Here is a 70502-nt window from a genome sequence, read left to right on the forward strand (position 1 = left end):
AGGGTTCTTGCCTATGTCACATGGCATACATCTCAGCAAGACTCAGTGTCCTTCGACTGCTGATGAGCGGGATCGCATGAGTAGAGTGTCATATGCCTCGGCTATTGGATCTATCATGTATGCAATGATAAGTACTCGCCCAGATGTTTCATATGCGCTAAGTATGACAAGCAGACACCAATCTGATCCAGGTGAGAGTCACTGGACAGCGGTGAAAAACATTCTTAAGTACTTGAGAAGGACTAAAGATATGTTCCTCGTCTATGGAGGTGAGGAGGAGCTCGTTGTAACAGGTTACACCGATGCTAGTTTCCAAACCGACAGAGATGATTCAAAGTCACAATCAGGATTTGTGTTCACGCTAAATGGTGGTGCTGTTAGTTGGAAGAGTTCCAAGCAGGAGACGGTGGCCGATTCTACGACAGAAGCTGAGTACATCGCGGCTTCGGAAGCCGCGAAGGAAGGTGTTTGGATAAGGAATTTCCTCATTGAGCTTGGTGTGTTCCCGAATGCGTCCAGCCCATTGAATCTCTACTGTGATAACAATGGGGCAATTGTGCAAGCAAAGGAGCCAAGGAACCACCAGAAGAACAAACACGTAATGCGGCGATTTTATCTCATTCGAGACTTCGTTAACCGGGGTGAGATCAAGATATGCAAAATACACACGGATCTGAACATTTCTGATCCGTTGACAAAACCACTCCCGCAGGCTAAGCATGATGCGCATGTAAGAGCTATGGGTATTAGGTACCTTCTAGATTGACTCTAGTGCAAGTGGGAGACTGTTGGAGGTATGCCCTAGAGGCAATCATAGAGATGATGATATTCCATTTGTATCCATGATTTGTATGTTGTGTTTATTGAATATCCATTGAAGGCTACTTGAATTGATTTGCAATTATGTGAATTGTATGTGAAACTCTTTACTTGTATGGTTATTCTAAAGTTGTCCCTAGTCGGAGTTCATGTGAGGACACACATGAATATTAGACTAGCACATGTATTAGTTGATGACTATGTTTCACAAGTCATGGACATGGAGATGTTGAACTAATAATGTGGACACATGTGGAGACATGTGCTAGGACTGACCCAACACGAGAAGTAGTTCTCTCTTTAAACAACATATACGCTTTGTCCTTAGACCTGAGATTGTCGCATGTATTCTAGATGTGGATCGACCTACTTAGGGGCTATCAAACGCTACGCCGTAACAGGGTAGTTATAAAGGTAGCTTTCGGGTTTGTCAAGAAGCATGCTATGAGACATGGTCAATCAAGATGGGATTTGCCCCTCTCTGATTGAGAGTGATATCTCTGGGCCCCTCGAGTGATCGGATCCGAAAATGCATGGCATGCTACGTACGGTTAAGAGTTAACCTACAAAGGGATTCCGAATCACAGGATCGAGAAAGAGCGGTCGGCTTGAAGCTAGACCAAATATCGTGAGGCAAAGGGAATAGCATGTATATTATGTTGTGATGGTTCGTCTGATATGATCTTCGTGTGCGTATAGGAGTTGGCACGTCTTGCTAGAGGCCGCTGCCGACTATTGGGCCGAGTAGGAGTACTCGGGCCATGTCTATACGTGTCTGAACCCATAGGGTCACACACTTAAGGGGCTGAAAGCCCAATTCGGATCAGATCCGAGTTGGATTAGGTTTAGAAGTACTAATGGGCCTCGGATCCAGAGGCCCGTCAGGAACCTCTATAAATAGAGGGGTGGGGGCACCCTAGGGTTTACACCTTTTTGGCAAAACACACCTGCCGCGCCTCCCACGCCCTCGCCTGTTGCAACTCGCCGATCTAGCAGTCCGACTTGCGACGTTTCCTCCCTGCACGTGTGGATACCTTGGAGGTGTTGCGCCTGCAGCACTTGGACGAGCCGCCGACGAGCCAACGACGAGCCGCGGCACCGGAGGAGATCTTGCTGCACGTGGACGAGCTGCTGGACGTTGACGTGATCAACTAGTTGATCGACTACGTACGACTACGTGATCGTCTTCACTGCATCGACGCATATCTACATCTTCCGCACCAGTAGTGCGTCGAGTGGTAATCCCGTGATCCTTATACGGCAGTTCTTCCTGGTTTTACGTGGTAGAAATTTTGTTTTGCGCTAGTGTAGCCTTCCTCGTATCCCTACAGCCATTTCTTTGGCTGCTCCTCTATTTTCCTTTTGATTAACTTTATTATCCCTTTGTTGGAGGATTCGGCCTGGCCGTTGGCTTGGGCGTAATACGGAGAGAAGTTTAACAATTTGATCTCGATATCGGCTGTGAATTCTTCGAATTCCCCCGATGTGAACATTGTTCCCTGATCGGTTGTAATAGTCTGGGGAATGCCGAATCGGTAGACGATATGGTCCCTTACGAAGTCGGCCATGGTAGCCGATGTCACGGCTCTTAACGGAATTGCTTCCACCCATTTGGTAAAGTAATCGGTAGCTACCAAAATAAATTTGTGCCCTTTGCTTGATGGAGGGTAAATTTGGCCGATAAGGTCTATTCCCCATCCTCTGAACGGCCATGGCTTGATAATGGGATTCATGGCCGATGCGGGTGCACGTTGGACATTCCCGAATTTCTAACAATCCTGGCATCCCTTATAATATTTGAAACAATCTTCGAGGATCGTTGGCCAATAATACCCATTATTCCTGATCATCCATTTCATCTTATGGGCCAACTGGTGGGCTCCACATACCCCTTCATGGATTTCTCCCATCAGAGTCTTAGCCTCCTCTGTTCCCAGACATTTGAGTAGGACGCCGTCAAGTGTTCGGTAGAACAAGTCATCTTCAAGCAGTACGTATTTAGTAGCATGGAAGCGCACTCGTCGATCCACTTTCTTAGACGGATCTTTCAAGTAGTCGGCAATTTCTTTTCGCCAGTCATCGGTCGCCAGTTCCAGAGCCATAGCGCCTAGAATTGGCCGATATCCAGATGCGTGCTGGGCGAGTTTGTTGGCATCCTCGTTGTGATCTCTTGGGATGTGCTCGATTACTGCCGATTTAAATTCTTTTAAGAGCTGCAGGCAATCTTCATAATAAATTCTCAATACATCGTCCTTGCATTCGGACCTCCCGATTAATTGATCCACAATAAGCATGGAATCTCCGAAGACTTCAACAGAATCGGCCTTGACTTCTCTTAGTAGTTGTAAACCCTTCAATACAGCCCGGTACTCTGCTTGATTGTTAGTGGCGGTGGCTTCAATCGGCAGAGAAAAATCATAATTTGCCCCCCGAGGCGATATGAGGACGATGTCGATTCCTGATCCAACCCCACATGACGATCCATCAAAGTATAAAGTCCAAGGTGCTGGTTCTACGAAGGTAGTCTCTGGCTTGCAGTGTTGGGCGACGAAATCGGCCATGACCTGTCCCTTGATGGCTTTCGCCGATTCATACTGCTGGTCAAATTCTGACAAGGCTAAAATCCATTTGCCGATTCGTCCTTTCAAGATCGGCAGTGACAGCATGTATTTTACTACGTCGTCTTTGCATACGACCACACATTCCGCCGATAGTAAATAGTGTCTGAGTTTGGTGCATGAGAAGTAAAGATATAGGCACAATCGCTCCACTGGAGGATATCTTGTTTCAGCGTCCAGAAGTCTTCTACTGACATAATAGATCACTCGTTCCTTTCCTTCGAATTCCTGGACTAGAGCTGACCCAATAGCCTTTTCATCGGCTGATAAGTATAATTTGAACAGCTTACCAGTTTGAGGAGGGACCAATACCGGTGGTGAGACCAAGTACTGCTTGATATCTTCCAGTGCCTTGCGTTGCTCCTCCCCCCATATGAACTCCTGGTCGGGCTTCAACTTTAATAGTGGTGTGAAAGCCTGGATCCGCCCAGATAGATTAGATATGAATCTTCTGATAAATTCACCTTGCCAATCAAAGACTGTAATTCAGTTTTATTCTGCGGGGCCACGACTTTTTTAATAGCCACTATGGTCTTCCGATTGATTTCTATTCCCCGCTCGTGCACCATGAATCCTAAGAACTGTCCGGCGGACACGCCGAAAGCACATTTATTCGGGTTCATCTTCAGCCCGTGTTTCTTAGTGCATTCCAGCACTTTTCGCAAATCGGCCAGATGCTCCTCGTGTCCTCTGGACTTAACTACGACGTCGTCGATGTAGATTTCTACCAGAATGCTGATGAGTTTTTGAAATATGTAGTTCATGGCTCTCTGATACGTGGCGCCGGCGTTTTTCAAGCCAAAAGTCATCACCACCCACTCGAATAAACCAAGGTGGCCCGGGCATCTGAAGGCCGTTTTGGGTATGTCCTCTTCGGCCATAAGTATTTGATTGTACCCAGCGTTTCCGTCCATGAAGCTAATAATCTTGTGTCCCGCGGCAGCGTCTATCAGCACATCGGCCGTTGGCATGGGGTATCCGTCCATCGGTGTGGCCTGATTAAGATTCCTGAAATCAACGCACACGCGTAGCTTTCCGTTCTTCTTGTATACTGGTACAATGTTGGAGATCCACTCGGCATAACGGCATTGCCGAATAAATTTTGCTTCGATTAGCCGAGTTATTTCGGCTTTTATGTCTGGTAGAATTTTAGGATTGCACCGCCATGCCGGCTGTTGATACGGCCGATATCCTGGTTTTATGGGTAGCCGATGTTCAACAATAGAACGGTCTAATCCAGGCATCTCATGATACTCCCAAGCAAAACAATCCTTAAATTCTCTTAACAAATTTGTCAGTTTACATTTGTATTCCGGGTCTAAATTTGCACTAATATAAGTCGGCCTTGATTTGGTGCCATCACCTAAGTCTATCATCTCTAATGAATCGGCCGACGTGAACCCGTGCCCTAGCTTCCCATCTTCTCGGGCGAACTGATCCATTTAATCTGAGTCCTCGGAGCCGACTGCTCGGATCGGCTGTAGGCCAAAATCGGACACCTTCAGGAAGTCAGTATCCCATACTCTTCCGGATATGCACTTGACGGTTTCGCAACTCCACTGTTGCGTGTCGGCTGCCGCGATGTTGTACGCGGAATCGGCATTGACCACCTCGATGTTGTCACCGACCCATTGTACAAGACATTGATGCATCGTCGATGGGATGCAACAATTTGCGTGTATCCAGTCTCGGCCGAGTAGCATGTTGTAGGATCCCTTGCCATTAATAATAAAGAAGGTAGTGGGAAGGGTCTTACTGCCGATGGTGAGGTCGACGCAGAGGGCGCCGCGAGCGGGAGACACGTTGCTCTCGAAGTCTTTGAGCATCATGTCTGTCTTGGTCAAGTCATCATCGTTTTTCCCAAGCTTCCGGAGTACGGCATATGGCATGATGTTGACCGCGGCTCCTCCGTCTACCACCAACCTGGTGAGGGGTCGGCCGTTGACATGCCCTTTAAGGAACAACGCTTTCAGATGTTGACGTTTGTCGTCTTCGGGCTTCTCGAACGTGGCTATCATTGGCTCCAAAGCCAGTTGTGCCATCTGTTCTTCTATCGCCGCCACATCCTGTCGGTCGGCAGGGGTCATGAATTCCATCGGCAGTATGAAAACCATACCGATGTCGGCTGCCGATTCATCGCCCGCCGATTCGTCGCCTCCTTTGTCGTTTCTTTTGGGGCGCCACACCTGAGACCTGCCTTCCCTCTTGTCCGTCATGCATTGTTGTTCCTCCCCCTGCTGCTCCCATTGGCGGAGACGTTGGATCCTTCATTTTTGTGATTTGGTCAATCCATCGGGACACCACCTAGGGTTTACTGGTTTGGTTCTCGGCCTGGCACGTTCCCATTCCGGCTCACGTCCCAAAGGGTTTTCATCTGTCACCCGAGCATCGGCCATCTCTTCAAGCCGGCTATGAACGTTGGCCCTGTTTTCTGGCCGGTCATGTCGATCAAACCTGCCCCCCGGCCTGTTATGGCGTCTGTCTTCCGACCGGTCATATCGGTCACTTCTGCCCCCCAGCCGATCACGCACGGGAGGGCGCCGGTCGTCTTGGTCGTGCTGGTTCCTGTTGATCAGTTCTGGTCTCCCGTCTCTGGAGCGAGATCTGTCGAACGGCCGATTGTTACGATACGGGCCGTTGCATTCAGGGCAATTATCGGCCGAAGGTAGCCTGAGGTTGCTCTCCCAACAGTGGATGAAGAACGGGTATCTCCAGTGACCTTCGTGTCGCCGCATCGCTTCTTCTGGGATCTTGAGTGTTCATGTTGACGCTGATATTTTTGGAGCAGGAACTGGGAAGTAATGCGTGGCTCATCTGATTCGCCATCGTCATCCTCCATCCGCCGCTTCCCCTTGACGTCTTCAGGCGTCGCTTGATTTCTGGGGTCTACGGCACACTCTTTTTAGCCGATTCGGACGTCAGCACCTTTGTTTGGAGCGAGTTCTTTCCTGTGTCAACCATGTTGGTGGGGAAGGGGTGCTGATCGATCTTCATCGGCTTGGCTGATTTTATTGGCACTTCAAATTTAAGTCTGCCCTGCTCAATGGCCGACTGTATCTGCTGCCGGAAGATTTTGCACTCATTAGTGTCATGGGATGTAGCGTTGTGCCACTTGCAATATTTCACCTTCTTCAGTTGTTCGGCAGAAGGTATCGTATGATATGGCGAGAGCTTGATCTGTCCTTCCTGGAGGAGAAGGTCGAAGATTTTATCGGCCTTTGTCGTGTCAAAGCCGAACGTTTCTGGCTCTTTTTTGCCGAACGGGCATGATATTGGCTTCTTTCCCTTGACCCACTCTGCAAGACCGACCTCAGCATCTTCTTCGGCTTCAACCTCTTCCAGGAACGCCACCTTCTTCTGGAAGTTCCTCCGTGGATCGAAAGAACGTACCTCCTGTCCAGACAATCGGTGGACGATTTGTCTTAAGCTCTCGAACTCCTGTGAAGCGTACTTTTCTTTGATGTGGGGCAGGAGACCTTGAAAGGCTATATCAGCCAGCTGTGCGTCGTTTAGAGCCAAAGAGTAGCATTTGTTCCTGATTTCCCGAAACCTCTGTACATATGAGGATATCGGCTCGTCGCTTCTCTGCTTGAGGCTGGTCAAATCGGACAGCTTCATCTCATGCACCCCGGCGTAGAAGTATTTATGAAACTGTATTTCCAAATCGGCCCATGTTATAATCGAGTTCGGCGGTAATGTCGTGAACCACTGGAAGGCCGACCCGGACAAGGATGATGAGAATAGCCGCACCCGTAGAGCATCTTGCGCAGCTGCCTCTCCGCATTGGATGATAAATCTATTCACGTGCTCCACAGTTGAAGTGTCATCCATCCCCGAGAACTTGGTGAAGTCAGGAACTTTATACCGATGGGGAAACGGCAGTAGGTCGTATGTAGACGGGTATGGTGTCCTATAAGTGTAAGTCTGTACCTTCGGCTTCAAGCCGAATTGTTCCTGAATCACTTCTGCTATACGTGCCGACTAGTCCAGTTGTTGCTGGTAAACTGTTGGCTGAGGGACTGGCACATGCTGGTATATTGGAGGTGGAATGGCCTGATGCTGAGTGAAAGTAGGTGGCATCTGAGTGAAAGCCGACTGTGTATTCAGGGTCGGCTGTTTGAATGAGCCACTCATTTCATCGTATAGTACGAGCTCTGCTGCCTTACTCATCTCTGGTGTGACAGGCTGGTACGGCGGCATGGTTGGTCGAGTGGCTGCTTGGAAAGATGCCTGGAATTGGGGACTTCCCTGACCGGCCGATTGATCTTGAACGGCCGTAGCTGATGGTGCCCCCCAAGGCGTTGGGCTAACTGGAGGGAACGGCGAAGAGGACAGTTGGACGGGGTGTGGCTGGAGGTGTTGTGTGCCACTATACCCCATAGGAACTGATGATGATGAAGCGCCTGAACCCCCAATAGGAAATTGGATCGGCTGAGAAGCCGAATTTAGATAACCCTTGTTCGGTGGAATCGGCTGAGTATAAGCCGGTCCCTTGTATCCTTGAGGTACCCCGTTAGCGAAGGAGCTGATGACGGCATTGTACACCGTATTTGCAAGCATCGGGGATTGATCAATGAAGGCGTGGTAGACGGACTGTTGAACCATCTCGGCCATCCTGTCCGAGTCCTCGGTGATTGTGATCTGGCGGGGAGTTGGAAACGGAGACTTTTTGATAGTCTCCCCGCTTCTGGTGCGACTGAAGGACTGCAGGCAAACTTTCCGGTATTGTGCCGTCTGCTTCTCGAGTTCTTCCTTCTGGTCGTCCCTGAGATCTGCCTCTGTTACTTCGATGACGTTATCTTCGGAGACTTCAGCAGCTTTCGACATGGTGGCGGTTGTATTGGTCCCACCGGGCGTGCCAAAAGTGTGTTGGTGCTAGAAATCGGTCAACCGAATCCCCAGCGTCCGACACACGACCCGGGAGAATCTGCTTAACTCCTGTTCGGGTGATTGCCCTGGTGCGGTTCGCGCGGCGTGCTAGCCAATCTGACCTGTTGATTGGCAAGGAAGAGTACGTGTCAGATTCAAAAGTCACGATCGGCTAAATTTCCGATCTCGAGGAAGCTTATCAGCGAATCGGCCGATTTGCCGTAATAAAGAAATCGGCTATGAAGCAACCGACTATCAAGCAGCATGAACGATGACTAGTCTGAAGTAATCGGTACAACGCTACAGTAGCAACACTAGGAACAGATCTAATCGGCTATGAGTGGGATAAATAAATTAAATAGCGGAATGTGAGAAAAGCCGAAACTACCGATTCCTAGCTGGATAACTGGTGATAAAAACTAGAAGAACAGGTAAAACCTACAATTCTAGTAAATATCGATAACTGGTGAATAAATCTAAACGAAACAACAGCGATGCGCCCGAAGTTAAAGCTTAGAATTTACTCGATAAACGGAACTTACAAGATCGGCCGGCGGTCAAGTTGATGCAGCCCTGCCAACCCGTACGAACTCGTGAAAAAGAAGAAAGTATTTGGCGAAGTCGCCTGTTTGAAAGTAAGTGCGAGGAAATAGTAATTGGTTGTATTGAATAGTTGATGATTACAGATCTACAAAGGTAGCTATTTATAGCCCCGTACAGACGACTCCTTATCTGACTAGAACTCTATCCCTAATTCAAATAGAAAACGAATATTTACAAGTACGATTCGTACTAGGTTGGTTATTATACGCTTCACGGGCTGATCTCCCCTTCATCCTTCTATTCCTTTCTAAGCCCATACCGGCCCAATTATTCCAACCTCCTAATCGGCCGATTCCTCATCGGCAAGGGGTAACCGATCGGGAACCTGGCATGTCCGATCCGAACCCCAAGGGTTAAGCGAGGCAGAAGTCATCGGCCGATCCCGTACTGTAGCATCATTCGGCCGATTTCTAACTGTACTTTCCCATTTCCTCTTCTCCTGGCGCCGATTTCACTTGTGACAAAATCTGGCGTCAACACTTAGCCATCAGGTGGTAACTACTCCACCGACTTCTAGACATACATGACTTTTTGGCTGAGGGGTTATTTTGCCAAAAGGATCTAACCTCTCAGGATAGACAAACAGGGGATATCGAGCCTACACCCACTGTTTAGAAGACACAAACAATATGTATTTGAAACACTATAGGAAGGTCGTGTATATGGGCCATTGTCGATTTCTTCCTGCTAACCATTCGTTAAGAAAGAAAGGGATGCATTTCAAAGGGGCACCAGACCATCGTAAAAAACCTGCACACCGTAATGAAAAGCGTGTATTTATGATGATAAAGGATGTAAGTGTAGTCTTTCTAAAAAGTCTTGGTAGCGAACCTGTTCCGAACGATGATAACGGATGTGCACCCATGTGGAAGAAGAAGACTATATTTTGGGAAATCCTAGAGGTCAACAACACAATAGACGTGATGCACCTGATGAAGAATCTTTGCGTGAATGTGCTAGGTTTTATGGGTTGTTATGGGAACTCAAAAGATACATTGGAAGCATGCCAGGACCTGAAACATATGAAGCAACGAGATGACCTACACCCGGAAAAGAGAGATAAAGGACAACACTACTTACGTCCTGCCAGTTACACTCTCAGCAAGGAGGAGAAAAATATCATGTTTGAGTGCATGAATAGTATCAAGGTTCCGTCTGATTACTCCTTGAATATAAAGTGAATAATAAATATGAAAGAAAAAAGTTCACAAATCTAAAGGCCCATGACCGCCACATGTTGATGACCCAGTTGCTTCCGGTTGCACTGGGTATACTACCAAAGAATGCACGATTGGCGCTTGTAAAGCTGGCTAAACAAGTTCTTCGGGTTTTTGATGCGCGTTTCTCAATGCAATTTTGTAGAAGGCAATCAATCCAACCAAGCTACTAAAGCTACAGAACGATGTGGTACAATGTCTTGTCAACTTTGAGTTGGTATTTCCACCATCCTTCTTCAATATTTTGATGCACCTCCGGGTTCACCTAGTCAAAGAGATTACTACTCTTGGTTCACTATTCCTGCATAATATGTGACCTTTCGAGAGGTTCATGTCAGTCCTAAAAAACTATGTTCTTAATCGTGCCCATCCAGAAGGAAACATCGCCAAGGGATATGGAACAGAGTAGGTTATTGAGTTTTGTGTTGATTTTATTGATTCAATTAATTCGATTGGGGATTAACATCACGCCACGAGGGGAGGCTATGGGGACGGGCACTCTTCGAAGGAAATCAAGTTTGAGCAATGATAGTGATTTGTTCTAGAAAACACACTCCACGGTTCTGCAAACAATCATCCTTTGTGGCTCCGTATATCGAGGAACACAAGTAGATTCTATTTTTCCAATACCCGACGAAATCTGATGCCTAGATTATACATCATCGCATGGATACTTTTCCCTCTTGGTTGCATCAGCACCTTATGGGTAACTCCACGATTTACAAAAAACCCGCTTGGTTAGTCAGGGGACCTTCTAGCACAATCGTGAAATTCCAAGGTTACGAGATAAATGGTTATACAATTTATACGAGAGCCCAAGATAAAAAAAAGCACAAACCAAAATAGTGGTGGAAAAAATAGAGTAAATGTGTTTATAATATTTAGTCCTTGCAATAAAAATGAGATAAATAAATTATTGGTCAAAGAAATAGAATTATTGTTAAATTAGAGTGACATGAAAAATTGTAGCAATGACCAAATTCTATTTCTTACACCTACAATTAATTTACCTTAATTTTATTGCAATGACTAAATACTAAAAACACATTTACTCTATTTTTTCCCATACCAAATATTGATCAAGTTCTTTATCTAATACGAATTATATATGACAAGCAAGCTATCTATCAAATTCTACCTCAAAAACATGTATAGATAAATCCTCTCCATTCTCCCTTATTCTAAAAAACTCATTTTTCTCTATCTCAAAAGCATAAAACAAAATATAATAAAAATAAATGAAGAGAGGATGAAGTAGCTAACCTTTACAACACTTTGAATAAGTAAAATCCCTATAAAAATGTGGGGAAAAAATCAGGCTGCACCTCCCTAAGGTTGCTTGCTCGCCTTGGAGAAGGAGTCTGGAGCTCTCGATCTGAGTGGGCTCGCGGAGGAAGAAGGTGAATTTATAGGTGAGGAATTTTTATCCCAGTTGGAAACACCAACGGAAAAAAAGCCCCCCCTTTAGTCCCGGTTGGTTAGTGCCAATTGGAATTACCAACCGGAACCGGGACAAAACGTTCCGCCAAATTTTTTCAACCCACTAGCCGTTACAATCGGGACTAAAGAGGGGCTTTAGTCCCGGATAGTTTTTCCAACCGGGACTAAAACCCCCCATCGATGGCCATCGGTGGTTTATTTTTGACTCGGGATTAAAGACCTTTTAATTCCGGGTACAAAGATAATCGGGAAAAAAAACTTTGGATGGGAGGTGAGTTCTCCATCAGTTATTGAGCGGCTTAGGACAGCGAACCAGGCAGCGGCTTAGGACAGCGAACCCGCGCAGGAAACGCAGGAGCAGCAGCAGCGCCGCGTAGGCGGTGGCTACGAACGCTCTTGGGTTGCTAGTTTTTAACGTTGTTTGGACAATTGGCCCAACACTACATTCCAAATCTGAGTATTTAGCTGCAAATCAAGTACAAAAAATGACTGAAGAAACCTTGCTTCCTAGGGAAAGTTTACGAAACCGTAGGGAAATACCCTAGTTACGATGTTTTACTTTCCAACAATTACATGAATTGAATTGACACAAGCAACATTACAGCACCACAAATCAAGAGTAGCTTATATTGATTGTTGCATCGAAAACACTACATTATCACGCCATTTTGCACACGTACCCCCGGTTGTTCGAACCACCGTATTTACATTAAAATCAATCAAAGTCCATGTCCTTCACCGTACCATCAGCCAATCACATAATTATGTCCATGGTAATTAACCTGCCAAAAGTAAAGCTTAAAACTCCATGATCATGATCGAGGCGATAGGATGGATCCAATAATCCAGAGTACCATACAATTTTTTTTAAAGAAAACAAACAGGTACCATGGCATCCCGTGTATGCATTATTGGAGCTTAATTCACACCCTTCCTCCATCGATGCCCAAACCAAATACCCTGCAACATCGATCGAGATCAGTGTGATCGATCTTCTCAACCATATACTATACGATATGATAATTCTCAGAAATGAAATTGGATGATCGATAGGATTGGATAAATTAAATAAGTTGTTGCTCAAACGATTACTTTCCGGTACTACATACATACTGCACGTACCTAAATCTTCACCAAACAGGAGACTGGAGACGAGATCATGCTGCTAGCTCATCCACCAACAAGACAACAAGCAAGATACTTATCGATCGATCGAGGGGCATCTTACTACTTGCATGCAGATGAAGTGTCCGTCAGAGGCGACGCTGCTGACGAAACATGAGGACGAAGCCACCCGCAGAGGTAGCAGCGGCCGCGGCCCAGACGCCGATCGCGACAGGCCTCGGCACGACGCCGGCGACCTTCCACGCGAACATCGCGGTGAGCAGCGTGCAGAGAGCCCAGACCTTGCGCCTGATGAGCCGCACTCTATCGTCGGCGGCCGCCTCCGGCGCCGCCATCACCAGCTCGTAGGCGCGGAGGAAGCGGAGCAGCAGGAGGAGCGCGCCGTAGGTGACGATCACGAAAGCTACGGAGCCGACGTCCCCTGCCGCCGCCGACCTGTAGGCGGCCGCGGCGCAGGTCACGGTCAGGAGGACGACGCCCGCGCGGACGAGGCCGCGGGCATCGGCGGGGCCTTCTTCTCTCCGGTTATCCATGTGGTCTGGTGCGAGAACTGGGCTTTGCTCGGAGCTCGATCGAGAGCTTCTTGCAACTTTGCTAATAAGGTCGTCAAGGGTTCACTGAGGTTGAGTGCGAAACCGACCAACTTTGCGTCTTTGCTTGCAAGCGAAGGCAACGCGTTGCCTATTGCCTTATTAAGAAGAAAAATATAGAACCGGCCTACGAATTTGATGGTCGGGCTGCCCCACTAGCTAGTTACTGATTCGTGCAAAAAAGAAAAACCAGGGCCTTACGTATAAGTTTCAGACTTCAGAGACGATCACAACATGCAGATTCACATGGTATATGCATGGAGCACGTACTCCATGGACGGTGGAGACGAGCCCACAAGCAGCCTCCTCGCTGTCTGCTAGCCCAAATCAAAAAACACAGTCGTGGTTGCCTCGCTGGGCCTGGCCCAGCCACCGATCATACGCGATCACACAAAGTTACACGTGACTTGCCCGGGGTCCCGTGCTGTTCAAGGCTGCCATCGAAGCCCTCCTATCCATTTGCGGGCCACGGATAACGCTAGATGGCTAGGCGAAGGTTCCATGTCTATGGCTTGTGATATTTCATCATCTTCCAGGGACAAGCGTCATTCTTCGTCGCCGCTGACATAGTTTACACTTACACATAGTTTACACTATATATGTGCTTCCATAGCCATGGCTGCGGTGGCTTGATCGGGGCTCCCATATGTCTTCCGGAATCTTTTAAAGCTCATACTAAGTCTATGCATACTATTTTTTTAACATATATAAACATTTGTTGACATTCGTCAATATTTTTTTAAATATCTAGCTTAATTGTTACTAACATTTTTTGAGCTGGCCAACATTTTTTATACGTACCAACATTTTTAAATTTTTTACACTCATCAACATCATTGCTCAACAGTTTTTTCAGCACCAACTTTTTTTTCATCCACCAATATTTTTTAGCTCAACAATTTTTTGATATGCACCAACCTTTTTACTAAAAAATGTTGATATAGTTCATATAAAATGTTGATTTTTAAAAATACAACAAAACATAGTCATATTGGATCTCATTTTGTAGTATTGATTTCAACAAATATCATGGTTCAATCAGAATCCAAAACACATTTACGGTTTAGGAGAAAAATAAGATTAAAATTTTGAATCTAAAAGTAATCTCACACATCCACCACCATGCAAAGGAACTAGCCACGCATGCAAGTATCCAATCCACTCGCGCACCGACACCTGTTCACAGCTCCACCTAAACCGCTCGTGTGCTGGCACCTGCTCCAATTTGATTCGCTTATTGTACTACACACGAATCTTAAACAATCAAAGATGATTTGAATACTTTCTTTCCGAAATAGATAGGAATTCTAGGTTTGATCTGATCCTCAATATGGGCCGAAGTATTCGTCATAGCCTTTTTATTTTCCTCCTGAGACGACGATGACGACGACGTAAAAAGGCTGGCAGCAAAAGCCTGGAAGAGGCCGTCGGCACAGCCCATTGGAATCACATGGTGGGCCAACAAACAGGTCGTGGTCGCGGCTCCTGGCCCAGCCACACCGACCACACACACGGGTTACACGCGGTCTAGACGTAACCACGTTGTTAGGAGTACGATTTTTCTTTCTTCTTTTTCGAGGGAAACGATTTTTTCCTGCTCGTGCGTGGCCGAGAAGAGATCCTTTCAAAACGAAAGATACATTGTCTCCTTCACACTAGCTACCATGGTGCAGCCGCATGTTGACTATAAGGTTTAGGGTAGTAGCGACGATGCAAAAAAGGATCTTTTTTGGGGCTGAGGTACAAGGGGGAGGAGGTGTCGGTCGACCTATGGCGAGCAATGGCTGGATTAACATCACCGTCATGGACTGCCAAAAATGTGTGGCGAATTAGTTGTCCACAATGTTCCTAACCATGCCAAAAAAGTTTTGGCAAGACCAACTTCACGTTAGACAAAAATGTGTGCCAAATTAGGAGGAGCAGATCAGCGAGCGTGCGTGTGGTTACCTGACGGCAATGGTGGGGTGCCTGTACCAAAACGCGACGCCAGGGGAAAGGAGACGGCGGCCACGATCGACGACGAGGTGTCCGGCTGCATCCTGCATCTGGAACCTGCAAGAGGTGTGGTCGAGCGGGGAAATTGCGACGGGGACGACAAAACCGCGCCGCTGCCGGTGTCAATGGGCAGCGGGTAGACGACCATGTTCGAGCTAGGCTTCCAGCGCCTGTGCAGCTGTGGGATGTCATGCAAACCACGACTCGTCCAAGACCTCGGCCAGGTGACTGCAGTCGCCCTGGTGCCGAGAATGGTAATGGGAGAAGATAACAGGCAACAATCGACAATCAGAGAATGGTGCCGAAATATCAGGGCAACCTTTTATTTCCAAGATAAAACAGACAATCAAAGGGACCATGCCCAGTAGTACATATACAACATTAGAAATAAAACACACACTACCTGAGTACAGGTTTCATTCGGAAACCAAGTGCAGCAGATCTAGCATATCAGGGATTGAGGAAGAAGGCCCAGAATCCACCGGCCGCAGTCGCCGCCGCCATCGCCCATACGACGGCGCCGACGGCCGGCGGCATGAGCGGCGCCACCCTGGACGCGAACATCACGGTGAGCAGCGTCGTCAGCGTCCACACCGCGGCCTTGAGACTGTTCCTGCCCCCGGCGCCGGCGGCCCGCTCGAACCTAGCGAGGCAGATGAAGAGCAGCACGAGCGCGGCGTCGGCGGCGAGCACGAAGGTGACGGAGCCCGCGTTGCCCCAGGAGTTGCGGATGGCGAGCGCCGAGTTGCACGCCAGGACGCCGAAGCCGACCTTGGTCAGCGCCGAGCATTGCCGGCGGTCCATGCGAACGCGTGAGGTGTTCGCCGCGTGCGTTTGAGAACAGTGGAGCTTTAAAAGCGAAAAGTGCCGGGGCCTCCATATTTATAATATACACACGCGCACATCAAAATGTGAACAAGCCGGCAAGCCGTCTTTTTTTTTTTGAAAAGGTCCAAATTAATCCCCCAGCAAACCTACGCAGCAGTATTCAAGCCCCCGCGTGCACGGAGCATGGCCGACTAGTATCGCCCCAGCCTATCGGTGGCAGAGCCGACAGCGCCCGTCGCTAGCTTAGCACAACTATGATTTTTTTCCCCAAAGACAATCTTCACGAATCACGAGGGTATCATGGGCTGAGGGTTGGGTCCCTCAACTTTGCTTCGATTCGAGGGTCAAATTCGTCCCTCAACTTTTAAATCGACCAATCTAATCCTTCAACTTTTATTATGACTTCTTAGTGTCCAAAAAATAGACGCCCGCCCCTGGCGTCGCCCCAGGGGTGACTCGAGCGGCGCCGCCTCCCTCGCTTAGCGCCGCTCGCCCCTCCCCTCCAACTCGTCGCCGCCGAAGCTCTCACCGGCGGAAGTCCGTCCGACTGCGATGAGGGTAGCGGCGGGCATCTCCTCCCCCAAGAAGCCCCCCTCCTCCTCCTTCTCCACATCCTCCCCCCTCCTCTTGCTGATGCCGTGCAAGCTCTCCCCGGCGGCAGTCGCCCTTGGGCTGGCGGTGCGCAGATCTGGCACCGGCATGCCCGGATCTAGCGCCTCCTAGCCTGTTGGGGCCTCCCCTGCCAGATCCATGGGAGGGCGTTCATGGGGACGGTCCTTGTCTCATCGAGCTCAAGCTTCACAAGTTTTGCTGCTTCGTCGGCTCGCCGGATTGGGCTTCCACTTCACCAGCGAGGCCCTGCTGCCCTGCGTCATCCCGCGACGATCCATGGGTGAGTAGCCCGTCATCACCGGGACGCGCTGGGAGTGAGGGTCCTGTGGACTCTAGCGTTGTTTTCAGCAGTGTTGTGTGCGCGCGACGTTCGCGGAGTGCCATGGGTGGATTCCTGGCTCCATTGCCGGCCACCATTGGGGATGACCGCGGTGGCGGCATAGGTACTTCCAATTTCTGGAGGTACTTTGTCTTCCCTATTGATAGCAAATGGTTGGGCTTCACCATTTTGCTTTGCAACGAAAGTGCCACGCTCGGTGCGTGGGAGGTGCCCTACCTCTGCTTGCAGGGCTGCTGAAGCCCTAGGTGTCCATGGCTCCATTCATTGCCTCGCAGCATTTTGTCTTGTTGGTGGTCCTGCAGTGAAAGCGTTGTGCTCGGTGCGCGAGGAGGACACTGACCTCCGCACGGTCCACTGACAAGGAAGCCTGTGAGTTCACCCTAAGCTACAACGTCTTCTTCTTTCCCTGGTCATGGCCTTGACTTGTGTGGCTGTTTGGCTTCATCCACAATTTGATACGTGTCCGTGTCTGGCGCCTCTGCTTCGTCATTGCCCTCCTTGTTAGTGGTGTCATCAAACTAAATGTTGGGTGCGCTCATTGTAGCCGACCATCCCTCCTTAAAAGGTTTCCTCCCCTTGTTGGGCGTTAGATAGTTGGTAGGTGGGGGCCGGATGTGCGGCGAAAGGTGCTGCCATTAACTACAAGGGAGGTCAGTGTTTCTGGCAAAACTTTGGTTGGCATTCTCTTTCCACTTTTAGTCCCCTTTCTGTTGTGGCGGTCCCTCATTCCTTCAAGGTTTCCTCCCTTTGTTGGACGTTGGAGGGCGGCAGCAGCGAGGCATAGCTACGAGGGGTAGTGGGTAGCACAATGGCTGTGTGAAGCTAGCAAGTATGTTGCTCGGTCTCGGTACTAAGTGGAGAATGGTGGATCAGTTTTGACCTGTACAAATCGTGGTCTTTGCCTTCATTTGGGAGCTATGCTCCTCTTTCTTTCTATTGTCTTCTTTGTTTTGTTGGGTTGTGCTCACAACTCAGGATGTAATCTTATGTACTCTTCCATGTTTGAGTTGCGCTAGGAGTTGCTGATCTAACCCGTGGTTTTCCACACCCTTTAATGAAAAAGTTCAGGCTTTGCCCGCCGCTCGTCCATGTGCAGATACGACGCTTCATACGCATGATGAGACTAATGCGAAAAGTCCTTTTCGCTCTTAGTTTCTTCTTCCCTTCCTTAATTTCTTACGTCGTGTAGGTTTGGCAAATTTTCTGGCTACTGGATACTCATTCTAATTTGCAATGGGTAAGCTTTGTAGCTAGGGTAGATTAAAGCAGTGGAAAAAGTTAAACACGTACACGTGAAGCGATTCCAAATTAAAGGAGTACTGGTAAAAACTCCGCGATGCCGCGGTGGATGTCTCCGACTTTTTTGTTTTTTAGCCCTTTTTGCGAAAGATTCTCACAAATACGCCTCTGGCAGAACCAATTCCAAAAATGGTCCCTTAGCTTGGCGCCATCCACGCGTGTGTTTGAGAACAGTTTGAGCTTTAAAAGCGAACAGTACCGGGGCCTCCATGCATACACACACACACGCATACATCAAAATGTGAACATGGCGCCGCAGCCATCATGTGAACAAGCCGGCAAGCCATCTTTGTTCTTTGTTTTTTTTTTGAAAAGGTTCAAATTACTCCCTTCGTGCGAAAGGTCAGATAACTATGCTATATTTTGGTTCAATTTACCCCTAAACTATGCTATTTGGTTCAACTTACCTCATAATGTAATTTGTTATTTTTGTTTCTTCATACACAAGTTGAATTTTAATTTGGAACTTTGCAGGATGGTAGTGAACATCATAATAAATATTAAAAATATATTTTGTGAATTTTTCATCATTAGTTTTTATATAATTTTGTATCTCAATGATAAATTTTATTATAAATATCCTACCTAATAAAATAGTGATGAAAAATTCATGATATATTTTCTAAACATGTGTTATATTGTCTACTATCATCCTGCAAAATTTTGAACTTAAAACTTCACTTGTGCATGGAGTTGAACCAAGAAATACTTTAGGGGTTATCCAGACTTTGATTATACTTGAGGGGAGTAATTTGGACTTGGAAGAAGTTCATTTTTGGTCATTTAACTATTGTCTTAGTTTGGTTTTGACCATCAAACGGCAAAACTAGGAATCTTTGGCCACCCAACTATTAAAACCGTTCATATTTGGTCATCGAGTAGTTTTGGTGGATGGTTTTGCTGACGTGGATGCCACAATGGCGACGTGGACGCCATGTTAGCCCTCCTCTCTCTCTTTCTTCTCTCCTCTCCCCCTCTCTCCTACGTTGGCCATCCCCTTCCTCTCTTTCTCCTACGCCGACCATCCCCTCCTCTCTCTTTTTCTTCTCTCTTCTCCCTCTCTCTTATGCCGGCCATCCCTACGCCTCCGGCGACCGCTGTCCCCCGTGTCTCCCCTGTCCAAGTCCCATCGGGGAGAGGAGGAGGTAGGAGGGGCCAGGGAGGCATGGGTGGATGAGGTCGACTGAAGGCTGGCACGGTGGAGGCTTATGTAGGGGCGGCCGCGCATGGGGGCTGGCGGCTGTCAGCAGAGGAGAGAAGAAAGAGAGAGGAGAGGAGAGAGGAGAGAAGAAAGAGAGAGGAGATAGGAGGGCTGACAAGTGGACCCACCGTCATGTGGCGTCCACGTCAACAAAACCACCCACCAAAACCGTTCGATGACCAAATATGAACGGTTTTAGAGTTGGGTGGTAAAACATTCCTAGTTTTGCAGTTCGATGGTCAAAATCAAGGTGAGGTGAGGTTGGATGGACTTCTTCCTTCGGACTTTTTCCTTATTTCCCCCCTTTCTCTAGGTACCTCAGCTTTATCGTTAGTTCGTTAGCGTCGGGCACCACACGTGCACCACACTTTGGTACTAAAGGGAAACCTTTAGTACCGGATCAAATAACCAATGCTAAAGGGTATTAAAAAATAAAAAAGAAAAGAAATCCCGCTGCCCTCCCACCCTCCCTCCTGCCATTGCCGCCCTCCCACCGGCCCCTGCCGCCACCCTCCCTCTTGCCACCCTGCCACCGCCGTCAGCCTCGAAGCAAAAAAGAAAAGGAAAATACATGTGCGCCGCCGCACCCCTGCGCCCCTCCACCTCCGGCTGGCCGCCGCTCCCCCACGCGCCGTTGCACCCCCGTGCGTCGCCGAGCACCTCCGTGCGCCCCGCACCTCACCCCGCCGCCTAAGCACTGCCTTGCACCTTGCCCTGCTGCCGATGAGGGCGAGTAGGAGGAAGGGGAGGGGCAGGGGTGGCAGGAGAGGGAGGGGGAGGGGGCGGGGCCGGGGCCGAGGCTAGGAGAGGGATTGGTGGTGGCGGCAGGAAAGAGAGGGACGTGAGAGGGAGGGAGAGGTAGAAGGGAGAGAGAGGGGAGGGGGAGTGGATAAAAGGAGGCGGGGGAGAGAGAGGAAGACGGGGGTGGCGGAGGATAAGGTTGGGAGCTCCTTTAGTATTGGTTAGGAGCTCCAACCAGTACTAAAGGTTACCCATTAGTACCGGTTGGATCCTCCACCAGGTACTAATGTACCGTTAGACCGGGTACTAATGCTCACATTAGTACTGGGTAAAAAATCAACCGATACTAAGGACTAGAACCAATGCTCAGTTTTTCAGTAGTGTCGACAAACTTTTTTTCATAAATAGATCGGGCTCCGTTGTCAAACCAACCAAGACACCCCCTTGCGCTCAGATCTGGCAGCACCATCACCACACCACCCTCTACCACTCCTGGTCCTAACCACTCTATTGACAACATAATGCTCGTGCCACCATCTCTACCCAATAGATACCCACCTTCACCACGGCGACCGGTGACTTCTCTCGACGTCCCTTCATGTTCAGTTATCACAAGTTACCTTCAAACCCCCAAACCCCTGCTCGGAACTCCTAACTCTAAAGCTTGTCATAGTTAATAGAGGTGATTGGAGGTCCGCTGGAGATGAAGTTGAGTATGTATCTCGTAGTCAAATCCTGGGGCGAGAAATTTGACATATTTCCTCTGTGAAATCCGGCCACGGCAAAAAAAAAAAAGCACAAATTTTATATAGTATCCAAGGAATAAAGTGGTTTGACGTCGATCGTGGATATAGAGTAGCTGATGGAACAAATACATAAACTTTGAGTGCTAAAAAAATAAACTAGCCTAATAAAACAACATAATTATATAGAGTAACTGAACGGGTTGCAGGAACCCTGTGCTGTGGAGTGCAAGATGGCGACGAGAGAAGATCGGGTGCTCCGGGGGCATCTGGTGCTCCCGTGCACCTGAAAAATGCGAGCCGTCGGATGCATCGCGGACGCACCAGACGCACCCACGGCTAGTGAAACATATTTGCATTTTAGCCCCTTCACTTTAATGAAATTGTGCCCGCCGTCCAACATCATCACCAGCCGTGGGTGCATCTGGTGCGTCCACGATGCATCCGACGGCTCGCATCCATCGGGAGCACCAGATACATTCGGAGCACCCGATCTTCTCTCAGATGGCGACTCCTCCTCAGGGATTTAATTAAGAAAAAAAGCCCAGAAGCCGGCTATCGCAGTCGCCACCGCCATCGTCCACACCGCCGCTGCCACGACCGGCGGCATCAGCGGCGCGACCCTGGACGCGAACATTAGCGTGAGCAGCGTCGTGAGAGCCCACACGGCGGCCTTGATCACCCTTCTCCCGCGGGCGCCGGCGCCGCCTCGGTCCCGCTCGAACTGACAGAGGCAGAGGAAGAGCAGCGCGAGTGCGGCGTCGGCGCCGAGCACGAAGGCGACGGAGTCCGGGTGGCCCCAGGAGTTGTAGACGGCGAGCACAGAGTTGCAGCCCAGGACGGCGAAGCCGAGCTTGGTGAGCGCCGGTTGCCGGTCCATGTCGTCGAACCTCGAGCGGGAAGAAGAGAGAGTGGTGATTGGTGAACCATTGGGCCACGCCGGGAGGCTCTGGTTGCTGGCCGGACGTCGCTCCATATGCCCTGTATTTATAGCAGTGAACCTGAGTACTCCTCAGCCATGACACACACAGCGACGTTACGTCTTACCTGTAAACACGGGAACCATTTTTTTCACGAGAAGACGCGTGCAAACGGAACTTTCTTTGACTTGTGCTTTGTCCGACGCGGCCCCGAGGTACTGTAGAAGCCGTACACACCTGTCGGCATCCGAGGAAAGGAGGCACGAAACGAGCATGCCGTCCAGGACGTAGCTAGGCGGCCAGATCGTCGCTCTGCAGCATGCCTTCCACCTGCGCATGGACAACTGGCAACGGCGTCGGCGTCCATGTTCGTGCCGGAGATCTGCCAGCTGCAGCGGTCCGTCCGATGGGTGGAGCTCTTGCATCCATAGTTCCATTTCCATACATCCCCTGATCTCTCGCCGCAGGACGAGCTGCTCGAGCGTTTCTTCATGGCGCCAGTCCTCATCTGCTTGACCTGAACCGAAGAGTCACCAATCAAGCTAACCGGGGCGTGATCGCACAGGGTCCCTGGAACTGCACCCATAGGCTGGTTGGAAGACTAGCTGGAAAGATCGCTGCCTGTTTGCAGCCGCCACCACAATCACAATAACAATAGGCAACGGGTAAAGACTTTTGGAAGTTACCAACTCTGGGAAAGACTGAGGCGTGCAACTCATCCCTGATTTGCTGGATTCAATCGTCTGGAAGTTCACCAAGCACGACGAGTACACGACAGCATCGGCCTACGAGGCTCAGTTCATTGGATCAACAATCTCACCCATGGAACACACACTTGATCTGGCGCACTTGGGCGCCGCCAAAGTGCAAGTTCTTTTCATGACTAGTGTTCCAGAATCGGCTATGGACAGCAGATCGTCTGATTAAGCGAGGATGGCCGAACCAAAAAAGTGTACATGCTTTGCCATACCCAAGATGAGAACATACTTCACATTTTCACCTAATGCTGGTATAGCTTGACTGTGTGGAACAACATTTTCGACTGGGTCGCAGCCCACATCTCCTCGAGAGGTGATTGGACGGCCTTCACGTGATCACGTCCATAAACGGTTGGTGGTCAGCCGTAGGCTCCATGACCGGAGTTCCTCTAAAGGGATGGCAATCTCTGATAATTTTGGTATATTGGGAGTTGTGCAAGGAACGCAACGTGAGAGTTTTCGAGCGAACATTTCTTCAGCACGGCCAACTACTCGGAAAGATAAAGGATGAAGCATGATGCTAAGTGCTAGCAGGAGCCAAACACTTCGGAGCGATCACCAATTTTGAGGAGTAATAGTCTATTTTAGCCTTAACTGTGCAGAGTTTTTTTTAGGCCTAGGCCACGTTAAACATCTTCTCTATTAATTAATAGAAATTCAGCAATCTCTGCCAGCTTTACGTTAAAAAAAACTAGCTGGAAACGACTGGGGGAATGGAAGAAGAGCACACCCGGGAGGCGAGGCCTATGCCTGGTGGCGGCCGGACGCGCGCCGCCGGCTGAAAACAGGGTATTTGATCGTGGACTGCCTCGCAACTGGCATAGTGGTGGATTTTTTTCTTAAGCAACTGAAGGGATCGCCCCCTACCGATTATAATGAATAGTACAAAAGAAGAGGGAATCAAGGATAAAACAAATAAATTATATAAAGTTGTCTTGTCATGCCTCAATTTAAAAAAAGTATTTTCTCCTCCTTCAAAATTGCTTTGCAGCTTGCAAGACTTGGCTGAATGCCCACATTGCCCAACTCTTGAAGATGATGACTTGCATTAAGAATGGAGGTATGCAGCTGCTGTCTGAATTTTCAAGCGTTTCAAAAGGGGGCCTATCATGGGCTGAGGGGAAGAGATTCAGAAGGGCCCGTCCCTCTTCCGCAAATGCACAATTTAGAAACGGATGCTTAAGTGTCTCATCTGTTTTGCTGCGAAATTGCACAAAAAAAGGAAAATTGAAAAAAGAAAGCCGTAAATGGGTTTCTCATGTCGTCTCGTTTCTTAATTTCTTTAGTGTTTTTATAGGCGGTGTGTATCTTGGGTTGCACACAATAGAATGCACAGAATCTTGGAGAAACAAAATGCCAATGAAGTTGGCATATATTGAACAAATGAGGTCATATTTTCCATTTCTTCTATGATGCACAGGTGGCGTATTCTGCTGTACAGAGGCGGACCTGCGGCTAGGGTCACCCGAGCCGTGGCCCTAGTCGCGGCCCAACAAACTCCAGGACCTCCCTTCAGTTTTGGCCCAAACAAAAGAGAGGCCAAGTCCACCACCGCACGGGAGAAACAATCTGATTACGGGACTACCGCCGTTCCACTCGTCCTCCTCGTCGATTCTTCGCGAGTCGGACGGCGCATCACGCGACTGGTGCCGCCGCCACCGCCAGCTGTCGGAGCCGGAGCCTTCGTGAACTCGCCCCTGGCTGCTTCCTCCTCAGCTCCTTGCTCCTCCAGTTCTCTCCACGCACCGGCTGCGCCGCTGGCCGGAAGGAGCCAACAAGCAGGCGCCCCGGTAACGCTGCCGATCGGAAGGAGGCACCAGGCGGCTGCCGGCCTCTCTCCGTTCAAAAAAAAAAAAAATGCAACTCTCACTTTTCGAGAATTCAATCACTTTTAAATTTGATCAAATTTATACAAAATAGTACTAATATTTATGTTACAAAATAAATATTAATAGATTAATCATGTAATATATTTTCATACTAAATCTATTTGGAGACGTGAATGTTAATTTTTTTTATAAATTTGGTCAAACTTAAAATTATTTGGCTCCTCGAGAAGCGAGAGTTGCATTCTTTTTGGGACGGAGAGAGTAAGGTGTCTATTTTCTCCATAATCCCACCCTTTCTTATTTCTATTCAGTTCATTTATTAGATTTTTGGATTGGAAGTTCAATCATGTATACCCTATTTTGCATTGAAATTTCAGACTAGACTAGACTTGCAATTGGTACTGCAAAATGAAGAGAGTGTGACTTTAGTATCTTATTTCCCTCGTGTTCCTGCTACACAATTGAATGAAAGATGAACCCCCTCCATTTTCAGCTTCAGCTGAACCAACTTGATTTTTCTACACAAAAGAGTTAGTGCTACAAAAATACAACTGAACAAACTTGATCCCTCTTCACTTGCACAACAACGAACAGTAGAAACTATATGACATTATTAACATGTAATTTCATATGCATTGTCTTAATTTGAACTACTTCTTGTTATACTTATGTTATTCTTCTATATATATATCTTCTTCTATATGTGATATATATAGGGTAGCTTTTGCCCCTTCAAGTTTAGTCCTAGTCTTGGCCAAAAGCTCGGTCCACCACGCCTGCTGGAGATGTCGGATCGTAGCCTTCTAAGGGCACGTACATCGGTTAGTCGGTCGTCATCTTTTTAGCACCACGTCCGCAAGACAGGTCGATCGTGGGCATCATCAAATGAAGAAACAAGAGGTTGCCAGCGTCTTGTTCGTTGACGGCGTGGGCACGTGCTTCGAAGTGAGTCGCCCCTCAAGCTGCGCGTTGTACGGCCCGCTGCAAGTCGTCGTCGGCACCGTAGATCCCTTGCACGCGAGCGGGATTTTCCCACGGGATAGCGGTAAAATCTCCTGGAGCGTGCCTTTTCTTCCTCCTAAGGGTCTGTTTATAGCACTATGCAAAAAGAAAATTCCCCATTACATCAAACTTACGGTACATGCATGGAGTACTAAATGTAGACGAAATCAAAATCTAATTGCACGGTTTTGTTGTACTTTGCGAGACGAATCTTTTGCGCCTAATTAGTCAATATTTGAACAATAATTCACAAATACAAACGAAATGATACAGTTACATATTTATGGCAAAATGCAAACTTTGCCACTCCTAATTTAGCAACTAAACAAGGCCTAAATCCCCCACCTCAACAGCCACAGGTCCAACATTTGCAGCGCGAGCGAGCAACATGCGGCAGGAGAAGTAGGCGGCGCGTGAGCTGCTTGATTTGGTGGCAGCGCAGGAGCGGAGGGCCACTGCAGCACATGCGTGGAAGGGCTCGGCGTCAGCAGGGTAGCTGAAGGGTAAAGCGGCAGCAGCGTAGTTATGGAAGGGCGCGGGGAGCACGGCGGCAAGGGCAAACTTAAACACGGAATGGCGCGGGGAGGGCTGCTGCTGTGCTGGAGCGTGGTGGTTGATTTACCGCAGCTGCTTCACCAACGGGAGCAGCTTCTTCCCGGCACCTTCTTCCCTAACGCTGAACATAGCCCACTGTCTCAACTCTCAACAATTGATGTTTTCTCAATCTTTAGATCCAGCTACCTGGTAACAAATCGTTCCCAATTTCTCTTGAGATTGTTCATAGAAACTAGTGATTGTAGGGGTTTGCAATCAATTTTTACTAGTAACACATCTCTGCAGATACAAGTACATTTGATCCATGATTAGGCCCCCAAGATGCAAGTACATTTCGGAGATGTTTGAGTTCAGTTCTATTAGAAGGTATAGCTTGAGTAAAGCTTTTATATTGCTCAGTTGGGCGAATTAGTTCAACTTCTAGTTGTCACGGATGATACCGCTAGTGAGAGTTTATAATTACCTCTATTAGATAGTAGGTCTGGACCATCCATTTACATGTGCAAGATCATGAAGACTAGGAATAAAACTACTGAAAAAAAACCCTGAACATTACAACAACTTTGCTGAATCTCAACATGTTTAGCACAAGATGACATTGTTCGATCATTATTGGGAAACAGAGTGTTATTTACATCCATTGTGATCTATGCTGCTATTTTTTGCTTGTCTGTAATATATCATATTGCTTTTTGCATAGTGTACACTTTTGCAAGGATAAAGATCCAGTCTCCAGTCAATGTCGCCAGGTGATGATCCTGCTCCGCCCGGTGATGAACCAGGCACTCTTAAAGCCACTGGTGAAGACACAGAAGAAATGGATGCTACTGATGAAGCTCGAGTCTGAAGTCATGGAAGAACTTGAAGATTTTGATCCACAATTGAAGATTTCATCGCCGAGGATGACACATTACAAACGTTTGGAAGGAAGATTGATGAGGAGCTGAAGGCCAAGATCGACATATTATACATCATCTGAACCATCTCGTTGGCTACATAGATAGCTACAAATATCAAATCTATACTTGATTACCATGTCAATGAATAAATTAAATAACTTACAAACAGCTAAATAGACGACTCACTGTACAATCTATCTTTTTAACTGTTTACGTGTGATATAACATACAACTGTCTGAACTGTTGTCCATGCTCTGACAAAAGGACCGGGAGCAGTAGCCAGTAGGCAGGGTATAATTTGATGCTTTCGTAGGTTTGACCAGCTCTCTGAAGAGCACAAAACGCCGGACGGCAGAACGAGGAGACTGAGCGCAGTCTGCAATATGGGCCCGAGTACACACACGTGGGTCACTGACGACGACTCATGGGCCTGGACGCCTGGTGACCTTGGTGGATCCACGAAATCACTTGATCACCCCAACCAATCACACACAAGCAACAAGGTGGCGGCGGCCACACCAAAGATCAACCAGTCCACACGTTCTTGGACCAGATCCAGATATTTTTTTCCTTTGCTAAAAAAAAGATATTTTTCCTTCCTCTAGAAAAAGATATTTTTCCGTTTTCCTTTCTTTTTCTTTGGTTTCAAGGAAGTATATTTTTTGGTGAAGCTGGCAATGAAAGTGCAAAAGCTGATAATGAAGCTTCCCTGACTCCGGTTCATGCATAATGCGTCTACGCGCTAGCAAACCTACGCAGCAGTATTCAAACCCCCGCGTGCACGGAGCATGGCCGACTAATATCGCCCCAGCAACCACCTATCGGCGGCGGGGCCGACAGCGCCCCGTCGCTAGCTTAGCACAACTATGATTTTTTCCCAGAGGCAATCTTCACGAATCATGGGGTATCATGGGCTGAGGGTTTGCTCTCTCAAATTTTCTTCGATTCCAGGTTAAGTTCGTCCCTCAACTTTTAATCGACCAATCTAATTCTTCAACTTTCATTTTAGCTTCTTAGTGTCCAAAAAATAGACGTCCGCCCCTGGCGTCGCCCCAGGGGCGATTCGGGTGGCGCCGCCTCCCTCGCCTAGCGCCGCTCGCCCCTCCCCTCCAACTCGTCGCCACCGGAGCTCTCACCGGCGGAAGTCCGTCCGGCTGCGATGAGGGTAGCGGCGGGCATCTCCTCCCCCAAGAAGCACCCCCCTCCTCCTCCTCCTCCACCACATCCTCCCCCACCCTGTCCTCTTGCTGGTGCCCAGATCCAGCACCGGCATGCCCGGATCTAGTGCCTCCCAGTCTGTTGGGGCCTCCCGTGCCAGATCCATGGGAGGGCGTTCATGGGGCCGGTCCTCGTCTCATGGAGCTCAAGCTTCGCAGGTTTTGCTGCTTCGTTGGCTCGCCGGATTGGGCTTCCACTTCACCGGCGAGGCCCTGCTGCCCTACGTCATCCTGCGGCGGTCCATGGGTGAGTAGCCCGTGGTCACCGGGACGTGATGGGAGTGAGGGCCCTGTGGACTCCGGCGCTATTTTCAGTAGTGCTACATGCGCACGACGTTCGCGGAGTGCCATGGGTCTTGGCCACGATTCCCGGCTCCATTGCCGACCACCATTGGGGATGACCGCGGTGGCAGCATGGGTACTTCCAATTTCTGGAGGTACTTTGTTTTCCCTATTGGAAGCCAATGGCTGGGCTTCACAATTTTGTTGTGCAACGAAAGTGCCACGCTCGGTGTGTGGGAGGTACCCTACCTCTGCTTGCAGGTCTGCTGAATCCCTAGGTGTCCATGGCTCCATTCGTTGCTTCACAACATTTTGTCTTGTTGGTGGTCCTGCAGCGAAAGCATTGCGCCCGGTGTGCGAGGAGGACGCTGACCTCCGCACGGTCCACTGACAAGGAAGCCTGTGAGTTCGCCCTAAGCTACATTGTCTTCTTCTTCCCTTGGTCATGGCCTTGACTTGTGTGGTTGTTTGGCTTCATCCACATTTCGATACGTGTCCGCTTCTGACGCCTCTACTTCGTCATTGCCCTCCTTGTTAGTGGTGTCATCAAATTAAATGTCGGGTGCACTCATTGCAGCCGACCTTCCCTCCTTAAAGGTTTCCTCCCCTTGTTGGGTGTTGGATGGTTGGTAGGTAGGGGCTGGATGTGCGGCGAAAGGTGCTGCCATTAACTACAAGGGAGGTCGGTGTTTCTGGCAAAACTTTGGTTGGCATTCTCTTTCCACTTTTAGTCCCTTTCTATTGTGGCGGTCCCTCATTCCTTCAAGGCTTCCTCCCCTTGTTGGACGTTGGAGGGCGGCAGCAGTGAGGCGTAGCTACGAGGGGTGGTGGGTAGCATAATGGCTATGTGAAGCTAGCAAGTATGTTGCTCAGTCTCGGTACTACGTGGAGAATGGTGGGTCGTTTTCGACCTGTACAAATCGTGGTCTTTGCCTTCATTTGGGAGCTATGCTCTCTTTCTTTCTATTATCTTCTTCTTTGTTTTGTTGGGTTGTGCTCGCAACTCAGGATGTAATCTTAGGTACTCTTCCCTGTTTGAGCTGCGCTAGGAGTTGCTGATGTAATACGTGGTTTGCCACACCCTTTAATGAAAAGTTCAGGCTGGCATCTTGCTCGCCGTAGTTCCCAGGATCAAATTCGTCCATGTGCTGATATGACGCTTCATACGCAGGATGAGACTAATGCGAAAAGTCCCTCTTAGTTTCTTCTTCCGCTCCTTAATTTCTGAGGTCGTGTAGGTTTGGCAAATTTTCTGGCTACTGGATACTCATTTTAATTTGCAATGGGTAAGCTTTGTAGCTAGGGTAGATTAAAGCAGTGGAAAAAGTTAAACACGTACACGTGCAGCGATTCCAAATTAAAGGAGTACTGGTAAAAACTCCGCGATGCCGCGGTGAATGTCGACGGCGGCGCCCAGGTGGCATGGAGAGAATAACTTGACTACTCATGGGGTAGTCAGCCGAATAATGGAACACCATTGGCCGACCACCCCGCCTGCGAAAACTCGATTGCCAACTTTTTATTCCAAGTTAACAGGGACATACAGGCGCCGGTGTATAAAGGAAAATGAAATCAATGCACCCGACGACAGCAAGAGACAGACTCTCTGACATGGACTCTCAAGAATTGATAATTAATTAAGGAAGAACGCCCAAAACCCCCCGGCGACCGTGGCGACGGCCACGATCCAGACGGCCGTGCCGACGACGGGCGGCATCAGCGGCGCCACCCTCGACGCGAACATCGCGGTGAGCAGCGTCGCGAGCGCCCACACCGCGGCCTTGATGATATTCCTGTCCCTGGCCGCGCCGCCGCGGGTGCGCTCGAACTCGCGGAGGCAGAGGAATAGGAGGACGAGGGCGGCGTCGGCGGCGAGCACGAAGGCGGCGGAGCCCGCGCCGCCCCACGAGTTGTAGAGGGCGACCACCGAGTTGAAGGCCAGGGCGCCGAAGCCGAGCTTGGTCAGAGCGGAATAGCGCCGGCCGTCGTCCATAGTATTACGCGACGTCCGGTCGATCGATCTTCGGTGGGAACTCAACTGTGAACTCGCGAGTTTCACATTATTTATAGGCCTCCGATTGAGCTGCAAAGCCGTAGCTTTTTTTTGTGTCCACTGATCGATCCTGCCACGCACGCGCTGCGTGTGATGTCGTTTCTATATAGTACCATTCGGTGTCTTGCAGAGGAAAAGTCTGAATGGTCGTGTTAGCAGATGTGCGAGCGCAATTGCATCTTAGCTTTCTCGACGTGGTCTCCACTCGGCCTTGGTGGTGTGGGATGTCGCAGGATGCAAAGCAGCTCAGATGGCGCAAGCCAGGGGGAACGAAGAAGCATCCGACCGCCAATGAGGCAGACAAGGCCCCTGCTCGGCTGCCCCAATGATTCGGTCTCAAGTTAAGAATCGCTGTTCGTCGGGGGCGAAAAAAATCAGAATCGCTGCGCTCTGGCATGTGACCTGCTTCTCTGCTCTGCCTCATACGCATCTTGCTATCCGAAGAAATCTGTGCGGGTTTTAATTCCGGGAGGAAAAAGGAAACCCGCTTCTCAGCGGGTGGTAACTGTCGACATTCCACTGAACTCAGTTCAGGACTCGGGAAAGGATAAAAGAAGAGAAAAGCAACAGCAACAACATGGAGCACAGGGCCGAGGAAAGCAGAGAAAACAAAACCTAGCTAGGCAAGCAAGACACGGGCCGGCCCATCGCGGCGCAGAGGCAGGAGAAGAAGAGAGCAGCTGCTGCACGGACCACGGATCAGGGATCTGGATAGTTCAAATTTCCTCTAAAACATACTGTATAAAGCTGCCTATCACTTTAACACCCCCCCACCCCACACACACATCGAGTGAAGTTATTAACATCTTTCGGAGAGATGGAGATGCATGTGAACCTTGTAAAGAGTCGATGCAACTTTCGAGGTACATCGGTGAGAAGTAGCCTTCAAAGCAATTCCAGCGGATCCTGTAAACAGCCCGTGTCACGAGTTTAGAGGATTAAGTTAAAAAAACACACTTCAGTAGATTCAGTAGATCCTCTATTATTGGTCACCCTATTTTGAGCAGGCCTCTAAATTCTCTCCTCTATCCTCCATTTCTGAGAGGTCTCTACAAAAGTCTCTCTCCATGAAGTTATTATTGGAGTTGGAGATACTTTTGTAGCCTTAAAAAAATAAAAAATAAAGAGAACCTCCGTTTCATCTTTAAAGGCAGACAGCAGTGCACGTCGTCAAATCAGAGTATCATATCAGACAGCAACAGCATGATCCCGTGGTTCGATGCTAAGGCCAGATACAAATATGCGATGTGTACGTCTTGTGCAGTTGCGCCCAAGGATTGTCGTTAGCATGGTGGACAAGCAGACCTCCACAAGGCCGACCTGGCCCCCTTCATGTATTACGGCACGTAGGTCCGTCGGATGATTCGGCCATGAACTAAAATCTGTAGTTATAAGTCACACGGCATAGGCTGGTCACCGATAGGCATATAGCTCACGAACAACGTCCGTGAGAGTGTGGCCTGACGAACAGTCCGAAAGACAAGGCCAATGCTCTATGGCTGAAGAACGGTGGCCGTTTTGAAACTTCTGAGCCGACGGATGAACATTGCATATCATCTGGAACTCTAGTTTCTAGAAAAAGAGGCCTAGGCCAGGGCCAGTTGAGAGAGAGAGAGTCATGCAGCCTCAAAGTCGACCAACCAAACATGGTGACCGTTTCTGATTCTGAACGAATTCGTACAAGTACCGGTTCGTGCAACGAACCAAACACTACCTTATTTTCCAAAGGTTCGAGACGGCGACCACGACCTGGTCCGAGAAGTGGTTTCTGGATCATGACCAAGACTGCGAGCCGCCTGTGGCCGTGGATTATTCCATTCCTGCGTGCGTTTCCCACACGTTCTCCTTTAGGATCAGAATCAGCACGAGACGACGTACAAACGTCTCTATCTCCCAGGTGTCTATGCTCGCGCGGCTGTCCGGAAATTCCCGACAGCCCTGAAGCTGAAGCCCTGAAGAACAGAGAGCAACATTTTTCTTGTCTCGGAAGATTATGAGCGCGCATATGTATGTGAACTTTCGAGGCAAGAGAGTTGAAGAAGCCAAGATTTTGTTCATCCTCCAGGATATATATATATAGAGAGAGAGAGTACGGGGGGTAGCTTAATTTCTTGTCAAGCTAATCCAGCCACGTTTGCGTGTGTTGGCCGTCGTCCAAACGACGACAATATACAATCACTGACGACGCGGTCCTTCGTCCCTCATCGATCCCTAGCTAATCCCTATATAAAGCAAGCAGCCTCGCGTCCCGAAGGAAGACGCAGCTTGAAACCACACCAAAACCCCATCGCTCGAGCTAGCGGCGACGAGCGCCACATAGACAGTATATGGCTTCAAAGACGGCCACGTACCTCGGCTTCGTGCTCCTGACCGGAAACTCCGTCCTAGCGATCTACAGGTCCCGGGGCGACGCCGCGGCGGTGCTCTTCGTCCTCGCGTCCTACCTGAGCCTCGTCCTGCTCTTCTGCTGCCTGCGCCGGTTCGAGGCGTCGGCCCCGGGCTCCGCGGCCAGGGACAGGGCTAGGGTTGGCGTCTGGCTCGCCACCACGGTGCTCACGGCGCTGTTCTCCTGGCGGGTCGCCGCTGTCATGCCGTGTCCGGTGGCCGCTGGGGTCTGGTTCATGGGCGGCTGCACGGTAGCGGGAGGGTACTACGCACTGTTCCTTCTTCCGAGGGGAGAGGGAGATTATTGAGCAATGAGCATCAAGGAACCACGCTACTCCAAGGAATATTAATTTGTCAACAGATCTCTCCGCACGAGCTGTTTCATTTCGCCCGCTGCATGTGTAAATTTACTCCAAATTTCATATAGGTTGTCGTACAGTGTAAATATGTTAGATTTTCTTTGAGATTTTTACTGATATACAGCGCATCATGCGCATAGCAACATAAGTGTTGTGTACTAACAGATTTATATATTGAACATATAAAGAATTTGCATTTTTTTTAGTAGTCCTTTCTAGAATATCTCGGTTGGTGTTTCCAAATGGGACAAAATGCCCCCCTCGTCCCACTAGCTGTTACAACCGGGACTAGGGGGCTTTAGTCCGGTTGGTCTATCCAACTGAGACTAAAGCTCCCTCCTTCGATGCTTTATTTTTAACCTGGGACTAAAGCTACTTTGTCACGGGTCCAATATTCACTACGGGAAAGCTAAAAATTGCCGAGTGTATTTTTTTTGCCGAGTGTTTTTTTGCGAGCACTCGGCAAACAAGCTCTTTGCCGAGTGCCAAGCTAAAAACACTCGGCAAAAAAAAAACACTCGGCAAATCGGGGCTTTGCCGAGTGTCAAATAAAAAATACTCGGCAAAGAGGGGGGTTTGCCGAGTGTCAAAAAAAACACTCGGCAAAGAGGGGGGTTTGCCGAGTGTTTTTTTTGACACTCGGCAAAAAAATAATTTTTTTCCCTCTTTTCACCATGAAATTTTTTCTACTCCCCACATACAACATGTGGTACTCCATGTTAAAATTTGATATATTTTGGATTTATTTGCTATATTTATTTAATTAATTGCATTTCAAGGAAATTTTTGGTATAAGTCAAATTTGAACTGCAAGTGATTCAAAATATGGAACAAAATGAGTAGAAAAATGATATTCATGTTATTCGACCCAATTTGAGACCTGACCCATGAAATGAGAAGAAATTTCGAACATCTTGTTCAGGAAACACGACCACGAACGTGTGGCAGTGGTATTTCTAAATTATAAAAAAAACAAGCAAAGTCTGAAAATCATGAGATTTGTCATGATGTGATGATATCATAGGTGGAGGCTGTGGAAAAAAATTGAGAATATTTTGCACATTTCGTCACGTACGATGTTTACAAACCGAAGCATTTCAGAAGAAGAATATTAACGTTGACAAGGATTGCATAAGATTTGGAGTCAAAATGATGGTCGAGTTTTGATTTGACTACAAAACTTTTTGTATAGTCAATAGAGAATATATATTATTTTATTTAAAATTTTGACAATTTTTTAAAACTGTTAGATATTTTTTAAATTTTTTTTTAAAATATCTTTGCCGAGTGTCCTAGGTTAGACACTTGGCAAACAACCGTTCACCGAGTGTCACCCTAGGACACTCGGTGACCTTTTGTTTTTCCCAACCAAACCTTATCCCCGCACCGCACCCGGCCCCCTCGATCTCTTCCGCCACTCTCCCTCACCTCTTCCTCTCTCCCACCCCGCCCCCGGCCCCGGCGCCCGGCGCCCCCCGCCCCTCCGCCCGCCGCCCGGCACCCCCGGCCCCGCCGCCGCCGCCGCCGCCCCCTTCTTCCCCTCCGGCGCGGATCCGGCAGCCCCCACCTCTCTCCCCTCCGGATCTGGCGCGTGGTGGCGGGCGGTGGCGGGCGTGGCGGCGGGCGGCAGCGGCGTGGCGGCAACGGGCGGCAGCGGCGTGGTGGCGGGCGGCAGCGGGCGTGGCGGCCGGTGGCGGCGTGGTGGCCGGCGGCCGACGGCCGGCGGCTGTTTCTATTTTTTTTTTCTGAAAATGTTTGCCGAGTGCTTTTTGACACTCGGCAAATCATTTGCCGAGTGCTCGATGTTCGACACTCGGCAACTCCACCGTTTGCTGTAGGAAAGTTCGCCGAGTGCCGCTCGGCGAACTCTTTGCCGAGAGTTTTTCGGCCTTTGCCGAGTGCCTCAGGCACTCGGCAACCTTCCTGTTTCCGGTAGTGATTAGTCGGAATTAAAGTGGTTGGATGAAAAGTCAGTTCCTGTAGTGTGTTAAAGGAACGCTTCAGAGAGAAATGGCTAGCACCTTGACTATACGCCGGAGCGAGAGCCACACGGTCCAATTTGCCTAGCACGGGTGCCCAAGTAAGCTCCTAGTGCCAGCGGTTAAAAAAATTACTTCATCTACACAAACCTTGTAGTAGTGGCGGGACCCAGCAACTATCACACCACCTTGCTGAGGCTGAGGGAGCTACACGCTGGAGAGGGATCTGAAGCACTGCGCGTACATGACGTGTCAAGCGCTAGCATTACCTCCTGAACTATACGTCTGCTGCTGCTGCTCTAAGATATGCATGTATTACGTGGGAGAAGAGATTTAGGTCTTCATCCAACCATCGAAGAAAGTGGATGGAAAGATACTATGGGGTTTAAGAAATCACCTAGGTTTATCCTAAATTTTTCGTGAGATGACTCATCATTTATGCTTATTCATGTGCTTGACAAGGATAAGGTGGACCAAACCTATATATTCCGTTGCTCGAACCAAACAAAAATACGAGACGAAGTGAGAGGATGATATATGGATCGATTGTATAACTCAAAGCACAATTACCTCGTGCATAAGTTTCGAAGCAAGTGATGAGATTTTGCTTTTGGAGGGTAAGGAAGGCGCTCTGAAATGCTAGCGCCTTAATTTATCTTTTGTAGACCCTCTGTCTTATAGACCAAGGTCTTAGAGCGTTCGGAAGACGCTTTTCAGATCACCTAAAAGCTTATCATATCGTTTGCAGAACTGTATATATTCCCTGCCCATGTGAAATCAAAAGACTACACCAAACTAGCAGTAGCATTCCGTTTCCACCACCTTTGCGTATTGTCTACGAAGTCTTTCAGGTGAAATCGATCAGTATCAACAAACTGCATGCAGAAGAAATTAAATCAGATAAGGAAGCAGTAGCGTAGGTCTGTTTCCCACCTCCTAAAATTTTAGCTTCTAAAAAAAGTTTTAGTCAGTTTTTAGTCTATGGTCTAAAGCATGTTTGGTTCCACCTCCTAAAACTAACTAAAAGCAATAAATGTTGTGGTAAAATGATCATACTGCCCTCCCCATGCCCCTGCTCCTTCTTTGCCCGCCCCTCCCCTCCTCCCGCTTCCCTGCACACACGCACCCGCCCGAGCCCTCTCTCTGCCCCCGGCGGCGGCGGCCGGCGCCCTCGTCCCACCGGTGCCGCCCCCTCCCCTCCTCCCGCCGGCGCCCTTCCCCTCTCTCTCCTTCCCCTAGCCGCCCCCCCTACCCGGCCACCGCGCCCCTCCCCTCCTCCCGCTGGCGCTGCCCCCTCCCCTCGAATCCCGGCTGCCGCGCCTCTCCCCTCCTCTTCTTTCCCACCACCGCCGCCCCCCTCCCGGTCCTCCCTCACCCGGATTCAGCGGCGGGGGGGATCCGGCGGGAGAGCACCCGGCCAGCCCGTGCGGCGGCGCAAGGGAGCGGGGGCGGCAGGGGTGGGGTTGCCATGCGGCGGCGGCGGACGGCGGGAAGGACGCCGCTGGCGGGGGCCGGGCGGAAAGGGACGCCGGCGGCGGGTGGAATGGCGGCGAGGGGCTGGACGGGAGGGAGGGTGGGAGAGAGAGGGGGGTAATAAATGAGGGGCAGTGGGGATCCAGAATGGGCTTTAGGAGGTTTTAGAAGGGGTGGAACTCCTAAAGAAATTGAAGCCTTCTAAAAGTTTTTAGTCACTTTTAGTCATAGTGTTCAGCTCTTTAGTCACTTTTTAAGAGCTAAAATTTTAGGAGGGTGGAAACAAACACCCCGTAGTTTAGTTATTATTAGGTCCAAACGGATAGCGGGATAGGCTTTAGGTGACCAAGCAGGAAATAAATGCCCCTTCTCATTTGCTTCTGGGCTCCTTGAATACTTAGTATTTTCCTTGTCTGCTACTCTTTGTTTGGTTGAAGTAGCAAAAATAATTCGTGACGACAACGTACTAGTGCATTCCTGACGTAACCACACCACACGTTCAGTTTTTTGGCTGCTTCATCTCTGCGCAACTACTCGTTCAATAACTTGCTCGCCACGGTCCTCAAGCTTATAACTCAAGGCAGATAGCGGGTCGCCGCGGCCCCCGGCGTTGACTCTTGTCCGACACGTCTACTGTTCCATATTCCCCGCAACTGCTAGCTTTTTTAATTAAGGAAAATATCTTGTCTTAAATATTCACAGGTCAATGTCTACGACTATAAAGAAAACAAGTTTGGCATAAATACTTAGATTTGAGCCTCAAACCGAGAAAAAAAATAAGAAAAAAGAGACTAAGAAAGAAAGCTATAAAGGCTAAGATTAACCCTTCTTCCTGTATCCTTGCTTCAACCTTACTTTAATCCTTGTGCAGCAACAAACACCTCGCATCAGTTGTTTTCTTAGAAACTTTTCGCGTTAGGTCCTGCCTGACAATCATGTGCTACCTTGTAATCTTTGCCACCTAGAAATCGCACTGAGTCGATCTCTACCACGAACTCCAGCAACTCCACTTCAAGCACACTGAAAATAAACAGGGTACCACCATCTCTCCAAGTTGGCGATGATGTCGGCATCCCAACGATGCCAAGACGACGCCCCAAGAGGAAAACAACGTCACGACGCTGCCACCATCCAAACCAGCGAGTCGGTTCTTTGGTTTTCACTTGGAACTATCCCTTGAGGTTGAGGTCATCACGGCAACGCCTTCAAGAAGAAAAATGATACCCATGGCACCGTCGTCGCCGGCAAATGGTCGAGAACCGAGCCAAGCTTTCACCCGATAACCTGCACACCTTGATGACCACCAACCTTTGTCGGTTGCCGCTGTTGGCACACCACCATGAGTTGCTGAGTGCCCGTGCCCGCACAGGCACCGACGCTCGCCACGCTGCCTGCCCACCTCTCGAGCGGCGTGGTGCCAAGGACTGTGGGCGGACAGGTCAGCTTGCGGGGCGCCATAATACGCCCGACGGGGGGCTGGATTTGGCGCCCCATGACCTAGCCGGTCATCGCCGCCGCCATGGAGCGTCCGGGCGGGAATGAGTCCGCCGCTCACCAGAGGCCGTCATGGACCGTGGGTAGGCATAACCACTCGTGGGAGCGCCGGAACCGACCAGGGCTGATAAAAAAACTATTTGATAAAGTTTTTGCTGGATTCAGCAAAGAATCAGCTCTGTAAACTCTGCCAAACAGAACCTGAGATCGAGCTGCTCTACCGTTCACCTTGGAATAATGACTTCTTTTCAAGGCGCACGCGAGTAGTGTGAGGCTTGTCAGGCCGTCACACGTTCTGTCACTGCACGCGAGTAGCAGTTAAAGTCATGTGAGGCGGTGCCCCCTCTTGACTGTCCATCTATCAATCTAGCTCTTCCGTATCACTACTGTCTTCGCCCTTGTTTAGTTCACCCCCAACTCCCAACTTTGACACTATGCAAAAAGAAGATTCCCCATCACATCAAACTTGCGGTACATGCATGGAGTACTAAATGTAGATGAAATTAAAAACTAATTGCACAGTTTTGTTGTACTTTGCGAGACGAATCTTTTGAGCCTAATTAGTCAATGTTTGAACAATAATTCACAAATACAAACGAAACACGACAGTGTGCTACAGTACTGTAACAGTAATTTGATGCCTCCTAACTTTGGCAACTAAACAAGGCCTTCGTTGTGCCTGTCCTCACAAACTCGCAACTACCACCCTCCAACTCAAAGTTTCCAACACGCTGTGTCATCAACATAACCGCCGCTCTGCTGCCATCCACCCACGCACCTCCTCCTACAACGGGAGCCTCTAGCTACTAGTCCATGCTGTAGTTCTCAATCAGCTAGCACTCAGACTATGGCCTGGTTTGGTTCGTTTGCTTATTTTTAAGCACCCGTCACATCGAATGTTTAGATACTAATTAGGAGTATTAAACGTAGACTATTTACAAAATCCATTACATAAGTGGAGGCTAAACGGCGAGACGAATCTATTAAGCCTAATTAGTCCATAATTTGACAATGTGTTGCTACAGTAAACATTTGCTAATGATGGATTAATTAGGCTTAATAGGTTCGTCTCGCTGTTTAGCCTCCACTTATGTAATGGGTTTTGTAAATAGCCTACGTTTAATACTCCTAATTAGTATCTAAATATTGATGTGACACTTGCTTAAAAATAAGCAAAGGGAACCAAACGCCCCCTGTATCAGAGACTGGTGCTGCTCTTCTGTGCCATGCATCAAAAGTCAGAACTCCTCAAAACCAACCACGGAAGTGTTGTTTCATCAGGAACAGCCCGTTTGACGTCATCAGACTTCAGAGGGAATATCATGTTCCTGGAGAAAACTTGGAAAAGAAATACTAGGTTCCTCGGGAAGAAAAAAAAAAAGACACAGCCTGACCCTATGCCAGGTGGAAAGTTAGATAAAACAGACGTCGCCCTTCCTGCTAAAACATGTGATTACCAGTACAACACACGTTGGAGTTGGACCATAGACTGTCCTGACGATGGTAGGCAAAGCACATGCCTTGGAAGCTTGGGCCTTGTTTAGTTGGCCAAATTGGGAGGTGCTAAATTACTGTGCTGGCACTGTAGCACACTGTAGCGTTTCGTTTGTATTTGTGAATTATTGTCCAAACATTGACTAATTAGGCTCAAAAGATTTGTCTCGCAAAGTATAATAAAACTGTGCAATTAGTTTTTAATTTCATCTACATTTAGTACTCCATGCATGTACCGTAAGTTTGATGTGATGGGGAATCTTCTTTTTGCATAGTGTTAAAGTTGGGAGTTGGGGATGAAGTAAACAAGGGATTGGAAGAGAGAATTCCACGCATCCCTAGGGTGCAGTGATTGTGGACTTGTGGTGTGGAGTTGTGCGGCACGCATTTGTTGCTTTTGGCCACGCGGCCAAAGTATTGTTGTTGTAGTTCTTTTTTTCCTTTATTGTTGTGTTTTTTCGACCGAAGTCAGTAGGGAAAGTCCTTCCCTATTTTTTTATATTTTTTTTTATTTCAGTCTCGTTTAATTCGTTCTTATAGGAACTCGAACTCGGACCTACTGAGTATTAGTCAAGTGTTCTAAACACTAGACTAGAGACCCTTTCACCCTTTATTGCTGTGTTGATCTGGAATTTCTTCATCTTCTTTTCAAGATAATCAACAGCTCTTCTGCCTCATTCATTTAAAGAGGAATGATTTATAAATGTACTAGGATTACGGAGACTTACAGCTGCGCCAAGTAAATTAGACAAAAAGAATAGCAGACGCATAAAATTATGGGAACGTATCTGGTGCAAATCATCTATCCCGTGCAACTTTGGAAACTATGAATCAAGACCACAAGATGCTAATCTAATGGATAAGGTTAGTGGTGAAATTATTTTGCAGTTAAGTCCCCCACCCGCCGGCCACTCGTGATGGAAGGGACAGGACGGGTTAGAGGTGAAGGGGCAGGGGGATTCGCAAAAGTGGCCGGCAGGTAGGGGGCTTAACTGTAAAATAATCCTACTACTATACTCATTGGAATAAATAATCCCACTACTAACTCTATCCATTGGATTAGTATCTTGTGACCTTAATTCATAGTTTTCAAAGTTGCACATTGGCACCGATACGTTTCCTAAAAGTATACCAAGGACGATCCCTTTCTACGATCTGGTCAAGGCTTGCTACAAGGAATCAAACTCAGCTAACGAAGCACTGGTGCTTTAGCATTGCAGAAGAAATAATCCTACACGCGTATTCTGAACAAAAGGATTATTAAATGTACCAGGATTCTAGGATCATGGAGATTTAGCTCCATCGAGTAAATTAAACAAAAAGAATAGCATCGCTGTAAAAAAAATGTACCAATGATGCTAATTCATTTGATCCCTTTCTACTATTTATTTTATTTATTATTATTTCCAGGTAAAGAAGGCGATGCCACCCCCTATATATGTTGCATATACTTCCACACGAATCAAATCGAAATAAAGTTAATATTGCGGTGAGAGAACAATTAATCTACCAAAGGAAGATTTCCCTTTCCAGCACCTGCCATCTGTTTCGAGTGCTCCAATCTGATCTTGATCTTGTTCTGCTAAAGAGAGATGCAGGAGCTAAAAGGTGAAATCGATCTGAAGACAGTAAATCAACAAAGCGGACAAGGTATCAGATCAGGTCATGGTGATCGTCACAGGTTCAATCCATATGGAGTCGACGCACTTTTATTCACTTTGCAGTCTGCAGTCTGCAGAAACGCTCAGTGCGCTTCTAGCAAGAAGTGTTCATCGACCATACTCACCATACGAGGCTAGTAGAACTGCAGCGCCATCACGATCGAATCACTTCTCGCCATGGAGGAACATCATGTAGAACCCGCCGAGGACGGTCGCGGCGGCCATGATCCACGCCGCGACCGCGAAGCCCAGGGGCACCATCGCGCCGATCTTCCAGGTGAAGGCGGCGGTGAGCGTCGTGGTGAGCAGCCACACGGCGAGCCTGGCGCGGCCGCGCGCCGGGGACCCGTGCGGCGAGACCTCGAAGTGGCGGATCGCGCCGAAGAGGAGCAGCAGGTTGAGGTGGGAGAACCCGACGAAGGCGACCGCGCGGCGGTCGTCGCCGCCGACGCGGCGGACGCAGAGCGCGAGGTTGACGGCGAGGCCGAGGAGGATCGCCACGGTGACCCAGGGGAGACGGCGGTTGCGGCGTGGAGTGGCCGCCGGCGCCGCGGGATCGCGCTGGGGATCAGAGGATGGTTTCGGCGGATTGTTGGCCATCGTCCCCGGCCGGCTGCTTGGAGTTGGGGGCTGCAAATCCGGGGCTTTGGAAGTAACGTCACGTGACTCACGTCACGTCTTAGTCATGTTCGCCTCGAGATGTATGTACTATTTGTCGCTGTCGTCGGGGGCATGAAAGTTCTAGGAAACACCCGTCAATTACTGACTTTCACATGTAGTAGTCATTTGCGGTCAAATGTATAATTTCTTTTTCAAATTTACTGCTCCTCTTTGATTTTTAGCTATATCTCGATCACCTAAACTTTTGTACTTGAACTTAAACTTTTGTACTTGAACTTGAATTGGGGATGGAGATTCGGGGTTGGATGGTTACCTCCATGTCCAGCTGTCAAGGAAGCTGCGGGGCGGCTTTCCGACCGACGGTGGAGGCGGAAGAGACGGTACGGAGTGGAGGTAACGAGAGCGCTAGTGGGCAGTGGAGGCAGCAGGGACGTCTAGTCTAAATGGGATAGCGTCGGGCAGTGGAGGAGGATGGCTGCGGAGGCGGTGGAGGTCGGCGGAGGCCGCCGGAGTAGCCGGTGGCGTCGCAAGAGCTAGGAAGAAGATAAACAGGAAAAAGATGCTTGGATTCTGACCGTTGGATTGGTATCCAATGGCCACGAGTGGTGATTGATAGAAGACATGTTTTTTCCATCGATTGCTAACTAGACATATTTTTATTTTTTAGACGGGAACCTGAAATCAATCGATCAGGGCACAAACCCAGTGTTACAACGGTGGCACAGGGATAGCTGCTTGTAGTGTGGCCACTCGCACGCGCCGCATCCCGTGCGTGGGCCTTCCGGTGGTCCTCGCCGGCCTTGCCGCCCGCTGCACACTACGGGAAAGCTAAAAATTACCGAGTGTATTTTTTTTGCCGAGTGTTTTTTTTCGAGCACTCGGCAAACAAGCTCTTCGCCGAGTGCTAAGCCAAAAACACTCGGCAAATAAAAAACACTTGGCAAATCGGGGCTTTGCCGAGTGTCAAATAAAAAATACTCGGCAAACCACCCTCTTTGCCGAGTGTAAAAAAAACACTCGGCAAAGAGGGGGGTTTGCCGAGTGTCAAAAAAGACACTCGGCAAAGAGGGGGTTTGCCGAGTGTTTTTTTTGACACTCGGCAAAAAAATAATTTTTTCCCTCTTTTCACCATGAAATTTTTTCTACTCCCCACATACAACATGTGGTACTCCATGTTAAAATTTGGTATATTTTTGGATTTATTTGCTATATTTATTTAATTAATTGCATTTCAAGGAAATTTTTGGTATAAGTCAAATTTGAACTGTAAGTGATTCAAATTATGGAACAAAATGAGTAGAAAAATGATATTCATGTTATTTGGCCCAATTTGAGACCTGACCCATGAAATGAAAAGAAATTTCGAACATCTTGTTCAAGAAACACGACCATGAACGTGTGGCAGTAGTATTTTTAAATTGTAAAAAAACAAGCAAAGTCTGAAAATCATGAGATTTGTCATGATGTGATGATATAATACGTGGAGGCTGTAGAAAAAAATTGAGAAGGTTTTGCACATTTCATCGTGTACAATGATTACAAACCGAAGCATCTCAGAAGAAGAATAGTATCTTTGAGAGGATTCGATAAGATTTAGAGTCGAAGTGACGGTCGAGTTTGGTTTGACTACAAAACTTTTTGTATAGTCAATAGAGAACATATATTGGTTCGTGTGAAAATTTGGTATTTTTTTGAAATTGTTGGATATTTTTTTTTCAAAAAAAGTTTGCCGAGTGTCCTACGTTGGACACTCGCCAAAGAAACCCTTTACCGAGTGTCCACATAGGACACTCGGCAAACCAGACGCCCCCCCCCTCCAAACACCCCCCACCCCCGCCCCCCCCCCCCCCCCCCCGCGTAGACCGCCCCCCGCGCCAGAGACCACCCCCCGCGCGCCCCTTCTCCTCCGCAGCGCCCCCCCCGGCCCCCTCCCCTCCCTCTCCTCCAGCGGACCCAGCGCGCCCCCCTGGCCCCCTCCCCTCTCCTCCGGTGGGCCCCTCCCCTCCCTCCCCTTCGCCGCGCCGCCCCTCGAGGCCGGATCCGGCGGAGGCCATGGTGGGTGGGGGGCGTGGTGGCCCCTCGGGGCCGGATCCAGCGGTGGCCGGCCGCCACACTCCTTCCCCCGGCGGAGGCCATGGTGGGCGGGGCCGTGGTGGCCTCCCGGGGCCGAATCCGGCGGTGGCCGGCCGCCCCTCCTTCCCCCGGTGGCCGCCCCCTCCCCGCGTCCCTCCTCGGCGAGATCCGGGCGGCGGCCCCCTCCTTCTCCCTCTCACCGGCGAGATCCGGGTGCCGGCCCCCTCCTTCTCCCTCCCCCTCCCTCTCTGGCCGCCCCCTCCCCACCGGCGACATCCGGCGGCCGGGGCCGTCCCTCCCTCCCTCCCTCTCTCCCCCAACGGCGAGATCCAGGGAGGGGGGAGGGAGACGGCGGCACGCGTGGGCAGGGGCGGAGGGGGCGGCGGCGGCGCGGGCCGGGGGAGGGAGACGGCGGTGGCGCGGCGAGATCCATGGAGGAGGAGGGAGATGGCGGCGTGGGCCAGGTGGAGGGAGATGGCGGCGCCGCTGGCCATGGGGAGGGAGATGGCGGCGAGATCCAGGGAGGGCTTGGGCCAGTGACGGTGGCGGCATGTGGCCGGCAGTGGTGGTGGTGGCCGGCAGTGGTGGCGGCGGCGGCCAACGACTGTTTTTTTTTTTTATTTTTTTTCTGAAATTGTTGCCGAGTGTTTTTTGGGCACTCGGCAAAAGCTTTGCCGGGTGCCCGGAAAAAACACTCGGCAAAATTTGTTTGCCGGCAGGTTTTTTTCCGTGTGCCCACTGCCGAATGTTACGCTCGGCAAAGGGTTCGCCGAGTGTTTTTGAGCTTTGCCGAGTACCCCAGGCACTCGGCAATGTTCCTGTGTCCCGTAGTGGCAGCCACGGCCGTCGCATCCTCGCACCTCAACCTGATGCTCATCTTTCTGCGTGGTCCGTCGCTACGAGCGGTACGTCGCATCGTAGCTGCAGCTCGAGGTAATTACACGGTCAGTTAGCACTTAGCAGGGACCGGACGGTCTGGCCCCATGGACGGGGTCGATGCAGGAGGTCGTCGTCGGTCTACCCTGGATTGCACGGCACGACATCTGACACCCTAGGGTGGTGTGTATTTCTTCCGTTTTCTCGATCGAAATGGATAAGGGTGGTCATGTAAAATTCTTACAACAACGACTCGACGTCAGGTTCCATTCGTCGTCGTACGTGCATGTCGCGGAAAGAGGTGACAGAAACGCAAGAGAAACTAACTAACGGATGGAATCATAGAATTGAATAGAGAGTGTAAGAAAAAATGAAAGGATGTTGACACCTTTCTTACTTTATCACAGCATGCATATCTTGAATTGACGTACCCGTAAAGCTCCCCTTAGCTTCTTCCCCGACCAAAAAGGTACACCGGCAAGGCATCATGAAAGGGTCAAAAGAAGACCTCTGTTGACTTCATTTTCCTAGTGTGTACGTACAACTGTACAAGCGAGAATGAATCAACGAAATGTAAATACGCGCCCGTTTTGTTTTATTAACCAAAAAGAATTCAACAAGGCCTTTTCTTTCCTTGCTCGGAACTTCATTGGCCATTTACAACCTAGCTAGTACCTTGGACCAAATCTTCGAGGGCTTGTGTTGGTTTCGAAGCCAGCGCGTTGGCAACGCCTATACATACACTATCAGATAGTTGCAGACAATCTAACAACACACGTACGTAGCATAAAGACGTTGAGCGCTAGCGCTATGGCGTCGGTCGTCACCGTCCTCGGGTTCCTTCTCCTCACCGCCACCTCGATCATGGCGGTCATCAGGTCTCGGGGCGACACCGCCGCGGTATCCTTCGTTGCCGCGTCCTACCTCATCCTCGTCCTGCTCTTCTACTTCCTGCGCCGGTTCGAGGCGGCGCCCGCCGGATCGGTGCTCAGGGACAGGGCGAGGGTTGGCGTCTGGGCCACGACCACGCTGCTCACGGTCATGTTCTCTTGGCGTGTCGCCGCTGTCATGCCGTGGCCTGTGGCGGCTGGGGTCTGGCTGATGGGCGGTTCCGCAGTGGCAGGGGGATCATACACGCTGTTCCTTCTTCCACACTGAAGATTGATCCATGCTAGTAGTATAGTACTTACTCCCTCCGTTCCAAATTGTAAGTCATTCCAAGAATCTTGGAGAGTTAAAGTATCCCAAGTTTGACCAAAATTATAGAGAAAAATATAAAGATTTATGACATCAAATAGATATACTATGAAAATATAATTGATAAAGAATCTAATAATACTTAGTTGACATCATAAATGTTATTATATTATCATATAAATTTGGTCAAAATTGAGATACTTTGACTTTCCAAGATTCTTGAAATGACTTATAATTTGGAACGGAGGGAGTACTAGATAACAAATGTTTGATGGGAGGATATTGTTCGTCGTTCTTTGTAAATACGTACATTTGTGGAGGTAATAATATACAACTTGGGGTGTTGAAATTAGGTATGCTAATTTGGGATAACAGATAGAATCGTCGATCAGCTAATATGATTGGGGCTGGGAACGAACATGGTGTCCTAGAAAAGCATGCACGTAGTCATCTGTCAAAAGGATCCCAGATGCTTTTTGACCGGGAGTTGCTTTCATCTATCTGACCGGCTATTGATCAAGGATGACGTGGAATTGGTCCGATTCACCCACCAAAAATTCTCTCAAGCTACGTGATAGCGCTCCGGGACTGAGGTCTGACCGTCTGAGGAAGATGGAAGTGGAACCCGCCACTGTTGAAACGTACGGGCAAACCGTCAAAGTTTCTCTAAACTTTAGTTTTTATATACGATTCCGAAAGCTATACTCCTACAGTACTTTATTACCAATAAAGAAAGAAAAGTTTCTCCAAGATCGAAGTGGTCATCATTGCATCAAAGCGTTGTTCACAATTCGTGGCCACTACTCCATCTGTTGACTGTTGCACATTCCTTCTGCGTACAAGTAACCAACATGCATGCGGTGGCACCAACTAATAATGCTAAAGGCCTTCTCTTTGAACTGTCTCGTTCTCCGAGATATGGTTTGAATATATTTATATCTACTAATCTAAACTGTTTAAGATATCTAAGGTCTTATTTAGTTCCCCTTTTTCCAACTTTAGCACTATGAAAAAGAAGATTCCCCATCACATCAAACTTGCGGTACATGTATGGAGTACTAAAGAATCTTTTGAGCCTAATTAATCAATGTTTGGACAATAATTCATAAATATAAATGAAATGCTACAGTTGCGCATTTATAGCAAAATGCAAACTTTGCCACTTCCAATTTGGAAACTAAACAAGGCCTAAGATTTCTTGGAGCTGAAGCTAGAGCTAGCCACACAAGTCACTTCTCCTGTAAGCAAAAAGCCATCCGGTTGCAATTCTTCATTTCTTCCAAGCGACTTCCTTTCAAAGTCAACGCGCTAGTTTGTGTCACACAGTGGTCCAGCGCCATTTCGACCACACGGCATCGTTTACCCCCCCCCCCCCCCCCCCCCCCCCCCCCCCACACACACACACATATATAGGCCTCCTATTCCATTCCATAGCGTCCATCATCAATCGTTGCACGCAAAATTAAAACATTACGTAACTCCTCCAAAAAAAAATTACGTAACGCTAGCACCACCGGCGACTGGTGGCGCCATGGGCTCAGCGGCTACGTCCCTGGGGTTCCTGCTCCTCACCGTCAACTCGATCATGGCGATCCACAGGTCATGGGGCGACGCCATGGCGGCGATCTTCGTGATCGGGTCGTACGCCGTCCTCGTCCTGCTCTTCTACTGCCTGCGGTGGCTGGAGAGGGCGCCTCCTGGTTCAGCCGCCGAGGACCGGGCGAGGGCTGGCGTCTGGGTCACCACCATGTTCCTCACAGCCATGATTTCTTGCGGGGTCGTCCCGGTGATGCCGGGGCTCATGGCCGCCGCTGTCTGGTTGATCGTCCGGTGATCGGCCTGGGGGATTCTACGCGCTCTTCCTTCTCCCCATGGATGACTGAAGACTTTGTAAATAATTCAAGGATATTCTCATGATCCTCTCCGCCGTGTATAATACATACTCTGATGACAGACAATGAGTTGTTTGAGTTCGTCGGTTATTAGTTGACTTGTTGTGTATGTAATATGTATACACTTGTTTATATATCTGATGACTGGTTGTTGTTAATCCATTTCTTTTTTGCCATTGATATTCTGTAATAATACATGCTCCCACCGTTCCAAATTATAAGTCATTCCAACTTTCTTGGAGGATCAAAGCATCTCAAGGTTGACTAAATTTATACAATAAAGTACTAACATTCATGACAGCAAATAAGTACCATTAGTTTTTTCATTAAATATATTTTCATAATATATCTATTCGGTGCCATAAACTTTTGTGATCCTCTCTATAATTTTGGTCAAACATAAAATGATTGACTCTTCAAGAAATTTGGAATGCCTTATAATCTGGAACAGAGGGAGTATATGCGAGTATATTTTATTTTAAGCCACTAGTCCATCAACCCATGCTCCCACACGGGCTAATATTTTTAGAAGCTATTGTATTTGAAAATTATTTAAAAATTAAATTTCTAGCTAAAAATCAAAATTGTTTACCTACTACTCTCTTATTTTTCAATACTTCAACATAATACTTATGTAGATATGTACCTATCTTTATCCAGTTGTGATTGATTTTTAATTAATAATTACTCTATGCACGTTTTCATCCATATTCGTACTTTTTCCATTTTGTATCACACCTCGAATCCTCCATCCATTATGTTTAGCATACAAATTAATATTTTTCATCGATTCCTCACATACATGTGTAAATGGTCTAAATGGTGGCACTCGTCATGTGTATATACTTTAACTTAGTATTTTATATTAACAATGACATAAGTAGATAATTTAGAATTATATATTAGTTTACTTTTTGATATTTCTGTATGATGCACATGAAGATAATTAGATTAATATTTAGGTGTTTACTTTAGATTATTTTTAATAATGACACACGTGGGTAACATAGATAAAGTTTTAGAATGATATTTTAAGTTATGCTTTATAATGATGTGTATTAGTAAATTGGACGAAGATTATGGGGTTACTTTAGATTATTTTTTATAATAGCTGAGTTCGGTAATTTAGATATAGGTTTAGAGCTCATTTTTTAATATTTTCACAATGACAGTGGTGGATAATTTTTTAGAAAATATAATAGATCAATGACTATGATGATTATAGTTTACAGGATTGGTGTTTGATGTTTTTAATTTTTACGAGAATTTGTCTCTTTTTTCTAGCTTGTCTCGTGGGAACTAATGCGGAGTCTCCAATGGAAAAAAATGAGACTACATTGCTATAAAACTATTACCATAAGCTACCTCTTGTTTGTTAAATATTTGAACACAAGCTACCTCTTGTTTGTTAAATATTCAAACACAATACTTATTAGATATATATTTAATATCTTCATCCAATTGTGATAGATTTTAGTTAGAAATTACTCTATAATATTTTCATCCACATATATAATCTTTAACTTTTCACTTTGCATCACAGTTATGCGCTTGAATTTGTTTAATGAACACTAAGTTTGAGATAAATTTTAGCATAGAAATATATTCTTATCATTTTATATCCTTATAAATGATGACACACATTATGCGTATAGACCTTAATTATTATATCATATACCAATAGTGAAAGATATAGATGATTTAGAATTATATATTGTTGTATGTTTTTAATTAAGGTTATTTGATTCAAACGTAGGGTTACCTCATGTTATTTTTAATAATAGCATGTGTGGGTAATATAGATGCAAATTTAAGGGGTTACTTTAAGTTTTTTAAGTAATAGTGGTAGGTACTTCAGTTGCAAATTAGGGGGTTATTTTAAATATTGTTTATAGTGGCATAAGTGGGTAATTTGGATGAAGATTAGGGGGTTAATTTAGTTTATTTTATATAATGACAAAGGTAGGTAGGGGTTACTTTAGGCTATTTTCATAATGGCATTGGTGGGTAATGTTTTAGAAAACATAATAGATCTAATGGCTATAATGATTCGAATCTATCGATTGATAGTCGGATGTTTTGCTTTCTTATAAGAATTTCTAGTATTTCTCTCTTTTTCTAGAGTGTCTACCTAGGAATCATAGGTAGCTTCACTGAAGGCTTCAAAAGAAGTCTCCAATTAGTAATAGTAAGATGGAAGATGGAACGCCCACTGTTGGAACCTAAGGGCAAAGGTTAACTAATCACTTGAGTTTTCTTATTTACATTCCGAGAAAGTTCCAGAACATAGCTAGGGGTACGTACCAAGGAGTAAATAAAGAGAGAAGTTTCCCCCTGATCAAAGGGGCATCAAAGCGTTCACAATTCCTAATGTGTACAAACCTGTTGTAGTTCTATCTTCTATCTCTAGCAGGTGATTTATCTTCAGAATTAAGGTTTTTTTTAAAAAAAAACTTGCAGGCCGCACTGTGGAAACCTTTGCTTGAGCGTGAGAACGTAGAGCAAGTGCGATTGCAAATCCAGTGGGGATGCCATTAAACGTCTTATGACAGGCCATCCTACACATACTCATATGGTTCTGAAACACCACACAATGGCCGAACTCGTAGAAGGGGCAAAGATCGCAACATCAACAGTAATGCAAGCCAAATCAGGTGGTGATGAAGCCCATTTCTGGACCTGCTTTGGGGCTGCACACCTAGGATGCTAACTGAATTTCAGATAATGCATAGCAATCATAACCGCATAAAAGCAAGCACTTTCTTAGCTATTGTTGTCAGGAAAGCTTTAGCATTAGAATTCCTAACATCACTCTCATCCACTTCGGTTGGATCCGCCCGCTCAATGATATATAACCAACCCAGCTCCTGACAAAAATATTGGATCGTGTATTTTGTTAAGGAAATTAAAGGCTAGGTTTATAACTAGCAATGAGTGAAATTTTTTGCAGGTTCAACCCAGAAATCATGCGAATAGAGGATTATAGATCATTACTCAATAGACGCATAATACAATGGAAGAAGAGTTAAAAGAAGTATGGTCCATCAGTGTAGTAGTCGGCAGCACAATCAGCACCACAACAATAGCAGCAGAATTCATGTATATATACGGGTTTTAAACACCACACGTAGATGTGCTCCTCACTTATGTTCATAATCTAATGACGATTGATGGAGGAAGGCACCTTGCGTAGAGGGTGACATGAGACCACCGGAAAAGACCCGGTGGGGTGATTGTCCCAGCCACACTTGCTGATGGTGATCCCATCTGTGTTTTAAGCCCCTAGATTTACCAATTGTTTTGCTTTTCCGCCCCTCCTAGGTTTTAGTACTTAGCTTTTCACCGGGGTGTTGTCAGCTGAACAACTGTATGTGCTGGATGCTCAGACTATTATAGGGACAGCCAACAACCATGTTCCTCATCGCAAAAAAGATGATGGATCTTGATCATGCATGACAACCCCACTAGCAGAGCACATGGCTCGATCAGATGGCAGAAAGTTGCGCCCCTGGCGGAGTTTCGTCAGAATGATCGGACATCACAAATGGAGAAATGTGGTGGTGATAAAGACAGGCAGTCAGAATCAGCTAGCGAGCGCGTTGAATTGGTGCCACATCGTGTCTTTGCCTATTCCTAATGTACCAGGATATCGAGAGACTTGACAGATCCAGAAAGAGTGAGATAGAGAGAAAATAACATTGTTGTGACAATTTACCAAGGATGCTTCCCCTTCTACTATTTTGGTTCCATGATACTATTTGACAGCACAAAAGATGAATAATAATCAGATAAATGATAGGTAGAATTAAAAGGTTTTCCATGCAGAATATATTATTGTAGCATATGTTTAGTTAAGAACAAGGTGGGATAAGGTTAAAGACACCCATACTTTTAGGGACAGGACGATCAGTTTTCTACAAAGGGATGGAAGGATCCTAACTTTTTATTGGGTTTGAATGATGGGACGGCCTATCCCACAGTATGGGCGAGACAAAGGAAGTGGGACAGCATCGTCCTCCAGATTTAGCTACTGAAGATGAAACTACCTGCAGTTGTACAACTACTGAAAGTTACTTATCTACTGCACTCAAACTTCGCCATATACTGCATATGTATTGGGAGGGGATGATGCTATCCAAACAAAGCTCTGATTCAATTCGACTGACCAAAAGGAGAAGCGTTAGTATTGTGGCGAGGGACGAATCCACAAATGACAGAATTCCCTGTCCGCCATTTTGCATCTGTTGAAGCCACTTTGCATCTGCTCAAGTGGAGCCACAAATGAAATTTTCCGTACTGGAAATAAAGCAGATGTTCTCGTAGAGCGGTGAAAGCGACCGAGAAAGATTTGTTTCAGGTGAAATCAACAGAACGCAGAAGAAATCAGACGAGGTACTAGGCTACTACCAGCAATCCTCATAGGTCAAATCCCTGGATTTTTTTTTTACTTTTATTTATGTTGTTGCGGATGTGACTCAGCACGCGCATAAGAAGAGAAGCAGGGTGGATACTCACAACTTACAAGCAACGTTAGCAAAAGGAACACATCCAATCCACGGGCGCTGATGATGAATTCACTCTCGCACGGGATCACTTCTCGCCATGGAGGAAGAGCATGTAGAACCCACCAATAACTGTGGCCGCCGCCATGACCCAGGCCGCGACCGCGAAGCCCAGGGGCAGCATCGCGCCGATCTTCCATGTGAATGCGGCGGTGAGGGTCGCGGTCAGGAGCCACACGGCGAGCCTGGCACGGCCGCGCGCCGGGGACCCGGGCGGCGAGAGCTCGAAGCGGCGGATCGCGCCGAAGAGGAGGAGCAGGTTGAGGTGGGAGGCGCCGACGAAGGCCACCGCGGCGGGGCCCTGGTGGTGGTGGCGATCGGAGGGGTCGGCGGTGGCGGTGCTGCCCGCCATCGGGGCGGCGGCGGCGGTGGGGAGCGGGCTGGGGTTTCTCGAGGCTAGACTAGGTCACTAGAGAGTCACTCACGCGTCTCGCACCGTGCACTAACTTTTGTGACCCCCCTCAAAAAAAAAAAGTTACTTTCGTGACAGGACAGGCTGACAACACATCAGCACAGGAAGGACTGTTCAGCTTGCAGCTAGAGCATGTGATTCGCCAAAAAAAAAACTTGCAACCAGAGCTGTAAGCTACAGTAGACTTCGCGACGAAGCATTTGACAGATTTGAGCAAAGGAGCTGGACTGCTGGAGGACCCAGAAAGTTGAAGCGAAAGCAATCCAACTCGGGAGCGACTTCAAATGTAGACGCTGGGATATGGAAACTCAGCCGGCATATGGAAACGAGCAAGAACATCAACAGAGAAAGTGGCCGCCGACAAAGCCAGCTTACGTCCCTTCACACGGTTTGCACGTCGCGCTGCGCAACTAGTCGGAATACGTTATACGTGACGTGGGAGATCGATGTCTCTCCTTGTCATATATATGATGTGACTTCCATCGAGATAAATATAAGATATAAAAATGTTAAAAGAAGCACTACTTTCAGGTCAAATCAACAACATGCAGCTTGATCAATACATTAGATTTCAGGTGACTCTCACAATGTGCATATGACAGATGAAATATTGAATGATCACTTCAAGGTGACAAACTAACTCCAGGGGAAACCAACATGTTGCAGCTCAATACAATCACTTAATTTCAGGTGGATCACACCGTGCATTTCTGGACCTATAGACTACTACCTGAAACGCCACTTCAATGTTGTACAGTGTAAATTTAGGTGAAACCAACACAATGCAACTTGATTGGAACACAGAATTCCGTCAGTTGAACATAATGTGCATTACCGGAAATAAATCTACGCCGAAAATGACATCTAGTGTCAGAGAATTAAGCAGAGAGAGTGCAACAAGCATCATAGTACTTGCGTATCTGCAAACACCACACGCAGTGGTCAGATCAGATCGCTTCTCTGAGTAAAACAATAACAGGTTGAGCCCAGACCACGAAAATCATCACTTGAAGGTGACGCCTAATTTCAAGCGAAATCCAAAAGCGCAAATCAATAGAAACACTGAATTTCAGGTGGCTGACCATGTGGATTACTGGACCTATGAACTACCTGGATCATCACTTCAAAGTGACGAGCAATTTCAGGTGAAACTAACAAGATTTAAATCAACTGGAATACTAAATTTCATCAGGTGGCTCACACTGTGCATTTCTGGGCTACGGAATATACTACAGGATAACTACTAGAAGATGGCGACTAGTTTCAGTTGAAATGAGAAGGAAATCAGATGAATTAGTTCTTGTAGTTAGGTCCAATGCATAAGCATTTCAATTATTCCACATACATCATAACGTGCAAATGGATCATTGGTTTCAGTCCACGAATCTACTTGCAACAAAAACATCTAGCATCAGAGAACTAAGAAATAGTGCATCACACTTGCTAGCTCTGAGAATGTAAAAGTAATATCACTTTCTACTATTTTGATCTTATGCTATGATTTTGGAAACAGCAAAGTAGACCACCCAGATGGGAAAGGTAGGGCCTATAGTGCAGATTTTGAATGTAGATGGTCTTTCTTACACAAAATCATTGCGACAATGCTAACATACTTCTGAAATCTCACTCGGGTGCATGCCAGCTTGCTTCAGATGGCTAATATTTGCATGATAGATTTCCATGGAGATACACTATGGAAATGTACCAAGTTTAAGAGAAAAAAACGACTAGTTTCAGGTGAAATAAACAAAATGCAGCTCGTTCGAAGCACAAAAGTTCAGATGGTTAACAATATAATGTGCATTACTGGACTACATATGAAATATTGAACCATCACTCGAAGGTGATGACAAATATTTCCAGTCAAAGCAACAAAATGCAGCTAGATAGAAATAGAAAAACTTTGAATTTCAGGTGTCTGACAATGTGGATTATTGGACCCCATGAAATACCCGAATTATCAATCATTTTCAGGTGACGCTTGCAAAACTGAACTCGATCAGAACGCTGAATTCCATCAAATGGCTCACATGGTCCACCGCGTGACAAATGGAATACTGAACCAGTGAAACATTGCTCGAAGGTGGAGGCAGTTAAAGTGAGCAGGAAATCAGATGAACTAGTTCTCATAGCATTTCAATTCTCCGCATAGCTCATAATGTGCAAACGATTAGTGGTGCCACGAATCCAGATACGATAACGACGACAATATCTAGCATCAGAGAATTAAGCAGACAGCAGGGAGAGCACGTACGGCGCGCAGCAATCCCATCGCCCCTTCCTAGTAAAACACGAGCAGGTAAAGCCCGCCTCCGACGCCCGCGGCCGCAATGCCCCAGATCACGGCCTCGAAAGGCGGGGGGCCGACCAATCCCCAGGCGACGCCGACGGTGATGGATGAGGAGAGGACCCATGGCGAACCTGGCCCAGCGGCGCGCCTCGGAGCCGGGCGGGGAGTGGTGGAACCAGAGGAGGCCCAGGACGAGGAGGACGAGGTTGAGGTCGGGGAAGGCCACCTCGGCGAGGCCGGCGCCGCGGGAGAGGCGGAGGGCGATCCTGACCGCGGGGCCCATGAGGAGGGGAAGGAATGGCTCGTAGGCCCAGAGAAAAACATCAATTGATCTATGCATTTTTAAAACAGTTTTTTTACTGGTGTGAGTGTTGCTTTAATTAAATTTTACTAGGAGCTAAATGAACACTCTTTGTGAGATAAAATTTAAAATCTAAATGAAGACTTATTTTAGGATGGAGGGAGTATGCAAGAGGAGTTTCATCATCATGAAAACCCAACAAACATAGTTACCGAGTTTTAAACCTTGATAACTGTGCTATGAAATCAAGAACTGAATGGAGCCGCTTGCCCGGTTGCTCTCCGGCAACGGCGCGACCGCGAAGTGGCGGATGGAGCGGAAGAGCTGGAGTTGGAGGAAGTAGGATAGCAACCAAAAGGCCACCTCGGCGCCGTCCCGGCTCTGCACGACGGCACGGTGGAGGTTGACCGCGAGGTAGCCGAGGATGGCCAGGAGGAAGAGCCCCGAGTCCCACGGAGCGCGCGTCGCCGTGGCCTGATCGCTGTGCGAACTGGGGAGTGGCAATGGCTGAGTGAGCAAGTGGGAAGTGGAGACTGGCACTGCAGGCTTGGTGAGCGAGTGGGAAGTAGGGAGCGGAGAATGGTTTTATCATCTTTACTACTCCCACCGTTCCAAATTGTAAGTCATTCCAAGAATCTTGGAGAGTCAAATCATCTCAAGTTTGACCAAAATTATAGAGAAAAATATAAAGATTTATGACATCAAATAGATATATTATGAAAATATAATTGATAAAGAATCTAATGATACTTAGTTGACATTATAAATGTTATTATATTATCATATAAATTTAGTCAAACTTGAGATACTTTGACTCTCCAAGATTTTTATAATGACTTACAATTTGTAATAGAGGGAGTACTATATTGTGGAAGGTAGAGTTGGTGATCACGGTGGTGGTAGGTTGTGTCATGGTTATCGTACAGGTTACACGACCTTTTGTAAATTGGTTTTGGTGTATACTTGAAATACTTACGTGAGTTATGGTACAATTTTTCATTTAAATACAGACATCATGTGTGATAGTTAATCGAGTAATAGTATTTAAGAATTGTCCTGTATGAACCAATTCGGAACTCAAGAAAATGCTCCAACTTAGAATCCAATTGGTATATTATCTAATATCTCTGTAAAATTTGTGCGTTAAAAGTTCAATTTTCAAAAGTAAAAAGCATAAAAAGTAGCTGGCTAAAGTAAGGGATACTCAAAGCTTATAGATTGTAAAGACGAAACTTGATGTCATTTGTGAGGTATAATAAAAAATGAAGACACAGTAGAGATAAGAGCATTCAGGATGCATAGTGTTTTGTGCTGAATTGCCCTTTATTAGTATTCGACTATTTGTCAATTGCATATCCCATAGACGAAGTTGACTTTGATCCTTTACATGTTGTAGTTTTTTTTAGATGTTCTCGTAACGTGTTGGTATCTCTCAAACTTGTCCTGCAGGGACATGAATCCTGATCCTGGAAATCATGTTCATCATCAGCAGCACGTCCATCTATCATTTTACCGGGCACTGGCTGGCAACCGCGTCTCGGTGCCTCCCGAAACAGCCATGTGATCGCGAGCAGCGCCACACGCGCACCGCCCGCGCCGGCCGTCGTTTTCCTTCGTCTTTCGATGACGACGCGTACACCTGCTGGACAGCAGGAGGCCTGGGCCTTTGGAAAACGGAGGGCAAAGTTGCACGGGAGGAGGAAAAAGAGGTGCAAAGCTATCTCCTGCACCACGTTGGAAACAGATGCACAGGAGAGGCAAGGTGCAGGCATGCACGCGCGTCCTTAGCTTGATCAGTCCTGGATCGCACGCACGCACGCACGCATTGGTTGCAGTCGTCTCAGCTCACAGCCAGGGCCCAGCAGGGCGTTCCATGCCTGCAGCTGCAGGGAAATGCTAGCTTTTGTGAGATCTGAAGTTGGAGTCGGTTCATGTTCACCAAGCAGCGTTGAGGAAGAGCGTCTCTAAACTGATGAGAACATGGCTCCAGCAATTCAAAGGTTTTAATTCAAGTAAGCAACATGGATGTATAGTTATTTTGATGGCCTAACGGAGAGGTTAGCTGAAAACATCCATGTCAATCACAAATGATAAATAACTAAATTCAAAATTAATATAAAGGAAAAATAGCGGTTTAAGTTTGATACGGTCTCGGAAGTAAAATATCGAAATAAGGATCTATGTTAGATCCAATTAATAAATAAATAATTAAATTTGGACTAAAGCAGACTAAATATAAATATATAATACTATTGGACTCTCATATGCTATAGGAACAAAAATATCGAGCCCATATAAAATAAGAAAAATTATCTCGTAGCCCAACTTAGTAGTTAATTGGTAGCTAAACTTTAGAATAAGAAAATCCGTACAATGTGGTGGGTGAAATTATCTCGTAGTTCTATGAAAAATTCGTTTTATAAGAGGGTGTTTCACGAAACAATATCTTTCTCCGACCTTGCTCTCTTCCCTTCGCATCGACAAAAATACTATGTAGCATTTGAAATGGCCTACGTCTAGCACTATACCTGCCCGAATAGCTTCCGAGTTATTAAGACTTTGTTTATGGATGGCAACGGGCATATTGCCCGCGGGGAGAAGGTTTACAGAACCGAGCCCGCGAGGCAAATCCTGTACCCATACCCGTACCCACTGCCCGTCACGGACAAGAAGTTGTGCCCGTACCCATCACCCGCGGGCACACCCGTGCCTGCCAGGCAACCAGCCGTCTATCAGCCTTGGTCTGCCGTCTGTCAGCCTACTCGTGCTGAGGATGAAATGTTTGAACAAATACAAGGGCAAAAGTTGAACGAATGGTGTTTACTAGCCAACATCACGTATTATCCAGTATAAAGCATACTGATTCGAACAGCAGAAAGCAATCAAAGCATTAGGGCTATGTGATTCTCACTAGATAGACCATTTCCAAGAGGTACAGCAACTTTCAATCAACAGAACAATTGAAGACGAACACGAGCATGAAACTGAACAATAGCACACAAGCCTTGATACGGTTAGGTGAGACTAATATCCTTCGCAGAAGCATTCGGTCGAACAGGTTGCAGGCGTCTGCAAAGCTGTCCTATCCCACAGGCGGAAAGTCGGAAACACCTCCACGGCGCGGAAGCAGCAGCCGATCTGCGGTGAGGAGGAAGCCCCGGCGCGGAGGCGGACTCATGGCTTACGGCAGGCCAAGGCTGACAGACGGGTGGGATCTAAAGAGTGACAGTAGTGTAGTTCATGGATATATCATTCATTCATTCTACTGAAGACTGCCTACTAAACTAAATAGAGAAGGAAGAAGACTGACCAGCGGCTTGGGGTGGCGACGGGGTACCGGGCGTCGGGACTCGGGCGGCGGGGAGCGAGGGCGAGCGGCAGAGAGGTGGCGGCGGGGAGGTGGGCTGGCGGAGAAGTGGCGGCGGGGAGGTGGCGGCGGGAAGCGAGGGCAGGCGGCAGGCGGCGGGGAGGTGGTGGCGGCCGTTTGGGCGCCTGGTGCGCGGGGTACGGGAGCGGCCGAGCGGGACTGTGGGCGTACGGGACGAGAAGGATAGGAGGCACCTAGAAATCGATTATATACGGTTGCACATGTCAGGCAATACGTCGCAGATTTGCGGGCTCACATGTATGGGTAAGATATTTTTATAGACGCTAATTTTTTATCCGCGGGTACAAATTCAAACCCACACCCGTACCCGTGAGTATAAAATAGCATCCGTATTCTCACCCTACCAGGTTTTTGCCTACGGGTAATTTGTGCCCGTTACCATACATAACTTCGTGCAGCGCGCGTGAAAAGGCAAGTAAAACATCGCTCTCTATCCTAAGTCATCCTAAGTCGAAAAGGCAAGTAAAACATCGCTCTCTATCCTAAGTCATCCTAAGTCATGGATGATGTCATGAACGCTTGCAGTCTACAATTGTTGGTCATCAAGATCGCAAATTGCCTTCTCTTTCTTCCCAAAACCGACGAAGATACCATCTTGTGCTTATCGGCCCGTCGCACTCGGTAGCCGACGACCAGCTCGCCCCCTCGGTGACATCTCCGGAGCCACCAGAAAGCCCAAGTGCGTGATGGCAAACTAACTGTTGCCATCGAATGCTCCAATGGCCGCCGGCCGCTACAAATATATCGACTCCCACACGAGCCAAATCTGAGCAGCTTTGCAGGTAACATCGAGTCCGTTCACATTCCGATGGTGATGGCAACAATGGCCGGTGGAACCGGCGGCTTCGTCGGCGCTGCGCTCGCCGTGGTGCTGGTCCCGTGGCTGTGGGTGGCGCTGGTGCACCTGGCTTGGCGTCCGTACGCCGTGGCTCGGGCGTTCGCGCGGCAGGGCGTCCGCGGGCCGCCGTACCGGTTCTTCGTGGGCAACAGCGGCGAGGCGAAGGCGACGCTCGCGGCGGCCGGCGGCGAGACCCTGGACCGGAGCTCCCACGACATCATCCCGCGCGTGCTCCCGCATTACCGCGCGTGGGCGTCGCGCTACGGCAAGGTGTTCCTGTCGTGGTCCGGCGCGACGCCGACGCTGTGCGTGGGCAGCTACGACATGGCGAGGCGGGTCCTCGCCGACAAGGCCGGGCTGTACGTGAAGCCCGACCCGGGCCCGGCCATCCTGGCGCTGCTGGGCATGGGCCTGGTGTTCTCCGAGGGCGAGGACTGGGCGCGCCACCGCCGCGTCGTGCACCCGGCGTTTGCCATGGACAAGCTCAAATCGATGACGGGCGCCATGGCGGCGTGCGCGGGGGAAGTGATCCGGGCGTGGGAGGCGCGCGCGGCGGCCGGTGAGGTGACGGTGGAGGTCGGGCGGCAGTTCACGGAGCTCACCGCTGACGTGATCTCGCACACGGCGTTCGGGAGCAGCTACCGGCGGGGGAAGGAGGTGTTCGCGGCGCAGCGGGAGCTGCAGCACATCGCGTTCGCCTCCATCAACGGCGTCCGCGTCCCCGGCATGGGGTACGCGCCGACCAAGGCCAACGTGCGCCGGTGGCGGCTGGAGCGCACGGTGCGGGACACGCTCATGGCCATCATCGGCGAGCGCCTCGCCGCCGCCGGGGAGGCCCGTGGCTACGGCACCGACCTGCTGGGCCTAATGCTAGAGGCCAACGCCGCCGGCGCCGGCGGCAAGAGGGCGATGAGCATGGACGAGATCGTCGACGAGTGCAAGACGTTCTTCTTCGCCGGGCACGACACGACCGCGCACCTCCTCACCTGGGCGATGTTCCTCCTCGGCACACACCCTGAGTGGCAGCAGCGGCTCAGGGAGGAGGTTCTCCTGGAGTGCGGCGGCGCCGGGACGGCCCTCCACGGCGACGCCCTCGGCAAGCTCAAGCTCGTAACCATGGTGCTATACGAGACGCTCAGGCTGTACGGCCCGGTGAATATGATCGCGAGGGTGGGCACGGCGGACACGGACCTCTCCGGCGTGGAGGTGCCCATGGGCACCATCCTCACCATCCCGATCGCGATGCTGCACCGCGATGAGGAGGTGTGGGGCGCGGACGCCGGCGAGTTCAACCCGCTCCGGTTCCGCGACGGCGTGGGCCGGGCGGCGGCGCTCCCGGGCGCGCTGCTGTCCTTCTCGTCGGGCCCGCGGTCGTGCATCGGGCAGGACTTCGCGATGCTGGAGGCGAAGGCGACGCTGGCGATGGTCCTGCGGCGGTTCGCGTTCGAGGTGGCGCCGGAGTACGTGCACGCGCCGGCCGACTTCCTGACGCTGCAGCCCCTGCACGGCCTCCCCATCGTGCTCAAACTCTTGGACTCCTAGATGCAGTCTATACTATACTTGCGAACCAGCTTATACTATCTAAAGCGAAAAAAAAATTGTCACCTTCTTTGAATCAAACATATATAGTGGGGTTGAGAGATTTGCTGAATGCTGGCTGATGCATTTGCTTGCAAAAAAAGGCATAAGAATCATGTACTAGGATTATGGAAAATTAAATTCCTCATCAAGTAAAGTCACCACTACTACTTTGAATCAGCAATGGTCCATGATTTGATAACAGAAGAGCTAGGTCTCAACTCACTAGTCAGCCAGAGTTGTCAGCGATCGTATAGAGAGCATCTGATGCAGAAATTTGTGTATAATTAAGTTAAGTCAGGATCAGCTAGCGAAACATTGTCCCTTGAGCATTGGGGATGAAATCCTAAATGCATGCAGCTTACGAACGATTTTTTTTTTTTTGCGTACTTGGAAAATGTAAATTTTGACAGTTCCATCGAGTAAAAGAAAAGAGAGATGTACTATGACTGCGAGAATACAACCAATGCCACTGCTCTTTCTTGTACTTCTAGTCCTATGAAATGATTTTAAATATATATGTATTGAGAAGTTTTTACACAAAGGATATATCTGCCTATTGGAAACCATCGTTACCATTATTAGCTAACAAAATCCTGAATTTCGGATCATGCATGTGTCTTCTTGCCCCTTGGTAGCTGATGCTGCCATTTCGCATATACTCTAAAGCTTAATACGGGTAAAAGAAGAACGGCATTTTAAGGTTAAAGTGAAACCAGCAAAACCGCAACTCGAAATACTGATGATTTACGGAAAGATAGAGACTAATTTCAGGTGAAAAGCACAAGAAATCAGATGAATTAGCCAAAGCATTGTTGCATCCTTTGGTATCTCTGGTCGTCGTCACTTCTCCTCCCCTGGCGCGTGCAGCATAGCTATATTTCAGCGTACACAACTCTCCTCAGGCGGACAGCGCTTAGCCAGGTAGCAGTAGAGCCCAACGGCGTAGGCTGCGGCGGCGACCCAAGCCAAGATCGCGTGAGGCAGGGGCACCAAGCAGCTGCAGAGCGCGAGGCCAGCGACCGTGTGGTAACACGCGCCGAGCTTGGCCCAGCGCGCGCCGCGGAGCCGATCGGCGCAAGCACCACGAGGCGAGCGAGCAGGAGCGCGAGGACGAGGCTGAGGAAGCAGACGGCGCCGGAGGCCACCCAGGCGTAGCGGCTGGGGGCGAGGGCGACGGCGGAGGCGGCCGCGGTGCCGATGAGGGCGGTCGACGAGAGGACGGCGCACGCCAACTCCATGGTGGGCGCGCCAATGGTGGAAGGATCGCGGCGGGGAGTAGAGGAAGGTCAGTGAGCTTGGGCCTTGGGGGAGTGGGGGTCTTGCAAATGCAAGCTGCTGATTGCCTCCTTCACACTCGAGGCAAGTAGTGCTATATAGAGAGAGAGACCTGGTGGATGTAGCAGGGATAGAGGACGCTCTCAGAAAAAACATATGAAGCCATGGATCATATCTTCTCATTATTGATCCCTGGCCGTCCTTGGTAGTGGTAGTTGGCTTGGTAGCTAATGCCTAATGGCATGACTACCTCACACTGGCTGTCGCGTCAAGACATCCCCTAGACGAGAAACGGCAATGGCAGCCGTGTGATCGCGAGCAGCCTTCCTTCCGAGGACGGCATACAGGGCTGTGTAAAGAGGCCAGGCGCCAGCTACGACTCCTTTGCTTCTTTGCAAAAAACGGAGGCAAAATTACGCGGCAAAAAAAGGAGAAAAGGTGGAAGAGCTATCTCCTAATTTCCCCGCTTCCAGATTTCATAACAAATGCACAGGAAAAGGTAACGGCGCGTGCACCCGTTTCGATCGTCACAGTGATGCGTGATGTGAGTTCGAACTGGTTCTGGTGTGTGGCCATGTTCTGATGCATGTTCACCATGCAGTAGCTGACGGATGACCATGCTCACCAGACTGTGTCACTGTGTACGCTAAGCACGTTGTCCGGCCAACTAGATCAGAGCTATATGCATGATTGCTCCAATATGAGCCATGTCTGCTTCTTTGCAAATTAAAACGGAGAATAAAAAGGTGGCAAGATATCATATATGTTTTGCCGCGCTTCCAAAGGAGATACACAGGAATAGCTACAGCGTGCACACTTGTGTGAGATATATAGATGGCCAGATGGGCCAGGCTCACTGGGCGGCCCGAGGCCCGGCACTAGCACGGCCTGGAATGAGATGAATAGTGCCCAGCCTGGCCTGGCACGATGCGTCGGGCTGGGCCTGGGCCACCTCCCTGGCACGCTGGGCCAGCACGAGTTCGACACGATTTTTGGGCTAGCCCGATGCAGCCCGACGGCGTACTGGCAAGTCCACACACACACACACACACACACACATATATATATATATATATATATATAAAATCATAACTCTTTACCTCCTCCCCACCCCCAACATCCAGGCCAGCAGCCGCCGCCCCTTCCTTCCTCTCCCGCGTGATGCCTCCACCGCCAGGGGCCGCCGCAGCCGGGAGGGGTGCCCTCTGCTGCCGGGGTCCGCCTCTGCTGGTGCCTGGCCCGGCACTAACACGATTGTGCCCGTCGTGCTAGCGGGCCGACCCGGTCCAATAAAAAGGCCATCGGGCTAGCTTGGGCCAGTAGTTCGGCACGCAGTGCCGGCCCGGCCGGCACGAAGAATCCTTTGGGCCTATTAGTGCCTGGCCTAATAGTAATGGGCCATTCCGGGCTAGTGCCGGGCGGCCCATTTAGCCATCTATAGTGAGATATGAAGGTAGCAGGAAGCGCTGCAACTTGTCGAATTGATGATTCACCAAGAATCTTCGAAAATGGGACGATGAACATGAACTTGCTGCTGCATTTTTTTTTTGGAAAAAGGCTTGCTAAACTTTGCCTGTTGGCACTTGGCGGGTGCGTACACTGTAAGGATTTCGCACGAGGATCTTGCTGCAGTAAACTAGTAAATAATTATGATCGCAATTAGGTAGCAGGTTTATCTGAGTGGAAATTCTCACACAGGTAGCAGCCTGAGAGAACTCAAAAATTCAAGAATGCCTCCACTGACATGAAGTCATATACTCATATGCATGGCTCATGTGATTTTGTTAAAAAGAGGAACACCTAATTTCAAGTAAAATCGACACAATAATGCAACTCGAAACACTTAATTTTAGGGGGCTCACAATATGTATTGCATCATATCAGACCAATGAAACACTGAAACATTCCATATCTAGTACTTGAACATGGTGGCGGATTACAGGTGAAATGCAAAAGACATCAGACGAAATAGTCCAACACGTAGACAGACAGTTGGACATTATTACACTGGGAGATCACAGTGTAGGTGCAACAGAATAGGTGGTATTAGTCCACGACTCTACCATACGGTGGTTTCATACAGCAACACCATTAAGCAAAGTGCATCGTACTTAGTAAGATAGCCACACAGGCAGCAGAATTACTGTTTCATTCTCTCATGATCTGGTCACTCATCATGCTCGCGAAGAACGAAGACAACGTAGAGGTAAGCGGCGACAGGCGGCGCGGCGCCCAGGACGCAGAGGAAGGCCACGAAGGACAGGGAGTGCTCCGCGCTGGCCTTCCAGCTGAAGCCGGCGACGAGCGACGCCGCGAGGAGGGACACGGCGAGCCCTGACACGCGGCGCGTGGTCGAACCAGCGAGCGGACAGGGCGAGGATGACGATGTTGACTTAGGCGAAGGCGAGGAAAGCCACCGCGTCGGCGCGGTCGTGGACGGCGCAAGCGTTGAGGCCGATGATGACGGTAACGCCGACGAGGGCGGTGTAGAAGGACGTGCCGTCCCATGGACGAAGGCGATCGAGGGTGGTCGCAGCCGGCGCCGCGACGGGGGCGCCGCCGGTGTGGTCAGGGGAGGCCTTGGGGCTCGCCATGGGCGCTGGCTCTGGCTGATGCTGATCACGGTGGAGAGTGGCTGTGTCTCGCTGAGCGGTAAGTGGGGGCTGAGGATGGGGAGCTGGGGGTTTTATAATCCGAGTCCACAAGACAAGATAAGCAATCAAGCATACCTTTACTGGTATTGAGGGGTGTTTGTTCCTGTCACATCGGATATTTGATACTAATTAGAAGTATTAAATATAGGTTAATTATAAAATTAATTGCACAGATAGAGGCTAATTCGCGAGACAAATCTATTAAGCCTAATTAATCCATGATTTGACAACGTGGTGCTATAGCAACCATTTACTAATGATGAATTAATTAGGCTTAATAGATTCGTCTCACGAATCAGCCCAGGGCTTCTGCAATTAGTTTTATAATTAGCTCATGTTTAGTTTTTCTAATTAGTATCCGAATATTTGATGTGACAAGGTTAAACTTTAGCGCAAGATCCAAACACGCCCTAATAAAGAGTTAATGGCAATGAGAGATCCTACTATATCTGCTGGTGGTTTCTGGTTGTTCTAGATTCTACCATATCTTTATAGTCTACTCCGTAGTATAGTAAAGAGGAAGTTGGTTGTCACAACTCACAAAGGCTGTCATCTTTGCCTTGGTTTTCACAGTTTTATGTAAAATTGATTTTTACACTGTAAACTAACTGCAAAGGATAATGTACGGAGCATGATTTATCACTGCACATGTCATTATTCTTGTGGCTTGTGATATTGATAAGGGTGGGATATGGATTTTCTACAATTGTTTTTTTATAATAATGAATTAATGAGAAGTATTTATAATTTTTTTGAACTAATGAACTCATTTCAACACAATGTGATGAAAAAGATATGTGTTAGTCTAGTGTGTGATGAAAAGATTATTGCCACAAGTCACTGTCAAAACTTAGAAAATTAAATTCCCCCAATTCAAACTTCACTTGGATTTGTGTAACTGTATCTAAAATATATGTGTTTGAATGGTGAATTTAATGTTACATTTTTTTAAAAAAAAAAAGGTAAGTTGATATGGCACATTGAGTCGGCGACGTGCTCCATGCCGTAAGCTAACGAGAAACAGGAGCAGGAGGCCAGGAGGGCTTGATATAGGATTGCTCCGATTCTTTGCAATGCAGCTAGGCCCGTGCGAGTGCTCACGTGGTTGCACTCAGTCACTCACAGACAATGGGGTGAAAAAATGAAAACCGGCTGCAAGTAAACAGTTAAAAAAAGAAGATTGCAAGTAAACTCAGATAGTTTTTCTGACTTCTCAAAGAAGAAGAAAAAAAACAGTCCTACTGCCATGTGGGCTGCTATGCACTATAGCTCTCTTCTATGATCTTTGTTTATGCAATTTTTTATTTTTATATTTATTTACGATTTTGCAGAAATAAATAGTCGAATGAAAAATTTGCAGAAATAGACCTATGCTGCCGTATGAAACGGCGGTAAAGGTGCATCGCCGGTTGAAACGGCAGTAAGGGGTGGTACCGCCGGGTGAAACGGTGGTACCTTCCCGCATACCGCCCCCCCCCCCCTCCCCCACCCCAAATCTGGCGGCACAGGATGCAGTGGCATGGGGTCAAGGCTGTTCCGCCACGTGATTTGGTGGAACTGGCGTGTTGCCGTTTGAATTGGCGGAAGCAGGCCACTTCCGCCAAATGAGCCGGTGGGGCTTCCCCTTATAAAAGGAGGTACGTGGCCGCCCCGGGCTCTCGCCCAGTTCATTTCCACGCACTCAGCCAGAGCTAGAGCCGAGCCAGGCAGACCGAGAGAAGAGTAAGGGAGGGAGGGAGAGGAGAAGGAAGGGAGGGAGAAGGGAAAGAAAGAAAGAAAGAAAGAAAGAAAGAAAGAAAGAAAGAAAGGAGGGAAGGAAGGAAGGGAGCGGAGATTGAAGGTTCGTTAGTCGTTTCATTAGAGGTATTTTTTCTAATCCCCTAGTTTAGTTAGTGTAGTGGATAGATGTAGTAGTAGATAGATCTAGTAGTTAGTTTAGTGGATCTGAGATATAGAATAATGTAGGTCAGTTAGTGTAGTGGATTTTAGACATAGGAAAATGTAGCTTAGTTAGATTAGTGAATTTAGCTTAGGTATTTAGTTGATAGTAAAATTAGTTTGTTGATTTATGCAGATTAAGTTTAGATGAATTTTATTTGCAATGGCAGGATTATATTATGTATAGGTATTCAAGATGTAGTTGTTTATGGGGTAATTGGAGTATTAGATTTAGTTTTGTTCTTGTCGCTGTATTGACCCGCTGTTTAGGGTTACATTGATGTAGTAATATTTTGTAATGGCCTATCATAGTATCATGTATATTGATCGGGTAAAATGAAATTAATTATTTCGTAAGATTGGACCGTATATTGAAATGTAGGTGTCGTTCGAGTTAACTAATTTAAGTTATTGAGAGTAACTTGCACTGTTCATGTCGTGTGTATTGGTAGACATATCGGAAAGTTTATATTTCCAAGTGTTCTATGGTCCGAGGGAGGTTAGATATGGTCCAAAAGGGGTAGATTTGAGTGGATTTCAGTCTTTCTGCAAGTATTTACCAAGAGCAATAGAGAGGACTTGGGGAGGCATATGCAGGTGGCTTTGTAAGGATTTCGGTCTTGATAGAGATCAAGTGGATGTGTTTGTTAGGGCTGTAGTAAAATGACAGCCTGACATAAACTTTTAGGAGCTGATCCCGCTGGAAGGAACCCAAAATTACCGAACTTATATAAATAGTTGCACAAAGCGTGGTTTACCGCTCATATTGTATGTTCAAGTGTTCACGAAGCCTTGGTCTAACAGTCAGATGGAAGAAGATGTGGGAGATGCTGAAGTTGAAGTCGAGGAAGGTGTAGAGTACTAATGGGCAAAATGAAAAAGTTTATGAAGATGGAGCAGAAGAAGGAGACGCAGAGAAGAGTTACATATTGCGATATTATACAAAATTACATGAAAAATAACTAAAAAAAATTAAAACAGAGTTACAACCAGTTCAAACGGCTATAACTCTGCTATAGCTGTTTGAACCGGCTATAGCATCCTAAACCCCGCTAAACCCAACTAAACCTGGCTAAACCAGGCAGTGGGAGCTTGCCGCCACTTGAAATGGCGGGAGACCACCTACCGCCGTACGAAACGGCTAAAGCAAGCTTCCGCCGCTTCGTACGGCGAAAAATGCCTATGCAGCGCTCCAAGCCTCCTACCGCCAATCCAACCGGTGGAAGCGGATCTACCACCATTTCGTACGACGCCATAGGTCTATTTCTGCAAAATTGTAAAAAGAATATCAAATAAAAAATGTTTATTTGTGCTTCTAGGCCCATCTTCTCTTCTCAGGACGTGATTCCGAGTTTCTGGCCCACTAGGCCGTTTAGAGCCTCCGTGACACCATTGGTCAACTCAGAAAACCTATCCATCTTCCGGAAGGTAGGAAGAGATTGAGTCTTCTGGTGTTTGAGATTCGTGCAGTCCCTGTGGATCGCACGATCTCCTTCGTCCTCTCACGATATCCTTGTCCTCCCTTCCCCTCATCTCACATCGCCGCCTGGGGAGGTTGGGGATGGAGCAGCTCGCCGGAGGGGTGGGAGGTGAGCGGGGGCGCATGTTGATGCTCATTATTGATACATTTTTAGTGCCATTTGAATTGTGTTTTCATACATATTCTTATTCTAACCCACCACTTGACACCTGAAATAACCTTATATTCGCATGTATGTTATGTTTTGGACCATATTGCTCAATCATAGGAAATACGACATAAATGAAGGGTTTTTCTACAAGTTGGATTTGGGCCCGAACTTTGCTGGACCAATTCACCGTCCAAATGAGTCCACATTCGATGAACCATCATTCCAGATGACTTAGAAGTGAAGTATGTGGTGATTTGGCAAGACTTAGAAGTGAAGTATGTGGTGATTTGGCAAGTCAATCTCATGGTCAAGCTAAGGGAAACCCAAGATTGGAAGCTCAGAAGGCCCGCATAAGTAGCAGATCTTGCACAAGGTATATCTCCCTCGTCCGGACTCCGAATGGGGCGAATTTAGTGTCTAAATTGCATGGCTCAAAAAGATCTACAACTTTTGTGTAGAAAGTTTTGGCGTTTGAGGCCGGGAGGGTAGAGAACTCGCCTAGACCGATCGGCCCAGCGGGCCCGAGCTGATTAGCCTAGCTCGTTTCTAGCCCCGATCGACGTGATCTTTGCCCCACGGTACCTCTAGACTATAAATATTCCTAATTTTCATCAGCATATGGAATCCATCTACCAGAACTCGACGAAACCTAGGGTATTCACCAAAGGGAGTTGACAGCCGCCGCAAGTCTTTAGAGTTGTCTAAAAGATGGCTTAGGCTAGACTAGCCGCCATGGCCTCCCTGCGCGGTTGTGCTATGGTGGAGATCAGGAGCAGGAGCAGATCATCGATGGTATGAACTCGGAGGTGATGATCTAAATACATCTATTATATAATCAATGTTCTTCATGCCATCCAATCTGTTAGCAACTCATTGCCTCCTTCTATGCTTTCTGCCTATCGTGGATATGCTTGTTCCTAGTCTAGTTCCGGATTAGAGTATCTAGAATGATTGGTGTAATCATGGTGATTAGATCTAGTATGTCGATCCTTCATGATAGTTAGACATGTTCACCTATGTTCGTACTCTTAAACTGCCTGCGTGTAGGGTGGGGATTTTCGGGAGGTTGACCGGATGTAGTAGTTTAAAAATTGTTTTGGATGAGATGCATGATTTGCTTGCTTATTAGCCAGATCTACAACTAGAAGATGATAGGTCCTTGTTACCCATGGTTATGCTATCTCATATGAATATGTGGATGTGATCAATCTATGCTCTATCATTCATATATATTAGGTTTACCCTTCTTATGCAATCCATGCTTCATGTTAGGATTAGATCCGTTGAGTTAGATAGAAAACTCTAGTTAGTTCCTGCCGATCCACGGATTGATTAGCTTTGGACGAATACTCTAAGGAAAAAGCTACGATGATTTATGCTCTTGCGGTTCACAAATTGGTGTGCTAACTGCTGTAGGCTCGACGGCGAGGTCACCGCCGGCTGCGGGCGGTGGTCGAGGCCGGCGGACTTAGGGTTAAGGTTAGGGTTAGGGGTTCGGGTTTCGAGAGTTCTAATAGCCGCTAGCCTTAGAAGAGGAGGAGGTTGGCGGCGGCGGCAGGCCCGGCGGTGGTG

At 48.1% G+C, this 70502-nt stretch overlaps 7 protein-coding genes across 8 annotated transcripts; 1 reads left to right on the top strand and 6 right to left on the bottom strand.

The window, feature by feature from the left end:
* Positions 1-12052: 12052 nt before the first annotated feature.
* On the bottom strand, positions 12053-15421 carry LOC117851737 (uncharacterized). 2 transcript variants are annotated; one of them, XM_072293022.1, is made up of 3 exons: positions 12795-15421; positions 12455-12526; positions 12053-12348 (listed from the first exon to the last, which is right to left on the bottom strand). In XM_072293022.1, the coding sequence occupies exon 1, from the start codon at positions 13222-13224 to the stop codon at positions 12820-12822; it is 405 nt and encodes a 134-aa protein (XP_072149123.1). In that variant the 5' UTR covers positions 13225-15421; the 3' UTR covers positions 12053-12348; positions 12455-12526; positions 12795-12819. The 2 variants fall into 2 exon arrangements, with proteins under 2 accessions (XP_072149123.1, XP_072149122.1); XM_072293021.1 differs by having other exon boundaries at positions 12689-15421.
* A 151-nt stretch (positions 15422-15572) lies between these two features.
* LOC117851736 (uncharacterized) lies at positions 15573-16145 on the bottom strand. Its single transcript, XM_034733613.2, has one exon. The coding sequence runs from the start codon at positions 16078-16080 to the stop codon at positions 15727-15729; it is 354 nt and encodes a 117-aa protein (XP_034589504.1). The 5' UTR covers positions 16081-16145; the 3' UTR covers positions 15573-15726.
* A 4939-nt stretch (positions 16146-21084) lies between these two features.
* On the bottom strand, positions 21085-22031 carry LOC117851781 (uncharacterized). Its single transcript, XM_034733681.2, has one exon. The coding sequence runs from the start codon at positions 22014-22016 to the stop codon at positions 21567-21569; it is 450 nt and encodes a 149-aa protein (XP_034589572.1). The 5' UTR covers positions 22017-22031; the 3' UTR covers positions 21085-21566.
* A 7908-nt stretch (positions 22032-29939) lies between these two features.
* On the bottom strand, positions 29940-30993 carry LOC117853259 (uncharacterized). The gene has a single exon (XM_034735644.2). The coding sequence runs from the start codon at positions 30494-30496 to the stop codon at positions 30137-30139; it is 360 nt and encodes a 119-aa protein (XP_034591535.1). The 5' UTR covers positions 30497-30993; the 3' UTR covers positions 29940-30136.
* Positions 30994-41106: 10113 nt separating this feature from the next.
* LOC117852085 (uncharacterized) lies at positions 41107-42092 on the bottom strand. The gene is made up of 2 exons (XM_034734014.2): positions 41527-42092; positions 41107-41359 (listed from the first exon to the last, which is right to left on the bottom strand). Exon 1 carries the CDS (start codon positions 41999-42001, stop codon positions 41567-41569), a length of 435 nt encoding a protein of 144 aa, XP_034589905.1. The 5' UTR covers positions 42002-42092; the 3' UTR covers positions 41107-41359; positions 41527-41566.
* An 8977-nt stretch (positions 42093-51069) lies between these two features.
* On the bottom strand, positions 51070-53510 carry LOC117852082 (uncharacterized). Its single transcript, XM_034734010.2, has one exon. It carries the CDS (start codon positions 52972-52974, stop codon positions 52651-52653), a length of 324 nt encoding a protein of 107 aa, XP_034589901.1. The 5' UTR covers positions 52975-53510; the 3' UTR covers positions 51070-52650.
* Positions 53511-59463: 5953 nt separating this feature from the next.
* Positions 59464-61609, top strand: LOC117853236 (cytochrome P450 709B2). The gene has a single exon (XM_034735617.2). The coding sequence runs from the start codon at positions 59822-59824 to the stop codon at positions 61391-61393; it is 1572 nt and encodes a 523-aa protein (XP_034591508.1). The 5' UTR covers positions 59464-59821; the 3' UTR covers positions 61394-61609.
* Positions 61610-70502: the final 8893 nt, after the last annotated feature.

Source organism: Setaria viridis, chromosome 4 (genome assembly GCF_005286985.2).
Source record: "Setaria viridis chromosome 4, Setaria_viridis_v4.0, whole genome shotgun sequence".
Lineage (NCBI taxonomy): Eukaryota > Viridiplantae > Streptophyta > Magnoliopsida > Poales > Poaceae > Setaria > Setaria viridis.

Excerpts from the sequence above, each read along its gene's own strand:
- LOC117851737 (XM_072293022.1), bottom strand. The coding sequence starts at position 13,224 with ATGGATAACCGGAGAGAAGAAGGCCCCGCCGATGCCCGCGGCCTCGTC.
- LOC117851736 (XM_034733613.2), bottom strand. The coding sequence starts at position 16,080 with ATGGACCGCCGGCAATGCTCGGCGCTGACCAAGGTCGGCTTCGGCGTC.
- LOC117851781 (XM_034733681.2), bottom strand. The coding sequence starts at position 22,016 with ATGGAGCGACGTCCGGCCAGCAACCAGAGCCTCCCGGCGTGGCCCAAT.
- LOC117853259 (XM_034735644.2), bottom strand. The coding sequence starts at position 30,496 with ATGGACGACGGCCGGCGCTATTCCGCTCTGACCAAGCTCGGCTTCGGC.
- LOC117852085 (XM_034734014.2), bottom strand. The coding sequence starts at position 42,001 with ATGGCCAACAATCCGCCGAAACCATCCTCTGATCCCCAGCGCGATCCC.
- LOC117852082 (XM_034734010.2), bottom strand. The coding sequence starts at position 52,974 with ATGGCGGGCAGCACCGCCACCGCCGACCCCTCCGATCGCCACCACCAC.
- LOC117853236 (XM_034735617.2), top strand. The coding sequence starts at position 59,822 with ATGGTGATGGCAACAATGGCCGGTGGAACCGGCGGCTTCGTCGGCGCT.